Raw genomic sequence first — 72,089 nt, 5'->3', positions numbered from 1 at the left:
CAGAACTAGCTGTAAGTATGTACTCCCCATCGAAGTCATCAGTCTGCATGACATTTATTTCCTCAATTTTCACACTGGATTTTGTAGGTACCATGCTGCGATCAAAGGACTTTTCCTGTACTTTGTCTTTTCCCTTCTCTTTGCGCAACTCATGACATTGCGGGCGTATATGACCCTTCTTACCGCAATGATGACATGTCACATTAGCATTTCTCCCATGAGACTTGCTACACGACTTACCATGTGACTTAAACCTAGACTTCTATGAGTCTTTGCCACGTTTATACCCACGATCATTGTTTCCAGTACCATCTCTTCCTCTAACAGTCAAAGCATGCGACACACGAGCGGCATCCAAGTTCTTATGGTTGATCTTTTCCTGCAGAAGAGCACTCTCTATGTCATGCAAGTTCAAAATAGTAGCAAGAGCACATAAGGCAGTGCGAAATACATCCAATGACTCACTCAAAGTCCCAAGCAAAAACACTAGAGTAACCTCATCATTGAAGGTAATGCCCTACGAAGTCAAGTTCTTGAGGATAGCATGGAATTGGCTCAAATGATCATATATCATCATATTCTCCTTCATGTGCACATCCATAAGTTGCTTCAATCAATACATCTAACTTGCTGGACTTTTCTTATCATAGAGGTTCTTGATCTTATCCCAAAGCTGCCAAGCGCTTTGTGCTTCCTCAACCACATTATAATACACATGTTCAATGAGAGACAAGATAAGGGTGGACTTGCATAACTCACAAGCTCCATCCATTCGTCATCAATCATAGTTTCAGGCTACTCTCCATGCAACCTGAGTGGTTTTATCAAGGATTTATGCACCAATACCTACCAAACTTGGCTCTTCCAATAGGCATAATTCGTACCATCAAGCTTGGTGATGTTGAAGATAGCATTGTTAGTGGAAGAAGATGCCATACTGCAAGCTGAAACAGTGCATATAACTCAAAATTGCTTGCTGTTTTCTACTGTAAACAGCCAAAAGACCACCAAAAACAAGGCAAAATGATCAGAAACTGGTGCACAAATCGGATGCTGTATGCTCGCCTAGTGAACGCCGGAAGGTCCCCACGAACAAAAAAACTCTACTTTTTGCACAAAACTCAAGGTAGAAAGCATGCACGACATGAATAAGAGACCAATTGGGTGCAATCTCCCCCAATGCCTTGTGTGAGTGCTCCACAAAGCATGTATTTTATGTATTAATCATCTTCAAGCTCAAATAATAGCCCAAATTACAAAATAGCACGCTTTTGACTTTTGAGTTTACTTTAGCACAAAATAGAAATAAAGCTAATGGGCGGGCGCCCAAAGAGTCAGGCATACCCAATACAATGCCCAAATACAAATATCATAATCATGCGCCCATGCATATACAAAATAAAAAATAAATATCCAATGCCTTAATAAATAGGCGCGACAAAATATAGGCGCCATGCCTAAGGTATGCACCCATCAAAATATAAGTGATAACTCGAATACATGCTATCCTCCAATGCTTTCCTCCGCCACTGCTGCTATCTCTATACATCAACTGAAGCATTCACAATCGTTAGTAAAATAATACAATTAAATCGACAAAAGTGAATACCTAGCAGTCTTCAGCTACATAAATAAATCAACTGGTTAGAAATCAATCCTAACCTTAATTTATCACGAGTGCGCACTCTAAACTCATAAATGTTTATTAATTTAATATGTATTTTGCGGAATCACCCACTATGGAATCACCCATGTACACACTAAATTAATGAAACGCCCAAAAAGGATAGGCGTCCCCATCAACTTCTCACACAAAGAATCCACTTTGTGTATGAGCCCCAGTCAACAAAGTTTACGGAATCCACCCGTAAAACCTCACGGAATCCACCGTGGCACGGAATCCACCATGAAATATGCCTCCTGGCATCATACCCCCGGGATAGGATAGCAATTGTCCTCAATTGCTATTAGCTCAATGTGGAGCTAACAGAGTGGGGAAAGCATTTAAGTCTCTAGCGTGCATCCATTGGGCTTCTTCAACAGGATGGTTTTTTAACTTGACCAAATATTTAGAATATCTACGGCCAATTCTAGTGGTCATAAAGTCAATATCTATGATAGCTTCAGGTTCAAGTATCTCAGTCTCTTCATCTAGCAAAGTGGGTTTTCATAAACGGGGTGTACAGGTAATTGGCCTCTAAAGGGTCATAATAAACTAATGTGAAAAGTGTTGTGAATTTTCCAATGTGGTGGTAGTTCTAACTTGAATGCATTGTCATTGATTTTGTGAATGATCTTAAATGGTCCATAGAATCTAGGTGCTAATTTCACAACTGGATGTTTATCTACACTTTGTAATCTACGTTTTTCTATTCTCAACCAAACATAGTCATCAACTTTGAAATTCATGGCCTGTCTTTTCTTATTGGCTTATTTTGTATATGATTGCTGGGCTTTGGCAATCATGTCTTTAACCTCATCAAAAATAGTAGCGTGCATGTTAGCAATATCATCAGCACTCTGAATTCTATTTGATAAAGATGCAATAGGTATAGACAATCTATAACCATAAATCACTTCAAACTGTGCTTTCTTTGTAGTTGTGTGTGGTGTATTGTTATATGCAAACTGCAGTAAATGCAAATGTGTGTCCCATGTCTGTGGTTTAGAAATAGTGTAAGCACATAAAAGATCTAAAATAGTACTGTTAGTGGCTTCTCTTCGTCCATTAGTTTCAAGATGAAACACAGATGAGAAACCAATCTTTGTTCCTAGGTTAGCAAACAAAGTAATCCAAAAATTATTACAAAATCTAGAATCACGGTCAGAAATAATAACTTTTGGTAATCCATGATTAGTGAAAACAGTTTTCAAAAACAATTGTGCTGCCTGAGATGCTGTTAAATTTTTATTGCATGGGATGAAATATGCTTGTTTACTAAACCTGTCTACAATAGTCCAAATCATATCATGGTTAGCTTTAGTATTAGGTAAACCAGTAATAAAATCCATAGAAATCTATTCCCATGGTCTTGATGGAATAGATAAAGGCATAAGTAAACCATACCGTTTACCATGATGTCTCTTAACTCTTTGACAAACCAAACATTTAAAAACAAAGTTAGATACATCAATGTCCATATGTGGCCAATAAAAATCTTCAGTCAATGTACATAAAGTAGAGATAATACCTCTATGACCTTGATATGGAGGACAATGAATCTCATTCAAAACAAAGGATCTAAATGGAACTGTAACACATAATCTCTTTTCATAAAACATGAATCCATCATTGTAAGATAGTGAATCAATAGGAATCCAGTTATTTCCAACTAATATATTCCAATCAGCATGAAAAGTAATATCTTGATGATAAGTATATTTCATAGGAGTTAGAGAATCAAATGATATAACACAGATATTATGAATAGTCAGTCTTCTACTTAATGCATCAGCTATACTACATTTTCTTTACCTGGTTGATGTTGGATAAGGGGATGAAAACTCTGAATAAAAGCTACCCATTTGATATGTCGGTCAGATATTTGGGGTTGACTAAGTAAATGTCTAATACTTTGTTGGTCAGTCTTAATCATAAACTCAGAACCCATCAAATAATGTTTCCATTGTCTTAAAGCTTGTATAACAATTAACAATTCTTTATCATATGTCGAATATTTAAGTTCAGATGGTTTCAGTTTACAACTAGAATAGGCTATGGGATGATTATCTTGCATAAGTACAGCTCCTATTCCAAATCCGCTAGCATCAGTAACTACTAACAAGAATGGTCTATTGAAATTAGGTAGTTGTAAACACGAGCATGGGTTAATGCATGTTTCAATAAATCAAAAGATTTCAGTTGATTATCAGACCAATGATAAACAATACCTTTCTTTAAAAGTTTAGTCAAAGGCAAAGCAAGTAATGAAAAATTTCGTACAAACTTCCTGTAAAAACTAGCAAGACCTAGAAAAGAACGTAACTCATGCACATTTTTGGGTATAGGCCAGTCCAATATTGTTTCTATCTTCTTAGGGTCAACCTTAATACCTTCTGATGACACAATATGACCTAGATATTCAATTTCTGTTTGAAAGAACTCACTCTTTTCCGAATTAGCATACAATTGATTATCTTTCAACAACTTGAAAACCAAAGACAGATGTTCATAATGCTCTTTCTCATTTTTACTGAATACCAAGATATCATCAAAGAATACTATAACACAATGCTGATATTTCAAAAATATGTGATTCATCATTCTACTAAATGTACCAGGTGCGTTAGTCAATCCAAAAGGCATCACTAGAAATTCATAATGACCAAATTGTGTTCTAAATGCAATCTTGAATATGTCAGATTTATCTAATCTCACCTGATGATAACCAGATTTAAGATCTATTTTACTAAATATGGCAGAACCTTGTAGTTTATCCATAAGATCATCTATCCTAGGAATTGGATATCTATTCTTTACAGTAATCTTATTTAGGGCATGATAATCAATGCACATGCGATAAGTATTATTCTTCCTCTTTACCAACAAAACAGGTTTCGCCATATGGAGAACTACTAGGTCTAATTAATCCTTTGTTTAATAATTCCTCAACTTGATTTTGAATTTCTTTCTGCTCTATCTGGTTATGCCTATATGGTGCTTTACAAGGTGGTTGTGTATTAGGAATTAAATCTATTTTGTGGTCTTCAAGACGTGAAGGAGGTAGCCCGGGTGGTAGATCTTCAGCAAAACAATCTTTAAATTGTGCAAGGAATTCTTTATGCCTAGGGTGCATATGTTTTTCTTTAGCTTGAAGTTCATTCACCCAAATTAGATAAGATTTACTACTTTTGCGTAATGCACGTTTAGCTTGAGTATGAGTAAGCAGTGGGAAAGCATTAGATGCGTGCATACCATACAATGTAATGTGTTGTCCTTGAAAATGAATTTTAATTAAATGCCTGGAATAATCTATGTCAGGATAATGCTGATGACGCCAAGGCATACCTAGGATAATATCACTAGACTGTAATGGTACAACTAGAAAATTCCTTCTTTCAGTATATTCACCAATTTGAATTTCTAAATCATGCACCTCTTGTGTTCCATTATACCTTATGCCTAAAAATGCTACTTTAATGTGATAATGCGTAAGAACAGTTTGTAGTTTCAATTCGTTCACTAACTTTGCAGAAATAAAATCATGTGTACTACCATCATCATGCAAAATAATCTTTTCTTTTCCATGCACTAAACATTTCATTGTCAACAAAGAATGTGGAGTTGGCATACCTGGTAAAGTATTTGAAGGAGTAGTAATGTCGTCCTCATCTTCCGTGAAGTCAAGCATTTTTTCATGCTCTTCATCTTCCATTGCTCCAAGATAGTTGATATGGATAGGTGGCTTCTCCGATTAGCAATTGGCTGCTAGATGTCCAGGTTGATGGCATTTGTAACACACTATAGATTTGGCTTTAGATACATTGTTTGCAATGGTAGGAAGTCTAGGAATATTAGGATTTGGCTGTGAAGATGGCTTAGGGTTTTGATTGGTATTTGATGGCAAAGCAGGTGGTTTTGTCCAAGACTTACGGAAAGATAACGAAGGAAATCAACTTTGATTGAATCTTCTAAAATTTGAATTGAATTGCTTAGAACCATAGTTACCATTTGCTTGAAATTGTTATGGACGCTTGTCTCTTCCTCGAAGCTTGTCTTCAGTGTCATGAGCTAAAGAAATTGCATCTTCAAGAGTTGCAGGCTTGAACATATTGACTTCAGCGTAGTAATGCCCAAGTAATCCAGACATATACTTGCGCTTGTGAGTCGCTTCAGGTATGTCTTCAAGCATGCGTAGTTGGAGTAAGGCATTCCAAAAGCATTCGGTGTACTGGGAAATAGGCTCACGATCTCTTTGCTGATGAAGGTCCCATTGCTTTATGGCTTTTTCATGGAATTGTGGAGGAAGGAAATTCTGCATAAACTTCTTCTTGAAACTCTCCCAGGTAGTGGGACAATCTATGCTCTTACGAACCATGGTCCACCAAAGAGATGCTCTATCCACTAAATGATTAGTGATATACTTGATTTTATCTTTTTCAGCGTATGCCTCTTCATGAAAGTAATCATCAAATTGACTGATGAATGCAATAATAGTCTTTCCATCTTGAGTGCCATTGAAAGTACGGAATTTGAAATTTCTTTTACTTATCTTTGTTTCTTTGCGGATGGATTGAGCTTCGAGAGTCGCATCAAAGGTTCGTCAAATAAGATCTTCGGGTTGTGGTCCATCTTTGTCGGTAAACGATCTTTGTAATTTGGCCAATTGAACTTGCAATGCTTGCCAGGCTCTTCGTTCTTCATCCAACTGCATCATAATCAAATCCAACTTTTATTCCACCGTAGGTTCAGGAAGATCGCCTTCAGCCATTAATTCATCCATATGTTGTTCCATCATCCTGTAAAAATTCAAAAGACCTCACACTCTCAAAATCCAGTTAGCGGGATGAGCGTAGCTCAAAATCGAGTGTATAAGGCTTATAGATTTTTGTTTGGCTTTCACGATCTTCGACTTTTGCGATTGCGGGGTTTGAAATCTTTGTAAAATCTGTGTATGTCCTTGTGCGTGTGCTGAAATTGGTTCAGGAAGTCTACGTATGCGAACAGAGTCTTCCAGGAACAACTTTGCAGTTCAGTGCTTCTTCGCAAGAACAGTCCTTATGGGAGTTTTTGGCATAAGTCAGTTCTGACTTCTGGTGACTTGACTGACACGCGGAGTTGCAGAACTTATGAAACTTGATAAACTTTGAAGCTTTGTGTAACTTGAAACTTGAGTGACTTAGCTTAAAGCTTAGTCTGCCTGGAAACGATGAATTTTAGGGGGGGTGTTTTTTCAGTGCAAAAATCACGGGATGTTGCTACCCTGCGCCAATTTGAAGAATTATGATGCTAAGCTTTTTAAATGCTTAGTTTTTAAGCTTTTAAGCTTTATACAAAATATGAAACTTATCTCTGATCTTCTGAGAAGACGACTTGATAGAAGGAGATGTTGACGTGGTCCTCCGCCTCCTCAGGCAGAGGTTGTAGACAAAGGTTCTTGACCGCTAGGAATCCACCCGTATCGACCGTTCGCGATGAGACTAACTGTAGAGCTCGATCGTTCTAGAAGCTCCGCCTTCGCGCAAGATGGGTAGCGATTGGAAGCTCTCAATCTCAGCTTCCCTCTGATACCACTGGTGCACATATCAGATATTGTATGCTCGCGTAGTGAACATCGGAAGGTCCCCAAGAACAAAAGAACTCTACTTTTTGCACAAAACTCAAGGTAGAAAGCATGCACGACATGAACAAGAGACCAATTGGGTGCAATCTCCCCACATGCCTTGTGTGAGCGCTCCATAAAGCATGTATTTTATGTATTAATTATCTTCAAGCTCAAATAATAGCCCAAATTACAAAATAGCATGCTTTTGGCTTTTGAGTTTGCTTTAGCACAAAATAGAAATAAAGCTAATGGGCGAGCGCCCAAAGAGTCAGGCATACCCAATACAATGTCCAAATACAAATATCATAATCGTGCGCCCATGCACATACAAAATAATAAATAAATATCCAACGCCTTAATAAATAGGCGTGACAAAATATAGGCGCCATGCCTAAGGTATGCGCCCATCAAAATATAAGTGATAACTCGAATACACGCTATCCTCCAATGTTTTCCTCCACCATTGCTACTATCTCTACACATCAACTGAAGCATTCACAATCGTTAGTAAAATAATACAATTAAACCGACAAAAGTGAATACCTAGCAGTCTTTAGCTACATAAATAAATTAACTAGTTAGAAATCAATCCTAACCTTAATTTATCATGAGTGCGCACTCTAAACTCATAAACGTTTATTAATTTAATATGTATTTTATGGAATCACCCGCTATGGAATCACCCATGTACACACTAAATTAATGAAATGCCCGAAAAGGATAGGCGTCCCCATCAACTTCTCACACAAAGAATCCACTTTGTGTATGAGCCCCGGTCAACAAAGTTTATGGAATCCACCGTAAAACCTCACGGAATCCATCGTGGCACAGAATCCACTGTGAAATATGCCTCCTTGCATCAGAAACTGATAGCTAATTATGCTACCCACCAAGTACCATCAAAAGTACATAAAATTGGGATGATTGAGCATGAAAAATGCATCACAATCCATGCATAACTGCTTGCTGTAATAAATTACAGCCAAGTAAAATGAGAGCAAACTGTAGGCAAAATGAATGCACCAAGTCGACCCCACTGACTGTCAAATCATAACCAGCATCAAGGGGGCATAAATTAGCATGTGACAATCATATGGACATCGAGCAAACCCTCAAGCATGTCAAGGCACTGATGCCAAGAGGCATATTCCACAGTGGATTCCATGAGACCATGGTGGATTCGGTGAGGTTTTTATTCCACGGTGGATTCCCTGAGGTTCTACGGTGGATTCCATAAAACTATATTTATTTATTGCGGCTTATACACAAGGTGGATTCCTTGTGCAAGAAGTTGACAGGGACGCCTGTCCTTTTCAGGCGTCAGATTAATTTAATGTGCATGTGAGTGATTCCATAATAGGTGATTCCGTAAAATACATATTTAAATTAATGGACGTTTATGAGTTTAGAGTGCACTCGTATTAAATTAAGGATAGAGTTCCAACCTATTTGATTATTTTGTAGCTGAAAACTACTAGGTATTCACTTTTGTCGATTTAATTTTATTATTTTCTAACAATTGTGAATGCTTCAATGATGTGTAGAGCAAGCAGTAGTAGCGTTGGGAAGCATCGAGCGATGGCGTGTATTCAAATTATGTAGAAGAATTATTATTTTTGATGGGCGAGTGTCTTATCATTAAAGACATGGTGCTAATATTTATTTAAACGTGCTTATTTATTGAAGCGTTTGATAAACATTTATTATTTTGTATGCGCACAGGTGCTCGGTTTAAATATTTCATTATTGGACATTGTATTTGGGCACAGCTCGACTTTTGGGATGCCCAACCACTTTATTCTTTATTTGGGCAAAACCAAACACAAAATCAAAAGCATGCTAATTGTAAATTGGGCTATTTTTGAGCTTGGAGATTAATAAATTTATAAATACATGCCTTATGGAGCACTCACACAAGGCATAGGGGGAGATTATACCCAATTTTTCATTTTGTCTCATGTCATGCAAACTCTCTTCTTGCTTTTATGAAGTTTATGTAAAGTTCTTTGTTATTGGGGACCTTCTAGCATTCACTACGCGTACATACAGCATCTGATTTACGCACTAATGGTATCAGAGCGAAGTTGAGATCAAGGGCTTCCAATCGCTTACCATCTTGCGTGAAGGTGAAGCTCCTGGAACGAACTGGCTCTACAGGCAGGAATCATCAATACCAAGGTATTCCTGGCGGTGAAGAACCCCTTGCTGTGCTATTAGATCGCGCGAAGGACCACTTCCCAAGCTCCTTTATCAAGATGTTTTTTTTCAAAGAAGCAAAGAAGGAAGATTATGAATTTTATACTTAATAAGCTTAAAAGAGCTTAAGCTCTTCATGATTTCAGCGTCTGTGGTGGAAGGATGTACTAAACAATGCCGAATATGACGACAACATCCTCTCATCCAGCATGCTGACTTGACGATTTGTTAAGCTTTTTATTCAAAAGCTTAAAGCTAAGCTTAACTAAAGCTTAAAGAATTTCAATCTTTAACCTCTACCATAGTGGGTGTTCACACCAAACTCTTCTCAAATCAATCCCGAAAACTTCAACAAGCTTCTGTTCACATGTGCACCTTAACAGAGTCAATTTCTAGCAAGCAGACTATCACCTTATACAATACGGAAGACGTATTTGCTTGGAAGAAGACCATCATCAATTGCCATCCTGCAAAAGAATCAAGATCGCAAAAATCCTCTTTTTTTTTTAAAGTAAGCCTTGTAAACCCAAATTTGAGCTACACTCATCCCTCTAACGAGATTTCGAGTGTATAAGGTTGTTAGGATGTCCGATCAAAACATGGAAGATTTTATGGGCGAAGGTGATTTGCCGAAACGAACTATGGAGCAAAAATTGGATCTAATTATGATGCAACTTCAAGAGGAACGAAGAGCACGTCAAAATTTGCAAGCACAACTGGCTACACTTCAATGATTCAACGTCGAACAAGATGGAGCACAACCCAAAGATGTTATTCGATGTACGATTGACGCAACACTCGAAGCACAATCTCTCAAGAAAGAAGCTAAGATAAGTAAAAGAAATTTCAAATTCCATACTTTTAATGGACAATGTGACGAAAAAACTATTCTCGCTTTTATCAGTCAATTTGATGATTATTTCCATGAAGAGCAGTATGCTAAAAAATATAAACTCAAATGTGTCACTAACTATTTAGTAGACAAAGCATCGTTATGGGGGACTGTTGTCCGCAAGAATATGGATTGTCCTACTACTTGGGAGGCCTTTCAAAAGATATTTTTGCAAAATTTTCTTCCACCTCAATTTCATGAAAAAGCAATCAAACAATGGGATCTTCTACAACAAAGAGATCGTGAATCCATACCGCAGTACACTGAGCGTTTCTGGAGTGCCTTACTACAACTTCGAATGCTTGAAGATGTTCCTGAGATGATCCACAAGCGCAAGTATATGTCTGGTTTACTTGGTCATTTCTATGTGGAAGTGAACATGTTCAGGCCAATGACTTTGGAGGATGCAATTTCTTTAGCGTATGATGCTGAAGACAAAATTCATGGATGAGAAAAGTGACCGCAACAATTTGCAACTAACGATAACTTTGGTACAAAGCAATTCAATTCTAACTTTCAAAGATTCAATCAAAATCACTTTGTTCCTTCTTCTTTCCGTAAACCCTGGACTCGACCCCCTGCTTTACCATTAAATACAAATTCAAACCCTAAGCCATCTCTCTAGTCAAATCCCAACATACCCAAATTTCCAACCATTACCAATAATGTTTCCAAAGCAAAGCCTATAGTTTGCTACAAATGTTAATGACTTGGACACTTAGCAATGAGCTGTCAATCCAAGAAGCCAACTCTTCAAATCAATTACTTGGGAGCAATTGAAGACGAAGACCATGAAAAAATGCCAGACTTCACATACTTCACGGAAGATGATGATGATATCGATACTGCTTCAAATCCTCATTCATTATTAACGATGAAATGTCTTGTGCATGGTCACGAAAAGATTGTTTTGCATGATGATGGGAGTACACATGATTTTATTTCTGTAAAGTTGGTAAAAGAATTGAATTTATCTACCATTCCAACTCATTACCACATAAAGGCTGCATTCAAAAATATGCACTGACTTAAATTTATGTTATTCATAGCTTATAATAAGCTATTTGAAACCTCATAACTACAAGCATACCATGTTTGGTCAAGGAGAAGTTGACGATATGTTTGAGGGAATGGACATAATGATGATTTCAAGGTAAAAGAGGTGAGATTGAAGCTCTCAAGCCACTCTCATGGCATCAACTAATTATATGTGTAGATAGACTAGAGAAGATACTCTTAAGCTTCCATAATAGGTGTTTATATAGGCAAGGGGAACATTGCATGAGTAATTACTTACTAATTTCCAAAATCCATGGTGCTTTCCAATTTTGGGAAGCTCCAATTTGAGTTTGGATTTATCCCATCCAACTCTTATACTCCTAAAAGAAAGGGGGAGAAACTTATCTTCCTTATTTTGATTTACTTTAGTAAATGTTCAATGATTTTGAGCCTTATTTCTATTTGTGCTTTGGTTTTTGATTGAATGAGCTCTTGGCATTAGGTTTGAGTGCTATAAAACTCTAGGATAGTTAAATTTTTTGCATGTCAATATTCCACAATTTAGTTCTCATGATTCTCTTATCTAATAACCCATTAAATTATTCTCAATTTTATATTTTTTTAAAGATCTTGCTTGTTTTCTTGTAATACACCCACTATTTAATGTGCTTAACATTCACAGGAGTTTAGCCAACAAAATTTTCCTATTAAAAATCAATTTTTGGAATTTATAAACTATAATTTATGACTCAAAGTCACAAGTGTTTTTTTTTGTGTGGATAAGTTGTGGTTAGATTACAAATGAGAAGGTTGGAAGCAAAGAAGCAAAAGACCCTTGTTTCCTTTAGAGCAATGGTGATTAGATGCTATTGGTTGCTTGTATAGATCCAAGTCAAGTAATGAGTTTATTTTACTTGCTATTGATTATCATACTAGATGGGTGAAAGCTGTAGAGTCAAGGAGGTCTATGCAAAGAGGCATTAGATTTGTTTAGTATCATATGTGTATTAAGTTTGGAGTTTCTTCGTCCATTCTTCAAAAGGGGAGCTATGTTCATGAATGTGTACTGTTAATTTGAGTGTGATATGTGAGGAAGCAAAAAATTGAGCAAAACCCCCCAAGACATAGCATGCAAGTTGCCATTTATTTAAAAGATGCTCATGACCATCATAACATTTTAGCATGTGGAATCAATACATACTTTTAATTAAATTTGTACAAACAATGTATAATTTGATCACATGGAATTGAATAAATATGTTCATGCTCATATCTAGGAGTGATTGTTTTTCATGAGAGAAATAAGCTACCGAATCAATGACAACTTAACCGTCTAATGACAAGTTGGCCCTAAATCATAGCCATCTTCTTCACTCCAAGCAAATTCAATAATGAGCTAAAATTAGAAAGAACAAAGTAAAACAAACATAGGAAAATTTCATTTAATCTTATAGTTAAGAACTCATAACAAGCCTCTACATGAATATAAGCAATCTATAAACTAGCATCAATATACTTACTAATGTAGAATCCAAGTTCTTACCATAGGAAAATTATTCAAGTATTTTGGCCATGAGCCCAATGCATTAGTACTTATGTACTAAAGGTGACTTGTTGCAAAATCAAAATTCCTAAGTTGAAGGTTTGTTCTAGATTTTAGCCAACATTAAACCTTAACCTCTATTTTCAAACACTCCACACCCTCATGTACCATCTTGATCTATTGATTATGAGGCTTGTCCCATGTCCTTCATCTCAAAGCTCTTCTTGAGCTAACTTTTCAAGGCATCTAGCTTATCATGAGCTCTCCCAGCAATTAAAATATCATCCACATAAAGTACCAAGATAATAAGGTTGCCATCACATTGAGCCTTCTTCATGTAGAGACATGAATCCATATCACTGCATGTATATCCCTGTGAATGCATGAAAGTATCAAACTTATGGTACCATTCTTCCCTAGGTGCTTGCTTAAGGCCATAAAGGCTCTTTCTCAACTTGTATACTAGGTGTTCCTTCCCTGCTTTTTTTATGCTACTAGATATAGATCTCAACATGAAGGTCACCATGTAAGAAATCTGTCTTTATATCCATCTCATAAAGGTCCAAATCTAATTATGTAACCAAAGCCGATACTAATCATAGGGTAGTCATCTTGACCACATGAGAAAATATCTCATCAAAGTGAACACCATGCTCCTACTTAAAACCCTTTACAACCAATCTGGCCTTATATGCTGGGTTGGGGTGTCTAGGGGTACTCTTTAACTTGTATACCCACTTGCATGGTAAAGCATGCTTTCCACTAGGCAAGGGAACCACATCTCATGTATGATTTTTCTGCAATGAGTCATACTCTCACTGCATGTTCCTCTCCCAAGAATGACTATCACTATGCACATGGCCTCATCATAGATGAGATGCTCACTAACATCCATCACCATAACATAGTCCATGGAGGGTGCAAATCAATTAGGTTAATGCCTACCTCTAGTAGAATATCGCAAAATAGACAATGGGGCCTATACATCCTCTTCAACATCATGATCATGGGCCACTAGAATATCAATTGTAGGCTATCTAGTTGGTTGTATGGTAACAGGAGGCTCCTCTTGAAATATTACTTTATGTACCTCAACTACTTGCTCATGCTGCTTATACATCTTCTCCTTCATTGAAAACAACATCATGGCTATGGATGACCTTTCTAGCTTATAGATTCCATAGGTGGTAGCCCATCTCACCTACATCCCCATAACTAAACAAGATGCATTTCACTAATTTAGGATCCAACTCATTGCGTTTGTCATTGGGAACATGGCAAAAAGCCTCATATCCAAAGATACACAAATGAGCATGTGATGGAGATGTTTGCCCGACCATACCTCCTTTGCAACTTGACAACCAATAGTAGTGCATGGGGATCTATTTATCAAGTGTACAATATAGTAAATACCTTAGTCCAAAAATGTTGCATAAGCCTACTTGGCTAAGCATACTATAGATTCTCTCTTGAATCGTCCTATTCATGCACTTTGCAACACTATTTTGGGGTGTGATGTAAGGAGTGATCAAGTGATGCTTAATACCCCACTGATCACAAAATTGTTCAAATTCATTAGAGTTATATTCACTCCCATGATCTAACCTTAGGTATTTCAACCTATACCTAGACTACTTCTCAACAAGAGCAAGCTAACACTGAAAAGTATCAACTAAATTCGATTTCTACTTTATGGGATATGCCCAAACCTTATGTAAATAATCATCAATGAAAGTCACAAAGTACTTCACACTACATAGTGATTGATAGTGCACGGGACCATGTACATCACAATGAACAAGAGCCAGAGGCTCACCCATGCACATAATGCTAGACTTCTTATGGAGAACTGCATGTTTGCCTACCATGAAGACAATGATCACATGAATCAATATTTGTAGTCAAGAGGTAGAAGATATTGCAAACGAGAAAGCATTTTCATTCCTTTTAAGGACATGCATCCAAGGCAATGATGCCATAAAGATACATGTAGTATATTAGCCATAGCCAAAACATAGTAAAAAAACCTAGATACAAGCAAGGGATAGAAGTTGCCAACCTTGGCACCTTGAGCAAAGACAAGATTTCCATAAGTAATCCTTCACACAGAATCAACAAAAGATACATAATACCCTACATCATCTAATTATCAAGTAGAGAGTAGGCTTTTGGTCAAAGCCAAAATATGGTGTACATCATGTAAAACAAAAGTGCTACCTAAAGCAGATTGCTATCTAACATCACCAATGGCAATAATATCCAATGACAAGTCATTTCCTAGTCTCACAAAGTTGTCATACTGTGAGAGGAATGAAACTAATCCTTATGTAAAGTAACATGAGGAGAAGCACCTAAATCAAGTAGCCAATACTAAGAAAAAGTAGACGAGGCATTAGTCAATTGACTAGTATCAAAAGAAAGTGCTACCAAGATGTAATCATCATTTGACTCAGGTTGCACTATGTTTATCTCTTCAATCTTTACATTGGACCTAGTAGGGACAGTGCCGTAGTCATTAGACTCATCTTGGACTTTACCCTTGCCTTTCTCCTTGCACTAATCATCATGCATCTTATGACACCATGGCCTAATATGACCCTACTTCCCACAGTAATTACAATGTGTGACTAACCTTCCCTTATTCAATAGTCATTGAAAGAATAAAGAATAAAGTAATAGTGATAGGCGCCCATCACCTGTAGTGTACAAGTGTGTGGTCACATTGTGTGAAGCAAATATAGGGCAGTGTAGGCACATGCATCTTCAACCCCAACACTTTAATTAGAGTGGTTGCAACTATCCTACTTTTTAGCCTTTTTCCATTGGGGAGTCTCGTTATTACATGTCTTTCTTGGTTTCTTTGACACCTTTTCATGGCCTAGCATGCACAATTGTATCTTATTGCTTGTTTGCATATATGTTATGGTTTCTCACTATCATTATGGAAGATGATTGGAATTAAAAAGGTGTTTGGCCATAGGTATTCTTGTACTATTTTGGGAAGAGAATATACTTAAATAACGCTATGTCTAGCATTGTGTACTGTTTACTATCCTAAACCTAATACATTAGCATACTAGAGTGACCTACATTAACATACCTGTGTAACCTCCCAACACACTAACTTATCTAGAAAAATCCTAACCAAGCCTACCACCAAATCTCCTAATATACTAACCTAACTTACCAATATATTAATCTAACCTACTTATAATTATTGCAAAAGACATCCCATTTGGGCCAAAAGTGGCAAGGTAATTCTAATCCCAAAGCAATAAAACTAGCTCTCTCTAAAATGTTGTCTCTATCTTGTTTGTGCTTCTTCTTTGGGACGGGGGGTCACTTGTCATTGCTAGAGGTATTGCTAAAGTCAAAAGCAACTTTGCTATTGCTTTATTACCATGCCCAAATTATTAAGAAACCCTAAAGTTTATTGCTTTAAGTTTGAAATCACTTACCATTTTCATAGATCTAAATGAGTTGAGTCACATATCTTTTGCAATCAAATGTGTTCTGATTAGATGGCAAAGAAAGGGCATCTTATTTGAAACATGGTTCACAAAACATCTAATTCATCTAAATCGTTTGGATGAAGCTCCACATGATAAGAAATCTTGGAAGAAATTCTAGGACATAAAGCACTCGAGACACCCATGACCTCCATAGAGACATGATCCCATAGTTGAGAATGTAAGGGTAGATTAACTCAATACATTTGTATGGATAGTTTAGACTTAGCTTGATTCGATTTTTAGACTTGGTTAGATCTGCTTTTTAGTAGACAACATATGACTATGTAAGTTTTCACTCTTGTTTCATTTTAGGTTGTACTCTTATTTCATTTGGCTAATGAGGTTAGAGAATGTGACCTATTGATGTGAGTCCATTGTTATCATACCTATCATGCATGCATGGTATTAGTCAATTGCTATCACACTTGTTGTATGGAGTTCCGACCACTTTCCACAATGAGCCATAGTTAATAACCGTTTTAGCAGTGTTCGTTCGGACCCATCACAAGTGGCATAAGCTATGGCTATGGCGATGCAAGCGGTCATGGAAATGACCTTTGGCGAGGCTCCTTCCTCTGCATCATCTTCTTTCCCTTCGGTTATGTTGACGTTCGCTCATCAAGCTGCCTCCAGGTGTGCGCTCCACAAGGCGTATCCCAATCCTCTTCTGTATTTGGGCGCTTCGAGGGCTTTGGTGCCCCGGCAGGCCCCGCGGTCACCGGTAGCATGTGCAGGTGAGCCTCATTGTGTTGCCATTATCGTATCTTTACTGGTATAGCTAGTCCCAGATGTACGATTCGCATGATAGCATCTACGATCTTGCAAAGAGAATTGACAATGTAGATCAGTTTTACTACAATACAATATAGACAACCTCATTTAGGCTAATCTGATGATGTCTTCACAGATGTAGGATTCTATTGTCTTGCAAGGAGAATTGAAAATGTAGATCAGCTTTAGTGTAACATAATGTTAATAAAACTCGCATTTATGTCTGCAGCTATAGTACTGTGCATATAAGTTCCTACTTGATCGCTTCGATTGATTTACTTCGAGCACACTTTTTAAGTGCCCTGCATTTGGGGACGGGGGGGGAGGTTGGGGCAGCCTTTGTGCACAGCTTTCTGTGTGCAATGCAGTAATCCTTTTCTGGACTCATCTGCATGATGTATCTTATTGCTTGCTTTCATATACTGAGAACGTGAGGTGAGATGCATAATTTCTGTTTGTGCAATCAAAAAATTCTTGATTCAATGCTTTCAAATTGAAAACTGCAGTGGGAACGAAGGATGTTGAGGTAGAGCCAGCTACCAATGTGAAGTTCACGACATCGCTTTTGCTTCCAGATGGCTCAGATAAACTCTCTCTTTGTGGCACAGGTAGTTTGCTAACTACGATTACTGAGCTTCAAAGGCAAATAGGATTTAAGAAGCTCTAATACATGTTCTGCTTCTTCTCTAAGACTTGACACGAGTGCTTTGGTGCTGAAATACAGTTAGTCACACTATTCAAACTTGTTGCATGTTTTTGAATTTCAATGTAACCTTGCACTATGTGTTTTTTCCACCTTGTTTTAATAAAGTTAATGTGGACTTAAAGACATAATCCAGGTCTGTCTTTGCATGGCATGATGTGTATAGCTACTGCATGGAACAGCAAGAAATGTGTTTGTGCTTATGTTTCCATGTACGCATTTGTGCTGCACATTCACCTGGACGCATGCACCTGTAGTGTTAGTGGTGTCCCTGCATGCATTTGTTTCGGTTTGTATGTGTACACTCATTGGATGCACACAGGCACACGTGTGTGTGCATGTACAGGTGTGTACACAAGGTTTTAAACAGTAACTGTGTAGTACCCTATGAATTGATCATTCTGCCCTGCCTAAAGATAAAAAGAAGCAACGTGAATGATGTCTACATGGTCCTGCTGTATAACCCTTTTTAGGCTTTATCATGGAAGACAATCACCATGAAAACGGGCATCAATGCATGAGTATCCAGACCTTTTTAGTTCAGTCTGCTTTACATCAGCCATAACAAACATTGATTGTGGATTAGCAGTTGCAGATGGCTGTTCATGGTGAGGGACAAGCAATTAATACCTCAAAGCAGCCTTTCATTTAGATAGTGACTCTGACAGATATAGACCAGGACTTGGGGACGCATGCTTGGACTGTTCTTTTTGTTACGATGAGCCTTGTCCTCAGGAGCCCTTGCAATACAACAGTTACAAGATACCGTGGTGGTATGGATTAGAGCGAAAAGGTGCATCCTTCACAATCTGGTGGTTCTTATAACAAAAAAGGCTTTATGGATCTTTCTCATGTGTGAAGCCTTGTCATCAAGAGGCTTCTGCAGTATTACGCCTGCACAATGTTGTGGTGGCAACAAATTGCGTGAAAAAGAGCAACCTTTTTCAATCTCTTGTTCAGTACAACAGAAATTCTTCATGGATCTTTCTCATGAGTCAAAGCGGGTTGCACAGTCCATTGTAAATTAGAATCATTTTGAAAGATTAGTACATAGGGTTGCTTGGTGCTTACGGCCAAGTAGTTATTGGTGCTTATGAAATTCCCAACAAGAGCTCTAACCTGCCTTCTCTTTTGAGTGCAGTTTTTTCCCTTTAACTTTCAACCCTTGGACTTTGGCATATAAAATGATCAAGTTTTTGTAATATCTTTTTCTTATCTTTGTACTTTATGGTGATTTTTCACTTATTCGAAGTTTCCTATATAATAAGTTGAAATATTATAGAAAAAGGAGGTGAGTGAGTGAGTGTATGTGTGTTAAGGGGGTAGGTGTTTGAAACTCTGCACGCTTGCACATTTGTGTCTGTGTTTCAAGGTGGTATGTGTTTAAAATTGTGTAGCCTAAGTGGTTAGGATTCTCATCTTTTAAAGGCAGGTAAGGGGGTACTCGCTCAAAAGTGTGTAGCCCAAGTTGTTAGGACTTTCATCTTTGTAAGGAGGGAAAGGAAACCCTTTTGGGATGATATATGACCACTATAGAAATAGAGTTACAATGCCACCTTGTAGATTATGCAACTTTGGATACTTCCCAAGCATTTGAGATTATGCAAGGCCAAGTGCATGGGCATTTATGCATACATGCTTGTACTTCAAACCATGGACCTTGAAATGCTAATCAATAATTAATAGGCTTGATGGGAATTGGAGCAAGTGTTTAGGTAGCTGCTGTTAGCAATTATGGGTGTCATGTATAGTCATCTCTTACTTGTGAGCAGGGTTGTCACATCCGATGGCGTTCGATTAGTATCGTCCAATACTATTACGGTACTACTTGGACTAATAAATCTTGGATCTACATCTGATTAAAATTTTTTAAACAAATAATTTATAGTCTATACTTAATGTTTGGACTTATAACATACATTTAGAGACTTAACTGACAACTTAGTGCAAAAGAGAGTTGAAACAAGATTCAACTTTCAAGACTCAAGAATATCATATAACATGATTCAATTTTGTGAATAAAGTAACATAGTAACAAGTGTATAGATATGGTATAATTGTCTTGCCATAGATATCTCATGCATACTATGTAGCATGGGTAAATTGGAGTGACAATAATTTAGTCCCTCCAATTGTCACGTGCTAAGATTGTTGCAAATTTTTGTATACACGAGGGAATAGATAGATCAATTCCTCTAACATGCACCCGATGAGCAAGTCTGAAGCACATAGGATAGGAAAATATGTTTAAACTTCAAAAATCAAACTTATAGCTAAAATCAATATAAAAAAATGACAATTTAAGAGATTAGAGATTTTGTTGCAAACTTGTGCAAGAATGCATAAAGTCTTTTTGTGAAGGTGGGGCAATTGGTAGCCAAACGATTCCCATTAAAAAAAAGGCTTTACCTTCTAACAAACTATGGAAGCAAAAAGCAGTGTTCCTTTGATTACTATAGTTTATGAGCTCTTGGAGGAAGGCACCATGGTGTGCTTCTAACAAAACCTTCAGAAGAAAGGCATTACAATCGGCAAGGATATTTGCATCCGTAAATAGAGAGGGCTTCTTAAATGTAAGATGCAAGGGCACTACAAACCCATGGATGGGTTGCTTCATCCACTCCTATCTCTTTCATAAAAAAGAGAATAGCATCTCTTTTTGACATGGTGTCCAAGATGTCACTACAAAGGAACAAAAGAGAAATCTAGAGGAAGAGATAGAGGGTACATCATTCTTGGACGATGGAAAGAGAGAAAGTGAGACAATTTAAATTCTAAAAATTAAAAGAACTTTGAATCATGATAAAAATTTGAAAAAAAGAAGGAGATTCCTACTATGAAGAAGCCTCCTCATCCAAGATGGTCGATGCTTATATCTCCACTATTGCCTCTGCCATAACATAATAGAGGAGGCTGATAGTGGACCTCTCCGTGCCGGTGATGCGAAGCACCTTGTATATTGGTGTAATGGCAATGACAGTGCCCCTCACATCCATCCAAATTCCTCCTTCAAGCAAAGCCATTGAACGGCCTTTGCTTGACTCGATGACTCTTCTTTAAGCCACTCCTTGAACTCATTAGACACGACCGTCTTTTGAAGCTTGTTGTGAACATTATATAGATACTTGACGAGAAGCCACATGGCCGCAAAGCATGTCTTTGAAGGCTTTTTCAACTCCAAGTTCGAGCATGAGCGATAAATCGCAAGAACTTAGACCTTGTCATTGATGAAAGTGACGATTGTGCAAGCATTGTCCACCATCCTCTTTACCCACTTCAACGTGTCTATATCTTCCATAAGAAGATCTAGGCAATGTGTGGTGCATGATGTCCATACTATGGACGAAATTTCGGCCTCAAGTTTCCGTCCTATAGAGGTGCAATTAGAGGTCTTGTCTGTGACAACTTGCACAATGTTTTGTGCATTGATGTACAAGATCACACATAATGAAGTTAGAATCAACATGTTTGAGAATTTTCAAGAAAATAAATTAATAAATTCAAAAAGTAACTTGCAAGTAAACAAATCAATTATCTCAATGATGGCTTGCTGTATGTATTATTGATACATGAAGGAGCTTGTGGTTCTCCTTTCCCTTGTGCCAGCATCCTCCATGTTGGGATGTAAAGGTCCTTTATTCACCTCCGTGTATTGTACACGTGTATTATTATGTTGTATATGTGAATGCATCCTTATGTGCCCTAAGTATAAATACATTTTATTGTTTGTGTACCAACACATTGTTGGTACGCCCAAATCATCTCGTACTCTCTCGGTCACTCTCACTCTCACTCACTTCCTCACTTCCCCTATTGCAAATCTTCATGCTTCCATTAGCCGTGCTCTCAACAACTGGTATTAGAGATACAATGGTTCACACAAGAGCATGGCCAGTAGGCGAGTAGATAGGCGAGAAGCGGGTGACCAGGGAGACTAAGGTGACTCTTGCAATCAACACGCAGGAGCGTGACCAGGCCACAGGTCACGTCATGTGACAGGACGGGCTGGTCCCCCCCGCCCCAAGCCCTCCCCCTCTTGACATTGGACCTAGAATAATTGGGGTTTTTCATGTATTAATGAAATTTTGCTTAGTTGGGTCAAATTGACTGACATTTACGCACTGTTGGACCTGGAAATTTGGAAAATTTTGCAGATTCTGGTAAATTTCTGCAGTATTTGCCCGTGTGGTGGCTGGTTTATGTAAAAACAGCAGAGGTTTATTGCTGGTTGGGCAACAACAGTGTATTTTGTTGGTTTAGCTTGTGCTCTTGTAGTTCAGTGCATTTACACTCGTGTTTGTGGTAAAAAATGGCAGCAAGTTCTTCTAGTTTTGACATTAAGAGTTTGATGGAAATTAAATGGTTTGATGGTTAGGGTTTTGACCTTTGGAAAGATCGTATGTAGGGCATATTGTTCTTAAAGGATTATGAGGATGCTTTGCAGGAAGATAAACCCGTACAAATGTCTGATGCAGATTGGGCCAAAGTCAACAAAAAGGCTGTGGCTTATATAAAGATGGGTGCCACTGATGACATTTTGATAGACATTAAGGGCTTAGATACTGGTCATGCAATATGGGAGAAGTTGAAAACTACCTATGAGATCACCACACCTGTTAATCAGGTGCATTTAATGTGCAAGTTGGTGAATATGCGGTTGGATGAGTCCAAGCTTGTAGCTGAGCACTTGAGTGCATTTATTGGTATTTTAAATCATCTCAAGGATGCTAATTTGGATTTTGATGATAAGTTGAGGGCGATCTTTTCGATCATGACACTGCCTAATTCCTAGGAGACCTTGGTAGTTTCTCTCAGTAATAACCCTGATCTTTCGTATGACGGTGTGAGGGGTTCAATCTTGAATGAAGAAATTAGACTTAAGTTTAGTGGAGAAGTTAGCAACTCAGCTTACAATGTTAGAGGCAAGGCTGAAAAGAAAATGGAAATGCTAGATAGAGAAGCAGAAGCAAGAGCAAAGGAAAGGAAAAGAGTGATGTTACTTACTATTAGTGTGGTCGGAAGGGCCATAAGAAGCGTGATTGTAGGTACTACAAGAAGGAACAAGAGAGAGAAGAATGCAGGAGACAAAAAGAAGAAAGAGGATAAGACAGATGCATTTGAGGTAGCCAAAGGCAAGGAAAAGGCCAATGTGGCCTCCAGTGTAGTCATAGAGGAGGTCTCTGATGGAGAGGTTGATGTACTATGTGCAGTAGATTATGACGCCCTTGTATGTCACATGTAGGATACGTAGATTACCAAGGCTGATGTGATTGATGCACTTTTGTCAGTTGATGATGGTGTCACTCAGACTTGGATTGTAGGCTCTAGTGGCTTTTTCCATGTAACTCCTTGCTTGGAGTGTTTTGCTATGTTTGTACACTTGTCTTTGGATAATGGACAAGAGCTTGTGTTGAAAGATGTCAGATATGTGCATGGCATCAAGAAGAGTTTACTATTTGTTGGATAGCTTGACTTGCATGGTTACACTACATTGTTTGTTGGTGGTTTGTGGAAATTGAAAAAGGGTTCCATGCTGATTGCAAAAGAAGCCAAGAAGGGCACTTTGTATTGTTTGCACTGTAAAGCTTTGAATGACAAGTTTCTTGCAGGTGCTGAAATTGGCTGTCATTTGGAGTTGTGGCACAAGAGATTAGGCCATATGAGCCAGAAAGGACTTGATGTCCTTACCTCTTTGAAGAGGGTTGATGGAAAAGGCTCTAAACTTGATTTTTGTAATGACTGTCAGTTTGGAAAGAAAATGAAAAATGCCTTTTACTCTAATGTCTCTCGTAAGTCCAATGTCTTGGTCTTAGTGCATTTTGATGTATGTAGTATGCCTGTGAAATTGTTGGGTGGTGCTGCATATCTTGTCTCTTTTATTGATGATTATTCCAGGAAGATTTGGGTTTATCTGTTGAAAAATAAAAGTGAAGTGTTTGCTGTTTTTAAAACTTTTCATGCATTTGTTACCGCTCAGAGAGGTAGAAAGCTGAAATGCTTGAGAACTGATAATGGGGGTGGGTTCACATCTACTGAGTTTAAGTCTTTTTGTGACTTGCGTGGAATCAAGAGGGAGCTTACAACTCCTTATAGCCCTTCTTCAAATGGTGTGGTTGAAAGATACAATAGGACTTTATGTGAGAGAGTGTCTCCAAACAGGTCCTTAAATAATAGCATCCTTGAGGAGGTTTGGTCTGGCAAATCAGCCTCATATGACCATTTACGAATATTCGGTTGTGATGCTTTTGTGCATGTTAGAGATGAGCTGAGGAGTAAACTTGACCCGAAATCCACCAAAGGCATTTTCATGGGCTATGGTGATGAGGATGAATTTGGCTATAGAGTGTGGTTACCATAGTCCAAGAAAATTGTTCACAGCTGTAATGTTGTGTTTAATGAGGCAAAGTTGCTGAAAAGTACTTTAGCCTCTGATGAAGACATGAAAAAGGCCAAATTTCAGAATTTGCAGCTATCTATTACTTCAAATGAGGAGCCTCATGATGTTGTACCACAGGCTGAAATTGATGATCAGCTGGTTATCTTTGAGCTAGATGATGATGGACAACAAATAGAAGCACAAGGAGGTCATGGACAACAAGAAAGGCTTTCTGATTATGAAAATGTAAGTGCTGGAAATGGAAATGAAGATGTTGTACAGCATGAACAGCATGCTGAAAATGGCTTACAATAGCCAATAAATACTGAAAATAACATGCCTCCAGATGTTGACCTAATTCTGGAGAATGTAGATTATTGGGTACGCAGGTCTACACGCTTAAGAAGGCAGTCACATAGGTATGACCCCTCTTTGCACTATGTAATGCTTACAGATGAGGGTGAGCCTCTTACATATAAAGAGGCCAAGTCATGCAAATTCAGCAGTAAGTGGGAGCTAGCTATGCAGGAAGAGATTAAATCGTTGTATGCTAATGATACTTGGGATCTTGTGTTGTTGCCCAAAGGAATAAAGCCTCTTCTAAAAAAATGGGTTTACAAAGTAAGGACAATTGATGGGAAACCCAAGTACAAGGCAAATTGGTTGCCAAAGGTTATGCACAGAAGGAAGGGATTGACTTCCAAGAGGTCTTCTTAACTCTTGTGAAGATGACCACTCTACATGTTCTTTTTGCTCTCACTGCTGTATTGGATTTAGAGTTGTACCAAATGGATGTGAAAACAACTTTTCTGCATGGTGACATTGATGAGGAGATCTACATGAAACAGCCCGAGGGCTTTGTAGTTTCTAGAAAAGAGCAGTTGGTGTGTAAACTAAAATGCAGCTTGCATGGGCTAAAGCGAGTACCACGGCAGTGGTACAAAAAGTTTGACACTTTTATGCTCTCTCATGGGTTTATATGCAACCATGTAGATCCTTGTTTGTACATGAAAAAGGATACAGGTGGCAACCCCATTATACTTGTATGTGGATGATATGTTGCTAGTTGGGAAAAGAAAGACTAGCTTAGATGCTCTCAAAGATCAGTTGAAATCAGCTTTCTCCATGAAAGATTTGGGAAATGCAGAGCATATATTGGGCATGAGGATTTGCAAGGATAGAACACAAAAATTGCTGTTCTTATCTCAAGAGAAGTACATTGAAGGTACTGGATAGATTTAACACAGCTGAAGCTAAGCCCCTTGGGGTGCCCTTACCTCTATATCTTAAGCTTAGTAAAGCCAACAGCCCAAAAGATGACATGGAAGCCAATGCTATGAAGGGAGTCTTTTATGCATCAGCATTTGGCTCTCTTATGTATGCTATGGTCGCTACTTGTCCAGATATTGCTCATGTAGTGGGAGTTGTTAGTAGGTTTATGTCAAATCCTAGCAAACCACATTGGGAGGCTGTCAAGTGTATTCTTAGATATCTAAAGGGTACACAAAGGAAGTGTATTTGCTATGGGCAGGGTGCACTTAGTTTGCAGGGCTATTGTGATGTAGACATGGCAGGTGACTTAGACACTTGCAGGTTCACTAGTGGGTATGTCTTTACAGTTGTTGGTGGGGCCGTCTTTTGGTGCTTCAGGTTGCAGAACATTGTAGCACTGAGTACTATTGAAGCTGAATACATATCAGCTATACTACTAAAGCTTGTAAGGAAGCTATATGGTTGAGCAGACTTGCAGAGGTTGTTGGCGTGTCTATGAGTACTCCTGTGTTGAGATGTGATAGTCAGAGTGCTGTGTATCTGGCTAAGAATGCCATGTATCATTCACGCACAAAGCATATAGATGTGCGATATCACTTTATCAGATAGATTCTAGAAGATGGTCTAATCACATTGACCAAGATCAAAATACAGGACAACCTTGCAGATGTTTTCACTAAAAGTCTAAGCAAGACTCAGCATGAGCATTGCATATGACTAGTGGGAGTTGGTTAAAGGTTCACTTCGGACCTTTAAGTGGGAGGTTGTTGGGATGTAAAGGTCCTTTATTCACCTCTGTATATTGTACACGTGTATTATTATGTTGTACATGTGAATGCACCCTTACGTGCCCTAAGTATAAATACATATTATTCTTTGTGTACCAATACATTGTTGGTACACCTAAATCAGCTTGTACTCTCTCGATCACTCTCACTCTCACTCACATGCACACTTCCTTTGCTGCAAATCTTCACGCTTCTGTTAGCCGCGCTCTCAACACCATTGCTTGTAGGATATACATACCAAGCGGCCAAGAGACAAGGATATTGATACTCCCTCTTTTTTTATAGTTGCTTCATCCATTGGATAGGATACAACACCCGTAATTTGCCCAACTAGCATGCATGGACTCAAGTGACTTATCAATCCTCTCTTTCTTCTCATCAAGTTTCCTTGTATGCATGTCATAGTATATGATATCATACCATCCCTCGCATGGACTGACGGCGGCAATTGACTTTCTTCTCATCAAGTTTCCTTGTATGCATGTCATAGTATATGATATCATACCATCCCTCGCATGGACTGACGGCGGCAATTGATTTTATCATGTGCTTCCATCAGTCCACTTTAAGGATGTGGAAAGAGAGATTGCACTCAATTATGGTGCATGCAATCTCTATTTCGGCTTGCCTTTGCTCTCTTTGAGAAAAGAGAGAGGATCGAGTACTTGGCTTGTTGCTTAGGCAAGTGTGTCTTGCCTCTTCAGCATAGGTATCCCACTTGGATGGCTTCTCGTCAATGGGAGAGGCGGCCCCTCCAACAGAGGAAATGGAGATGGTTGGAGAGGAATTTTCTTCATGATTCAAGGCCCTATGATCGAGAGACACTACCTCCTCGCTTGCCCTTGAAATGCCTTTGTGCGGCTTTAATGGTAAGTATTTTCGTTCTAGGTGGACATTGTTGGGAATGGTAGGGCATGGTGTGTCCTCCACTCCTAATTTGCATATGTGAATGAGGAGATGGGTGACAGGATCTTGGGGCCATGCTTGCATTGCCACTTGCAATTGTTGGATTTCTCCTTCACTTGTTTGAAGTCGGCACAATATAAGCGAAAGGTCTTATGAAGACGAGGTGCCATTGATGATTGGGTGGAGAGAGAGAGAGAGAGAGAGAGAGAGAGAGAGAGAGAGAGAGAGAGGATTGAGACTCAAGAAGATGGATTTGGAGACTCAAGGGTAGGGGGTGGAGTGATTGAGGGAGTAAAAAGGGTAGAGAAGTTGAGGAAGTAGATATAGCTTGAGCGACTAGAGAGCTTGAGATGACAAGAGTGCTTGAGGGAGTAGAGAATGCTTGAAGGATGAAGGAGATGGGGGGAGAGGGAGAGATTTTTATAGAGAGGGAGAGTATTTTAGGGTTTAGAGTTGGTGAGGAAGGAGAAGGGGGAAGGAGAGAATGAGAGAGAGTGTATGTATGATGGACAATGGCCCAACATGATTCATCCATGCCACATGGCCATAATCCATTGAATCTTGATGATTGAGAGAGAGAGAAGTGTGGAGGGGGAAGAGAGAGAGATGTCACATTGATGAGTGCCATTAGTGTCTTGTCTCATCAACATGTGAGAGAGAAGGGGGGGAGAGAGAGAGACAATGAATGAGAGAGAGAATGTGATGGATGATTATTGATGGAGTTGTTGGAGAGTGGCTGTTGCAGCCTGCAGAAAATGATAGGGAAATGGGGTAGCAGATGCATAGGAAAACGGGTGCTTTTGATCGGCTGGACATGTAGCAGGGAACCCATCGGACGGGTCTAGATGGGATTGGGTGGATCGTACCGGATGGTATGGAGGATTAGACAGATTGATCCGTTTGTTGGAAGTAGACAACCCTGCTTGTGAGCCTTAGTTTGAGCTAGAGTCTAGATGAGGACATTTGAAGCTTTGATATTGTATTTGTCCATTATTTTTTTTGTACTAGACAATCTAGGTGGAGGTCCTATGCATGTGTATTTTGTTGGCATGTTGGACAGAGAGTATGCGCAGCTTGACCTAGGTGGCCAATTTTGGTAGTGATTGGCTATTTACAACTAGCATCTCTCACTCCATTGCATCATCTATTCATTTAGCCAGTCCTCATTTTTCTATGTCACCCTTCTACCTCTATTTGGCACTCAAATTGACACTCCAAGCTGCATATTGGGGCTGACTATTGTATTTGCAAAGAAATACTCATCTATAGATAACAAACACAAACGTATGACAAAGCATAGACTAATAAAAGAATGCAATAGGGTTAGTGTAGCTTAGAGACAATGAACACTGAAGATGAATTAATGAATAATGAGTAGATACAATGCTCAACGCGGTAGTGCATTCCAAATCCTTGGTTAGTTGTTGAATTTGAAGTACTAGGCCTCAATTTCTGAGTACTCTTCCCAGGGTGGTTGGAAAATCCTAATTTCTATTGTAAATCAGGGTTTAGTATTGGGACTACATTTGGCTGAGATCTTGAGGGAAGCCGTAAATTGATCGAGAGCATAGAGAGGAAGCTGCACAAAGAGAAATTTTAGAGTTTCATTACCAACATTGGCTGAAATTTAATGCTGGCCTATTGTGAATGACCAATTGATTGCAGCCTACCATCAACATAAGCTCCACCTACAGTCCCTTGTCTAAATAGTAGTACATCGATATGGCTTTCTTCTTGTTTTTAAAATGGAAGAAGAGCTTGAGATGAAGATGGATGGGGCCAACTTTAGGCTATCTTTAGCTGTTGTACAAGAGTTTACAGCTAAGAATATTGATGAAGAATGAGAAAAAATGAGCTCTCTTCATAGGAGAAAGGGAAGAGCTACTGTAAGGGAAAGTGGTGTAGCACGAGACAAGTGTCCACTCACATGTCATAAGATGTGATAAGTTATAGGACACTCGGAAGCTTGTGTGACAAGTGTCTTGATACTTGTCTCTTCTCTATGGGCTTTTTTTTTTGGGTTGAGGACTATCAAGAATAGAAACAACCAAATTTAGTTAGCATTGCTAGAACCAAAACTTACTATTTTTAGAATGTCATTCCTATTTTTTAGAACTAGCATTTTTAGGCTGTTTCAAGGCTCCTAAAATTTAAGAAATTGCCCATTAAAAGCTTTTTACAAGTAAATTACAAAAATAGCGTCGAAATCTTCGTACGAGTTTTCTATGCAAGTTTATGTGCATTTTAAGCTTTTAGCTTACACATGCACATTGTACAAACATTTCATGATCATGCCATCTTGCTGATTGTAACTGTCTGTTTCTGGTAGATCTAGTCCATACTTCAAGGCCTTAATCCTTCTATGTGCGAGCTTTACCCTAATATGCTCGAGTTCCAATCATGAAAGGTGGTAACTCGTTAGGTAAAGAATTATATAGACATTGCAGAAACAAAGTACGCAGAAAGTGGTTTTTTAGTATCAAAGAAATTGCTAAAGTGAATATGACAATGTATGAATAGAGGGAGCTTGTGGGGTGTGAGATAGCTCTTTTTATCACCTCAGTGGATTCACATTCTTGTGCATAATGTCATCATGGATTCATCTTGTTGGTACTTAGTGGATTAATATTCCTATGCATTATGTCATCGTGGATTCATCTTGTTGATACTCGGTGGATTTCTTGTGCATTTGGTCTTTTGCATTTACAGTTTATGTGCTTTGTCTTGTTTCATTATTTCATTGCATATTTGGTCAAGAGAAAGTTGTTCTCAGTTCTTGGCCCGCCATGTGATGATAACAATAAAAAGAATGTATTATGCCTGTCCATTTACAGAAACATTCAATATTCCTCATTTGATTCTCCACCACAAAATTTTTAATGAGGCTTTCATTTTTTAAGCATTGCAGGTTTTAGGGAGAAAAGCATTGCTTTCATTCGGGTAAAAGTTTATGCACTTGGCTTATATTTTGCCTCTGCCATATCGGATTCTCTTTTGAACTGGAAAGGAAGGAAAGCCAGTGATTTTATTAAAGATTCTACTTTTTTCAAGGCAGTTGCAGAAGGTGAGTTGTAGGGTTTGTTCACCTTTAGTGATCTCTATGATTATAACAAGAACTTATTGAAAACACAAATTTGCGTAAGATTTTGTCCTTTTTGGTCATTTGGTCCAATTCCAGTTACTCCTTTATGTTGGCAAACACACCTTTGCACATTAGTTGTCTTTTTTCTTTAATTATAAACCAATTCCATTCCTTTGAGAAAATAAATGCTCTGCTAAGAATGTTAACCTTCTACGTCTGTTGGCTGCCAATAATCTGGCATGTGAAACTTACATAATTGTGCTACAATTTGAACCCAAGTTTTTTTTTTGTGATGACTTGCTGGCTTTCTTGAAATTCTCCCTTGATAACTTAATTCATATAATTATTTGAGCAATGGATTTGCTGTTGACTGCCTTTGAACCAACAGTTGGCTTGTGTACCTTGTTTAAGTTGTTTAAGCTTGGTAACTCAGTTGTTATGTCCTAATGTTAGAACTAAACAATGGGAAAACAAACCAGGTATTGTTGTACGTGTCCCAACTGGATTAGTGTGTGACAGTGACAATTATTCTACAAATTCAGAAAGGTTCTGACTGGGAAAGAAATCAGAGAGCAAGAAAGGCTGTGGACGGGAAAAATTAAGAGAGCAAAAATTTTGCAAAAATAGATATAACGGTGTGAGAGCCCCAACTAGGCCTCTTGTTGGGCCAACTTGGCAGCCTGACATTGGGGTCTGTGGACCTTGGTGCTACCTAACCACTAGACAGCTTGACCAACCCAAGCCCGAATTCGGTTGTCTGTTTGATCCACATGTTACACTGTCCATTTATGGTTGTAATTGGTCACATAATGTTGTCTTGGCCCGTGCTTTAACATGTATCTGCCATTGCTCAACATACTTCTAGACCAAAATCAAGACCAAGAATGGTTTGGTTCAGACAAGCTCTAATGAACAGAGGTAGACAAGCCTATCTTGTGGAACCTATTGATTAGAGATGAAGGGTGCTAGATGCTTAGACAGAGATCTCATGTTGCTTAGAGCAAGGGGCAGTAGGGTTGGATATGATGGAATTGCGGTGGATAAAATGATTGTACATATTTGGATTCGACAGCCTTCTTGCTAAGCCAATTGGAGGGCATAGAGGTTTGAATTGGGTTATCTGTTTGATCCACATGTTGCACTGTCCATTTATGGTTGTAATTGGTCACACAATGTTGTCTTGGCCTGTGCTTTAACATGTATCTGCCATTGCCCAACATACTTCTTGACCAAAATCAAGACCAAGAATGGTTTGGTTCGGACAAGCTCTAATGGAGAGAGGTAGACAAGCCTATCTTCTGGAACCTATTGATTGGAGATGAAGGGTGCTAGATGCTTAGGCAGAGATCTCATTTTGCTTAGAGCAAGGGGCAGTAGGGTTGGATATGATGGAATGGTGGTGGATAAAATGATTGTACATATTTGGATTCGACAACCTTCTCGCTAAGGCAATTGGAGGGCATAGACGTTTGAAGGTGCTTTGGAGAGCAAAGATCAGAGGCGATCCTAGCAAATTGGCTTGTTTATCCCTCAGAAGGCTAGCAAACAAACCAAACCCAAAGAAGAGGTTTGTAGTTGACTGATTCTAGAAAGGTCCTGAATGGGCAAGAATTCAGAGAGCTAGAGTTCACCTTAGGAGAGGAAAGATCAGAGGCGATCCCAGCGAATTGGCTTGTTTGTCCCTCAGAAGGGTAGCAAACAAATCAAACCCAAAGAAGAGATTTGTAGTTGACCGATTTTAGAAAGTTCTGAATGGGCAAGAATTCAGAAAGCAAGAGTTTACCAAAATAAAAAGGCTGCAAATGGGAAAAAATTTCAGAGAGCAACAATCTTGCAAAAATACAATTTAGTATTTGAAGGAATCAATTAGGCACTGAGATCGAGGCAGACAGTCATTACGCGCAGTGAGAGAGACAGAGAGAGTGCGAGTGAGCAGAGTAGAGAGTGAACACGTTTTTCGGTACAATGATGAGTGTACCACTTTAGGTTTTAGATAGATATATGTATGAAAGTACAATGTGCTAAGGGTGTATTCACACCCGTGCACATATAAAAGGCACGATGGCCCTTTATTCCCAACAACCTCTCACCTAAAGGCAATGTGCCTTAAGAGGAGAAAAGAATCAACTAAGTCTAAGTATGTACAAAGCTGAAATAAATATATCTATCCAACTTCCATCATTGAGCAAACCGCTCTACTGGAAGACCCTTCGTGAGAAGGTGTGCAAGATTATCATCTGTATGCACTTTGACAAGCTCAATGCTCTTGCTGTCAAGTACATCTCTAATGAAGTGATACTTCACCTGTATGTGCTTTGTCTTTGCATGAAAGACAGGATTCCGTGCTAGCATGATAGCACTTTGACTATCACAATGGAGAACATGTAACTCTGTGATGCTAAGCTCTCCCACCAGACGTGAAAGCCATAAAGCCTCCTTGCATGCCTCAGTGGCAGCTATATACTCTGCCTCTGTAGTAGACAATGCAACACACTTTTGTAGCGTGGAGATCTAAGAGACCGCTCCTCCTGTGAAAGTAAACACATACCCAGAAGTGGACTTCCTGCAGTCTGCATGACTAGCATAATCTACATCCGTAAAGCCAACAACAGATGCCTTCTGCTTTCCAAAGCAGATCCACAACTCCTTTGTGCCTTTGAGGTATCTCATAATACCTTTCACTGCATCCCAATGCTTCTTGCCAGGGGTTGCCATGTATCTGCTAACCACTCCCACTGCAAAAGCAATGTCAGGACGTGTAGCAACCATAGCATACATCAGACTGCCAATAGCTGAAGCATATGGTATCTTGGCCATTTAAGCCTTCTCATCATCAGATGTAGGGCTGTCCTCTGCACTGAGTTTCACATATGGAGGCAATAGAACCCCAATTGTTTTCCCCCCCTTCATATTGAAACACTGCAAAACTTTGGAGATATACTCCTGCTGAGATAGATAGAGCAAACCTTTAGATCTATCTCTGAGTATTCGCATGCCAAGAATGTGATTTGCATCACCCAGATTCTTCATGTCAAAGCTGCCATGAAGACTTTGCTTCAATGAATCCAAGGCATGAGTATCCCTGCCAGCAATCAGCATGTCATTAACATACAAAACCAAGATAATCAGGTTGCCATTTGCTGCCTTCTTGGTGTACATGCAGTGATCCACTTGACTTCTATGAAAGCCTTGGGACTGCATGAATGCATCAAACTTATGATACCATTCTCTTGGTGCTTGTTTCAGTCTATATAAACTTCTTTTGAGTTTACATACCATTTGTTCTTTCCCTTGTTCAACAAATCCTTCAGGCTGTTGCATATATATGTCTTCATGCAAATCACCATGTAAAAACACAGTTTTTCAATCCATCTGTATGAGCTCCATATCCTCAACTGCAACCAAGCCCAAAATGGTTCTCAATGTAGTCATCTTGACTATAGGAGAGAAAATCTCATCAAAGTCAATTCCATGCTCTTGCTTGTACCCCTTTGCAACCAATCTTGCTTTGTACTTTGGTGAGGAACCAGAAGTGACCTTCATTTTGTAAATCCATTTGCATGGAAGGGTTTTCTGTCCTTTAGGCAACTGCACCAAGTCCCAAGTGCCATTTTTGTCAAGAGATTCCATTTCTGACAGCATGCCTTTATACCATTTCTTGCTGTCCTGTCTGTCCATTGCTTCTTTGAAGCAAGACGGTTCACCACAGTCTGTCAACATGACATACTCAGCCACATTAATTGCACCAGGAACAAATCTGTTAGGTTGTCTAGTAGCCCTAGACTCCTAACCCAATGGTCATTGTTTGCTAGCTGTTTCTGCAAATTTCCATTTTCAGCATGCTGTCCTAGCATTTCAGCTTGCAAATCAGCATTAACAGCTTGCTGTCCTGGCAGTTCCTGCACATGTAATGGCTCATTTTCATGGGCAATAGTTGGCTGATCATTTCCAGCATCATTTCCTGCATTTATAGGTTCATTTACAGCAGGTATTTGCTGTTGTACAGCGGGCACATTTTGCTGTCCAAAAGGTATTTCTTCCCGGAATACAACCCTACGGACCTCCTCAGTCTTTTTGGGTTGTTTCTGCAAATTTCCATTTTCAGCATGCTGTCCTAGCATTTCAGCTTGCAAATCAGCATTAACAGCTTGCTGTCCTGGCAGTTCCTGCACATGTAATGGCTCATTTTCATGGGCAATAGTTGGCTGATCATTTCCAGCATCATTTCCTGCATTTATAGGTTCATTTACAGCAGGTATTTGCTGTTGTACAGCGGGCACATTTTGCTGTCCAAAAGGTATTTCTTCCCGGAATACAACCCTACGGACCTCCTCAGTCTTTTTGGGTTGTTTGTGCATGCGATTTTCCCGGAAGATAACGTCATTGTTGCGTACTATTTTCCTTTTCTCGGGATCCCACAATTTATACCCCATTTCACCCTCGTCACCATATCCTGGGAAAATGCATTTACAGGACTTTGGCTCAAGTTTGCTGTGTTTTTCTTTACGAATGTGCACAAAAGCCTTGCAGCCAAACACTTTCAGATGAGTATGTGAAGGTGGCTTGCCCGACCACGCTTCTTGGGGAACTCCCCTCCCCAAAGACCTGTTTGGTGATTGATTAATCAAGTGAACGGCTGTCATAACAGCCTCTGCCCAAAAACCATGGGGTAATGCAGCATGAGACAACATCGTATGGACCTTATTCTGTATGGTCCGATTCATACGCTCTGCAATTCCATTTTGGGGTGGATTATGAGGGGCAGTGAGCTCCCTTTTTATTCCTTTGGTGACACAAAATGCTTGAAAGACTTTGGATACATATTTTCCACCATTGTCAGATTTTCAGCCAACGCCAATAATTTTTTAAACTTGTCAAGCACTTAATCCTTGCTACGAATAGGATAAACCCATACTTTCCGTGTAGCATCATTGACAAAGGTGACAAAATATTTCTTTCCCCCTAAAGATAATCCTGGCATTTGACATACATCCGAATGTACTAACTCTAGAGAAGAAGATTTCAAAGAAAGAGACTTTTTGTGAGAAGTTTGTGCATATTTGCCATAAATACAATGATCACAGTGCTCAAAATCAGCACAGTGAAGACAAGGCAAGTAACCCAAACGAGAAAACATTTCATTCCTGTTTGACTCATGTGTCCCAACCAGCCATGCCACAAAGAAACACTTGGCTGCTCGGTCGCGGCAACAACATGGTCACGCACACTAGATACATGAAGTGGATACAACGTATTACTCTTGCAACCTCTGGCAATAACCCTAGATCCCTCAAAGATCTTCCATTTTCCATCACCAATGGTGGTATGAAAATCATCATCATCTAGCTGCCCTGTGCTAATCAAGCTCTTTTTGAGCTGAGGTACATGCCGTACATGCTAAAGTGTAAAGACAGAGCCATGCTGAAACTGTATCTGCACACTGTGAATACCTGCAATCTCACATGCATAGTTGTTCCCAAGATGGACAACACCATGTCGATCCCCTATATATGTGGAAAACCACTCACGATGAGGGGTGACATGAAAGGAAGCACCTGAATCAAGAATCTAGGTATGCATGTCATCATCTGTATCTGCAAGTAGAGCATGTGCACCAAAATGTGAAGAGACAAAGAGTACATCACTCCCACTGTCACTGTCATGAGTGACTACATTCATCTCTTCAATTTTTACAGTGCTCTTCTTAGGCTGACTTTCCTTCTTCTCTTCCTTGCAATCAACTGTCTTCTTGCCTTTTCCTTTCTCTTTCTTCCATTTGTAGCAGTTACATTTAAAGTGACTCTTCTTGCCACAATGATGGCATTCAACATCTTTGCCACATGATTTACTGCGTTCCTTGCCATCATATTTTCCCTTTTGCTGTGATCTGCCCCTAGTATGCAAAGCACTGGAAGACTTACTGGATGCATTGTTCTGCCGATTCATCTCTTCCATAAGTAGAGCACTCTCTACATCAGCATACAAAAGGATCACATTAGAATTGCTCATAGCAGTCCTGAATGTATCCCAACTCTCTGGTAGAGTGCAAAGCAAGAAAGTAGCCTTAAATTCCTCATCAATCATGAACTTCAAGGCAACCAACTGGCTGAAAATGGAGTTAAACTCACTCAAGTGAGTAGACATTGCTGTACCTTCTTTCATACGCAAATCCATAAGCTTTTTCAGCCTATACACTTTACTTGCAGCGCTCTTATGTGCATATAGTTCTTCCAGTCTAGTCCATATAGCATATGCAAAATCCAAACCTTCAGTGTTGAAGAGCGAGGCATCAAAAATCGATAGCTCTATGGTTGAGCGTGCAAGCTCATTCAACTCATCCCAATCTTCCTGATCCATGTCTGCAGGCTTTGCCCCTTTAGTTTTGATCGGCTTTGCCTGCTTCCTTTGTAACAGGATATCGTAGCACTGTTTTTGCCACACTGCAAAATTATGTGCGCCTTCAAGCTTCTTTATATGCATCAAATTATTTCTGTCATTGCTGCCAGCCATGGTTTTCAGCTCAAAAGTGACCAAAAACTAGTAAATGCAGGCCCAAATTGTCACCCAAGTGACCAAGGTACAAACAAGTACCAATCAGCAATAAATGACCACGTAGAAGTACAGATTTCAGATTTGTAATTCAGTTTTTAGAAGTACCAAACCAAGTGCTACAGCATTATCCAACTGATTACAGCTGTTCCAAAGGGCATGTCCATCACATTACATGAGAAATCCCAAAATTTCAGCTGCAATTTCTGTTGTACGTGTATCCACGGGCATAAAATTTGACACGAACGGTCAAAAGCCCCAAAATTTTGTGCTCAAAAGCGTCAAACACACATCTGCATTTCCTCTGTCATGCACAGGACTGTCCAATTTTGCCAAAATAAAGCAATTTCAGCAAACCCCCCAAATTTCACCAAGTGTTGATGTCCAAATTGCGCGGAATTCAACCTGCATGTACATAAAATGACCAAGTGCTACACAAATTTTGCCCAAATTGCACGGGGTCCAATGTGCCTCAATGTCGAGAAATTGGGTTAATTTCAGCCCAGTTTGTGCATGTACATGAAAAGCCCCAAATGTCGGGGACAAAATGTCACAAATTCCTGCAATTTCTGAGACAAATTTGCTTGTCATCCATCAAATTTCCCAAATCTAAATGTCGAGAAATTTCACTTAGATGAGCAAAATTTCAACAATTTTGGCGAAATCCCCAATTCAAATGTGCACAATGTCTGCAATTCGGACGCAGATGCCTCAATTTTTCACGAACAGTGCTCAGTCTGGCAAAGCCCCAACTTTCTGGGCCAAAATTGCACAAATTTGATGTTTTGTGCTTGCACGTGCGAACCTTGGTTAGGGAAAAGAGTTTGAGAAAAAGATTTTTTGAAAAAAAAAGTTTCGTATGACGGGTCCGTTGACCCATTAGGCCTCCCCATCGCGCGCTCGCCCTTTGGTCCCATCACCGTCGCGCGCCCTGTCAGGCCTGTCCTTGCCCGTTGGTTCCCTCACGCATTGCGCGCCCGGTCAGGCCTGTTTGTCACGTGTTGACTGCTGCCCACTACCCATTATGTCACGTTCGCCCGAGGACGAGTGGCCTCACTGCCACCTCAAGTCAGCGCGTCTACCGTTCCGCCACATTCGCCTGATGACGAGTGGCCTTGGCGCACAGCTAGAGTCTGGCCCTCGCACACTCTCCACAGCCTGTCTGCTTTCTGCAGCTCACGACTGCCTCAGCTTGACTGACGACCGTCTGCAGCACCTTACGCTTTGATACCAGTTTGAAGGAATTGATTAGGCACTGAGATCGAGGCAGACAACCATTATGTGCAGTGAGAGAGATAGAGAGAGTGCGAGTGAGCAGAGTAGAGAGTGAACACGTTTTTCGGTACAATGATGAGTGTACCACTTTAGGTTTTAGATAGATATATGTATGAAAGTACAATGTGCTAAGGGTGTGTTCACACCCGTGCACATATAAAAGGCACAATGACCCTTTGTTCCCAACAGTATTTACAATCTTATGTGCATTGTGTTGGTGAATGTTGATACATTTAAGCTGGCAGGCAACACTCTTCCGAGTATATATCAAGAGGTGGATGAGAAGATGATCTTTGCGGAGCTCTATAGAGAACTTATAGCAGCAGATACTTCTGACACCTCCTGGATACCAATTTTGGGTCTGAGAGGGGGTATTGCACTAAAAAAATGCATTACAAATCAATTAGCTCTTCCACATCTACAAAATAGGAGACTACCCTTCCACTCAACCCATCTCATTATCATAGGTTCTTCAGTTGGAACCTTCTTCCCATTGCTCTCTACACCCATCCTTTACACTTGGAAAATCTAAAGCATTGCCTCTAGCCATGCGAGGCAACACAATTGGTGTGGAGAGGAGCTTGCGGTATTCTCGCCCAGCTTGGGCTACATATCCTAGGGGGCATTTTTGTTGGTAGGCAATTAGCCAAGGCTGCCAACTATGTATAAGGTTAAGATGCATGACATGATTTTCATCATCCAGGCAGGTTCTTGTGCTATGGTTAGCTTGGATGCATTGCCCATTTGTGAGGTGCTAGATCCCACAACAGAATAGTTAGAGGTGTGGGAGATCATTGGGAGTCTTGCAAGGTGGCACATTTGAAAGGCACGCTGTTAGATGATTTTTAGTGGCGAGTGCCTATCAATATGCATGACCCTAGTAGAGCTCTAGACTTCCATTCCCTTTGCATCCACTAGGACTAGGTGTAGGGTGATTCTTGAGCTCCTTAGGAGCTGTCATTATTTTTTGCTCACCTGGGGTGGCCATGGCCTGTCCTTCATGATGTAGGCGAGGCAATCTTGGGTGGCAGGGTACTCCTCCATGGCTTCTTGTCCCCATACCCCCCACCCCCCAAATTGCCTTGAGAGGCTTGTATAAATGATTGCTTTGTGATTTTGTTTCAGCTTCAGCTACACTATTGAGCACATGTACTTCATTGTAGACATATTTTGAGTAATATAATTAGCTGCAATTTTTTTCCACAAAAAAAAATCACTAAATATTAACAAGGCTTGATCTAGTAAGTATGTTGGTCAAAGGCAGTAAATGGAAAATGCTTGTTAAAACACATGCCAAGATAACATTGCATAACCAACAAAGCTTTTATGGGCATTGCAAATGTTGATTGAGCAGATAACCTATTTGGGTGTACCAAACCGGCTTAGTCAAGCTGTCTAGTTGTTAACGAGGATTAAGATCCACACACCAGAGTGTCAGATTACCAAGTTGGTCCTATAAAAGGCCTAGATGGGGCTGTCCCACACCATCATCATTTTGAATTTATGAATTATTTAAATTTTATGGTTAAGTGTTTACATGTTGTGGACTACTCATGTTCATCGTAGCCCTCATCATGTGTTAGTTAGTGTGGCAATAGACTAACCGCTCTAACTGTTGTATGCTAAGCCGATTATTGCGAATCTTCGTGTGAATGAGAGAATAGACACTTTAGTTTCTCTCACATATATCTGAAGAGCAATCCTAAGCAAGGACTCTCATGGCTAAGGATTGAAGAGTCTCTAGTGTGTTGCCACCAAAAGAGAGGCTTTACAAGTGACTCTCTCCTCCAACAAGTGGGAGAAACAAATGCTACATGCCCCCTTTGATTTGCAGAGTATCCTAGCTTCTCTAGCACTCCATTGTGGTAATCCACGGGGACCGCATGAGTCAAGAATACAAGCTGGTCTAAACGGAGCTCTCCATTGTTCATTACCACCGGCGACTTGTAGGCCGGATGTATAAATGCTACAAAACCATGGATGGGCTTATACATGTATGCCCATCTCCTCTTTACTATTTGAATATATACATGTTGTGCTTTGTGATCACCATACAAGCCCATGCCTTCAGAATGCCGCTCTAAAGAAGTGAACGAGAAGGCCCATGGTGGACCTCTAGCAATCACTCATATGCAACATCCTAGAGAAGGGAGTCACAACAATAACAATGGCATAGACCTTTTGCCAGAATTGCTCATTGAGGCACAAGTGCTGCATGACTTTGGTCTACTTTGTCTTATGCTCATTCCACTCAATCCATAGAGTAGAGACCACTGTTTGGCATAGAGTGGACTGCACCTCATAAAGACACTCGAGCAATAACCACATGTTAGCAAATCAAGTTGAAGAAGGTTTCTTTAACTCAAGTGTACTATGCTTGGGATATATTGCAAGTACCTTTACCTTTACTGTGAAGAAGGTGACAACTGATGTAGTTTAATGGACCACCCTCTTTACCCACTTGAGCTTCCCGATATCCTCCATGAGTAAGTTCAAACAATGACTTGCACATGGAGTCCATACAATCGTAGGAAACTTGACATCAAGCAAATGGCCCATACACTGACAATTGGATGCTTTGTCGGCAATGACTTGTATCATTTGAGGGGCCCACCTACAATCACAAATGGGAAGAATCTTGTCTGTGATGCTTTTAGGGATTTCCTTGTATGGAGTAACTTGCCCCCCCTAATCTTGGAAAGATGTTGGAGAAGTCGGGTTGCTCCACTTGTATAGCACTTTCCGCAATACTTGTATGTCCAATGGTGGGAGTTGGACTTCTTTGTGTCTCCATATGGATGGTGTGCAAAGTGAAGGCCTCGTGCTTCTCACGAGTCATGATGGCGATGTAGGGCTGAGGCTTCAAGCTTGGAAGTTGGAAGTTTGAGACCTGGGTGGGGGAGAGGAGAGTGAGAGAGAGGCTTGAGAGAGAGGCTTGAGAGAGGGAGGGATAATGAGAGACTTGAGCCTTGAGAGAGAGGGAGAGTGAGAGGCTTGAAAGTTAGAGAGAGAGAGCGGGTGGGATAGGTTTGATAGATTGATAACTTGCTTGAAGGGAGAGTGGCTTGAGAATGCTTGTTGATTTGGTGTGGAAGGATGGAGGGGAGGAGCACCTTTTATAGGCTAGAGAAGAGTGTGGAAGAAGAGAGGGATCCAAGGTGGAAGAAGAGAGGCCCAAGAGCATCTAAGGCCCTCAAATAGTCAAAAGTGGGTTGGAGCTTGGAGCTTGGAGCTTGGAATCCGAAGGGCTAGGTTGTGAAATGTGGCATCCAAGGCATAGGAAGACTCCAAAGTGCTACATAGGCAACTAAGGGTTGGAAAACACGCAGTCAGAGACGTTGTGCAAATGTAGGAATGTGCCTAGATGTGGCAGCCAAAATAGGTGAGTTTTTATGTAAGAGTCTTTACGGATAGGTACCGTATTGTATGGTACAATCTTGTCTGTATGTCATACAAAGGTAACTATAGCCTACCAATACTATAGAGGTGATGGTAATCTTACTTGGAGATCCCAAAGGGATGCCTTAGAGAGACCAAGGCATCGTACAAAAGGTGCTCATCGCTTGCCTAGTGGCCTATCGAGACTGCAAAGGCAATGAAATCGCATTGAACTTTTTAGTTTGTTTGTTTTTGTTCTTTTAAGTATGGATTTTTTTGGGGGGGGGGGGGGGGGAGTAAGGGATAGGCAAATCCAACATCACAAAACAAAAAGTTGTCACATCAACTACCCATGGGTGTTGGTGACAAGAAAAATATGGGGGCTATGTGCCAGATGCTGCCATAGGGAGAACACTACCATAGAGACTACCATGTGAGCTGCGGTGAATATGTTGGATCCAAGTTGACCTCTCTTTGATGTAAGAAAAGGGATAAATATGCATAGATACATGCTTACAAGAACACAATGCCAATGCATGGGTGATACAAAATGTCATATTCTTAAGCAAAATGCTATGCAAAGGGTATCACTTGGACAATACCCCCGCAATAGAATTATTCACTTCAACACACAAACAAACGATGACACAAGGTAGCAATGACCAAGGCCGTGTAAGTGCCAAGAGAAGAATACCGCTCTCTCTCACCATCAGATGGTGGACGGAGAAGTAAGCAATCCCTCTCTCCCCAAGAGAATGACTAAAATCTTATAAGCACTAAGAGAAGAATACCGCCCCCTCTTACCACTGAACGATGGAAGGAGAAGTAAGCATTGTTAGTAGTCATGTGCGTCTTGTGTAGTCATCTCCTACCTGCGAGCCTTAGTTTGAGTTAGATGAGGACATTAGGAGCTTTACATTGTATTTGCTTGTTATGTGTTTTAGATACTTTAGATGGAGGGCATATTAGTGCATTTCTTTTTGTGCACTTTGAGCTAATTTTTAGGGGGTTTGAACACATTTAGGCTTTTTCCTCTTTTTCGCCTATATATAGGTAGCTTGCCCTCCCACTTTCATTATCCATTATCCATCATTGATCCTTCGTGACTAGCTAGTCCTCCTCATTCTCTCATCCCCTTGCTACTATCTGGTGCCGACACTAATGCATAGAGTTGTGTGTTGGAGCTGATTGTTGCAGCCTTGTACCTTCAGCCATTGCAGTCGCATTGTTTCTTCTCTCTCCTGCATTCTCTCCTTGTCTCCTTCTTTTCTCCCTGTTCACTTTGCTCTTTCCATTGTGCACTCTCACATGTTATTAGAGCCACATGTGGGAGCCGGAGATCTCAAAGAGGAGTGTGCTGTCCTCGACAAAACTTGCCAGGCATCATCCCCACGTGCTATAGACCTTGTGCTTGGAGTCAAACAAGGCAGGGTGGCCTGTTTCTTGCCCTTTTTTTTAGGTTGCATTTACTAGGGTAGATTTATGTTTTGCTCCTGGGCGGCCTCTACGAGGCTAGATGGCACCATTATTGCACACGGGCGGCTTCAAACAGGCCGGTTGGTTATTCTACTGGTGGCTGGGCAACACCACAATAGACCTGCGTTTTCTGCAGGTAGCCCCTGACACGTGTTGCAAAACTAGGCCTTGCATTACTTGTGTTTTGGTGCAGGCAGCCCTTATATCTCTGCATTTTGTGCAGGCAGGTCATCGGTCCTCCTAGGTGGCACATTTGCAGGCTAGGTGGTACTTGTTCTCTATTGGGCAGCCCGTTTACAGGCCCGTTTACAGGTGGACAAATTTATTTATTTGTTGTGTTCTCATACTGGCCGGTCTCTGTTGACTAGGGCGACTTCTTTTCGATGCTAGGTGGTCTCCATAGCATACTATCTTGAAACCTTGTTTCGACAGCCCTGAGACAGACCGGCCGTTTCAGACCGGAATGGAAATGGCAAACCGCTGTTTTGCAATCTTGCGGTCCATTTCGGGGCTGGTTATCCAACATGCCGGATTCGTGATTTGAGTTCGGTTCAGAGAATCCAAGTCCTAGCAGGTGGCAGTGCGTTCACTCCAGCTCCTGAGTCCCGCTGCACACTTCCGCTCTTGCCGCCGCCGCCTCCTCCTCCTCCTCCTCCTCCTCCTCTTCTTCTTCTTCTTCTTCTTCTTTTTCTTCTTCCTCTTCCTCTTCCTCCTCTTCTTCTTCTTCTTCTTCTTTTTCTTTTTCTTCTTCTTCTTCCCATTATCCATTACCTAAAGGCTAATCATCATATCATGGCACCACATCCATATTGGAGGCATGCCACTCCAATCAAGGGATATGAGGGCTTCAACAGATCAAAGAAGTGGCAGTGCAACTATTGTCGATTGGAGAAATTGAGGAGCGTAACGTGCGTGAAAGACCACTTGGAGCACCGAAAGCGTATGGGTATTGAGCTAGAAGAGGATGAATCCCCTCATCCGACACCACATCGGGCTGATGAAGCACAAGTAGGGCAAGGAGAGGCTAGTGGATCTAGTGGCGCTAGCCAAATTGGAGGTGCTAGTGGCCCATAAAAAAGAAGTACATCCATATTTGTATTGGGTCCAAGTGCAAAAAGGATCCTGTTGCCATCTTCTAGTGGTGGTGCACAAAGGGGATACTTGCATGGTGCAAGTATCCATGCAAGACTTCAAAGGAGGGCAATTGTGGAGGCAAGTAGGAAACTCACACACTTATTTATTCGGTGTGCGATTCCTTTCAATGTGGCCACTACACATCAATGGAAGAAGACAATCAGGGCAGTGAGCCACATAGGGTATGAGTGGGAAGGCCTATGCTCAATTGGAGCCCTTGAAGGAGACATGGGTGAAATATGGATGCACAATATTATGCGATGGATGGTCAGATATGCACTGAAGGAATGTTTACAATGTTTTGGTGTCTTCATGTAAAGGCACCATGTTCATTAAGGCCATCGATGCCTCTACCTTAGGTCTTACCATCACGGGAGCTTTCATTTGGGAGCATATGCAACAGGTCATCATGGACGCAGGAGTCCAAAATGTGGTGTAGGTGGTGATAGATAATGGAAGCAATTGTGTGTCTATGGGATGTATGCTTGAGGAGGAGTTTCCTAGCATAATATAGACTTCATGTGCATCCGTGAAAAGCAAAATTAATATCCAAACTCGTAGAAGGTGCATAACTAGGGTTGTGAGATAACTTGCTGAATAAAATTGAAATATTCGTTTGGTAGCTTGTTCATGAACAAAGTGACTTAATCATCGGTTAACTTGGTAAAACTAGTTGTGGCGAATTCAGCAAGCAAGCATCGATATGCAGCCAACTTGATAGCCAAATTGTCTCTCTAAGTGATCTTGAACTCTTGGAGCTCATGGTCGAAGTTGATAAGTCAAGTATGATTGTGAACTATGTAGTAGTCAGCTAGATGTGCCTAATGCTCAAATCCAAGATCAAAGTGTTGTAGTTGGGAGTGAAATTTGGGCATAAGATCCTTTATCAACTTGACTATAGTTAGGGTATTTTTGCTCTTCCAAGAGCAAACTACTTCATATGGGAATCAATGGGGGTGGATTCCTATGCTGAACAAGTTTCCACAAGCTTTGGGAATCCAAGACATCCTACATCAAATTAGACCAAGTTGTAAAGTTAGATCCATTAAAATGAGTTTTATCCATAAATGCATGCTTGCCTAATGTAGATGGATGGACGGTTGTATAAGATGGGCAGATAGGTGGTTTGTATAGGATAGATGTGGGGGTAACTAGTTGTTACATGTGCCATTGGAGTGTGTGGCATGGTGACTCTAGATGTGTGTCCTAAAGGAGGTGATTGACTGGTGTGTGGTTCTAATGCCAAAAAGGTATAGAGTGGCCCACCAAGCAGTGACATGCTGGCAAACCTTGTAGTCACCTAGGAGATGGGAGTGTAAGGCGGGGCTTGAGATGCATGGGGGGGTGGGATATCACTTGCAAAAGCATATGACCTAAAGGAAAAGGATGTGCCTGTGTTTGAAGATCCCCTAGTGTGGTGAGTGGCTGGACAGGTGGAACAGTGAATGGTGATGTGTAAAATGGTGTAAATGTAGATGTGTGCTGCCGAAGAGAAGGTTGGGATGGGTGGGATTAGAAATTGTGGTGTAACGTATATAGATGTGACTGGAGATTAATGATTTTGTTGAAGCTGAAAAGTAGATAATGATGGATCAACTTCAGACTTTGACTATGAGAAACAAAACTTGAAGGATTACTTGATTTTTTCTTATATGCATCTCTTCTTATGTTTACATACAAGTATCTGTCCTCTTTAGGGCTTAAATTTGTGTGAATAGATTGAAGATTTCCTTCATCTTGAATATTATCAACATCTTGCATGGAAGTAGGAACAAGGAGCAGAAGCAAAAGTAAAAACTTGTATACGTCATATTGGAGTGGAAGGAGAAGTATATGAAGGTTTGTATTCCATGTGTGTCTCTCCAATAGGATGGCTAGTCCCATATGAAGGTTTTGTCCTTCTTGCAAAACATTAGGCTTGTGCATTGAATCTATAAGGGTAAATAATCAATGCAGAGTAAGCTGAGAGGCCCACTCCTGATTGGTCCTTGACATAGGTTGACTTGGAGAGTGAAGGGGTGATGAAGTGTTTGAAGTCATCTTTCCTTCGGAGTTCTTACCTCTCCCTGATGTCGAGTTTTCCAATTCATGCTTAGGTTTCTTCAATGAGCATTTGGCTTTGATACCATGTAAAGAAATACCCCAACATAGAAGATAAACACAAATTGTGTGACAAATCACAATGATAGGATAGTAGGGCTCAAAGGTGAAGAGCAACTCAAAGGCAATGACCATGGAAGAAGAATGAATAATGAATAGATACAATGCTCAATACAGTAAACACACTATGCAGAGTGAATATAAAACCTTGAACTCTCATGTCTATGAAGGATGGGCTGAAGAGTATCGTACTCTAAATGGATTACAAAACACAGTAGATAGCCTCCAAATGTGATCAGCAGTTGCAAACGCAGATCTGCATGTCTGGATCAGGCTGATCAAGGCAGTGGCAGCTTGGAGAAAAGTGGGCAGCAGGCTGAAATTGATGAGGAAGAAGTGACAGCTGAGACTGCAAAATGCAGCCTTGTGGCTGCCCATGGATGGCTGGTGACAGCTGACAGCTGCACAAGAGATAGTGGAGACGCTTTGTGGAGCAAACATAGATGTTTGGAGGCCCAAAAACTCATGGTGATGGCTGGTAGACTGTGCAAACAGGCTGAGTCATCACCAGCAGCAAACACAAGCATCTAGGCTGAGATGACTGATCACCTGGAGCTGGTCACAAATTGACAGCACCACAAATTGAGGTATCTACCAAGGAGCGGTGTAGACAGCAGTGTGAAGAAGGTGCCAGCCGATGAAGAACCTGGAATAGTGAGATGGGCTGAGTGGAAGGGAAGCTTCTATTTATAGATGCGGATCCTCCCAAATTAGGGTGTGGCTTATGGGACATAGATGCTCTCTAGGACAGTTTGGTAATACGCATGTTTAGGGGCTGTTTTAAAGAGCTAATCAGTTTGTAAATGCATTCTTAAGCTCAATAGGGGGGCAGTGTCTTCAATGGGTGTTCGGATCCCTTATACTCTCTAAGCCCTGCACTTTTTCCTTTCAGCTCTGTTGCTCTAAACTGTGCTTGAAATCAACAAACCAAACATGTTTTGGTGTTCTTGAGTCCTCATTCTGTTGATGGGTGTAAAACAAGTTTTGCTGATCAAACAATGTCTTATTTATAGGTGAGGCACTTAATGACATAATCAGATATTAACATAATTATCCTCAATGCAGCTCCCGTGGACAAAGCAATCCGAATTGTATTAGTCAGGGATGTTGATGGGCCAACATTTTGGAGGGCTCTAGATGAAGCTTTGAAACCACGGCTAGAGGCAGCAAATGCCGGAACTGCAGGCCAGGAAGCATTGGATGCCTTTGGAGAGGTCTTTCGTGGCAGATCATTGAAACAAGGGACATCAATATACCTGTCATGGATACAGCCATTTAAGCTTCAGGTGGACTCTGAATTCTTCCGCCTAATAACAGTACCTCTAAATAAACTTCCTAATACATCTAGTTGTCATTATTAAAATTATTTAAGCTTTCAGGTATGCTGTTTGTCTGTCTTAAACTGTTTCACATGAAACTTTGAGATTTAACATGCATTTTCATGCATGGAATATATAGAATTGAGTGTTTACTTCTGTAAATTCTTGTTATCTCATGTAGCAGAGAATGTGGTTGTTGTTATAATTTCATGACATTATGCAGTGGATTTGATATCCATTTACTGTTGTATGTTGTCTTCCTAATTAAGTTTACTTGCAAATATCAACAGGTTGCTGTTTCAGGAGGAACTATGATTCCTGAAACAGTGGAAGCTTCAATAGTATCTGCACCCTTGGTGTCTGCATTATTTGATGTATACTTGGGGGAGAATTGTGTCTCTCCTTCGGTAAAGGCATCAATAGTGTCAGGACTTGCAGCACTTATTCAATAATTTTGGTGGCCAGCAGGTGATTGCGTATTGACAAGTTAATAGGAAATTCCACTGAGGTGATATACTTGAGTTCCCTAACATTTTCAGAAAACCACTGCAACTTTGGGTGACTGAACAGCTGTGTGCACGAATCAATGTTGCAAGCTTGTAATGAGGATTGTCAAAGCAACTGGAAGGACATCTACAATGGATTTGCCTAAACACAAGGTGGCAAGCACAAGTATTTGTTTATGGTCTGTCTGACCTATTGTTGCTGTTCGGTCCGATGTTTGAAATCATGTGCACATCTTATTTGAGTGGTTAGCAGCTCCCATGTGCAGTTTGGAGCTTCTGGATATACATGGCACTTTGTATCAGCTTTGTGAAGAAAAGGGAATCAGATTGATTACTGAAGTCAATAGAGGCCATATCCATGTTGACATTTTATAATCAACAGACTGTAATATGAGCTTATCCATATTGAAACTTTACAATCAAGGTGGAACATGTGCGATCATCACCAATGTAATCAGCCCAGAATCCACAAATTCACGTAAAAAAATTTATGATGTCAAAGCGAGCCATTAGTTTCATCAATTTACACCTTTTAGAGTTGTGCCAAACTGCTATTAGTCATTTAATTGGCTCTGAGATTAGTTAGAAGAGAAAAATGAGCAGCAGAATAATGAAAGATGCAAGAACCACGAAAGAGATGCACCATGGATACTCTAGCAATGCGCACTTCATTTGATACTAATCCAACAAACTCCACGAATAGCTCACTTAGACACCAAGATTCATCTATTAAAGCATCCACATGTGAGACCATATGAGCACATCATGTTGCATGCCATGCCACGAACTTCGCATTGAACACGCTATCCAAGTTTTGGAGTTGCTTGAACATATAGGCTTGATGATAGGTCAAATTTATTGAGCCCAAAAGGTAAAAACCCTCACACTTGCCCCTTTTGGCGTAGGAGCTTGTGAGGGCATGCAACATCACTAGAGGTGAGAAGAACTATTCATTTAAACTGTGGTGGGTCCAAGTGAACTAGATATGTATACCTTCACATGATCTTGTGCTATTGTAGGCATAACCAAGATTGCCATCACATAGAGTAGCAACACATCTTCCATATCTTTCTTGCCAAATGTGACACCATGGCAAACCATTCCTTCTCTTTGCCTTCATGTGTACACAATCACTTGGTCACATAGTGATGGACGTAGGGCTGCTTCATGGGTTGGAGCAATCCAATATCCTCTTTGAACCTCTCTGAAAAGAGGTATTGAGCAATACAACACTCAAACACAACTCCATGGGATACATCAAATTACAAGGGCATTGATAGGATCATAATGAAGGAAAGTGAGCAAGGAAATAAGCTCGCATATCACCTCGGTTAGGAGATTAGTGAAGGGAGTGTGAATACTTGTGACTCGCTCAACAAACATAAGTGAGTGATGAAATAAATATACGAGCCTAAAGAATGTTGTCGAATGAAGGCAATACAAAGCGTGTTCCACAAATTAAATACAAGCCCATGGAAGTAGCAACTTGGTTTGACGTAATTCTCAATGGTGTGGAACGGCAACTTGTTGAAATAAGGAGAGAGAGTATTAAAATGATTGACATGTGTGGGTGGAGCTCCTTGAGCTCATAGGCTTTTATTTGGAATATATTACTTGAAAATGCAAAAGAGCTAGGCAAACCATTGTATATCCCATTTCGTGCAAGTCTATTTCGTAATCAAGTACGCTTCTTGTGGGACACAAGGGTAGCCAAGTCGGACAATGTGGAGTTGGACATATCTCATTTTGGAAGCCTTAGACTTAGGTTGGCTTGGAGTTGTTTGGCACTATTACAAAGAATGCCCACAAAATAATAAAGTAGGTGATGAAGGGGACCAGAATGGTAGTAAGACTATGTGCGGTAAGGTCATTAAGGATAGAGCAAATGTTACTAGCAAGGCAAGAGGAGTACAACAAGAGGAGGATGATACAGGTTGGACCACAATTAAACACAATAAAGGAAAGAATGTTGTAGGAAAAAGGGTCCTTGAATCCTTGCCAAGTACAAGTGAAAGGCCATCCTTGAAAAAAAAACTTAAAGGTCTATTCCTAAAAGAAGTTTATGTAAGCTCCTTTGTGAACCTTAATAGAACATCATTAGAGCAGCTAGGCAAGGAGTATCTATGCATTGATGTGAGATCCAAATGACAACAATAGGATGGTATAGCTAGCAACAAAGTGTTAGATGTGTTGATTGGTTTGTAGCATGTACCAAGTATTTGAAGGTAAGGGTAAAGTGAATGACAAGATCAACTGGTGGTTTAAGGTTTAAAAATTACACAACATAGCGAATAGAATTTGAGTAAATAGGGAATACACAACAAATATGAAAAGAATATAAACTTGTTAAAATCCAAACAAATTGATACAAAGATGGCTCTATTCATCTGTGTACTTTTATTGTGAAGGTTAGATGGTGATCCAAACAGATGATAGGTGAAGAGTTTAAGGCTAGTTGGAAGAACTTTGATTGGGTGAAAGATAGGTTAAGGATGGTTTTGGAGGAATAGCTTGGGGAAGTAGTTTGATTAGCCCCCTAAGATCCCTTGTCAAGGGTTGCTTTTGCTGCCCCTAGACCCCCAAATAGGGGTCCTTGATAACTCTCACACTCTACAACTTAATGCAGTATGCTTTGAGTTGTTACTAGCTTAACTACTCTGTCTAACCTAAAAGCTAAACCCACAAAGGTGACCTTTTGCTATTCGTTTACAAAGACCTCACTTGATAGACAAGTTAGGACCCAACCAATATTTTGGCTTACACATCGCTTCACCTCTTCATAAGCAGCCTTGTAACTTAGAGCACCATGAATCATTGGTGGCACCTTACACATGTGGGACATTGAACATATCTACAACGTGGATGATGTTAGTACCAAGGGAGCTTAAAGTAGCAAACTTTCGACGTGAAAGTTGTGAATGGAGACTCCAAAAGATGTTTACTATGGAAATGGATCATATTGTACTTATTCAAGAGCACAAGCTGCGCTCTTGTAGTGGTGGACAAAAACAATTCCGTGTAAAGATTTCATTTGTTATGTTTGTTTGTGGGGAGGCGGGTGGGTGTGTTCCTGGGGGAGAATCCGGATGCATGACAGTGATGAGAGAGCAGGCAGGAACCCGATGATCAAGCGCAATGCCTCAAATTGTAGTCTGCTGGTGCGGAGTGTAGAATGGGAAGGGGAGAAGCTGGATTCAATGAGCCAATGTTTATGGATTCAATGAGCTGTGGCAGGAGCTTAGCAGCATTCCTAACTTCATGGGCTTGATCGGGGGAGGCTTTCAAATGGTACAGAAGGAAGAGGACGCTTCAATTGCTGCTGCTCTTGTACATGGAGGGGGATTTTGAGGCATGCAGAGCAAATCCACAACATCGTAGACATTCAGAAATATCTCAAGATTAGCAAAGTCATCTCTGGTACATGCCAAATCGACAACAAGAAAGAGTATTAGCATCCGCTCTCTGTGACAGATCCATTTGGACTGAGAAATGGATCTGTTGGTAGCTCTAAGGAACCAGCTGGTTTGCCTCCATCTATCTTGCAATAGCTCTTGGGAATTGTATCGGCTCTTGAATTACCTTGTAGTGTTTGTGTGGCATGGATCTAACCTACAAACAACATCGGTCATCCTATGCAATTCCATTTCAGAAAATGATGTATCCTTCAAGCAAGGGATTAGTTTGGAATGTAGATCAACTTGCACTTGGTTCATGGAAAGTGACAGTTACTTCCATGACCTCAAGGACCAATACTCGACCACCTCTTTCATTTCCAAGGGTCTAAAGTCCTATCCTAACTACTAGACTATCACTACTTGTTCAAAAAGTTACATGATTAACCAAGCCCCCCTTAGCCATACAATTGACTTGCTGAGGGTAACATCCATCCACTTTCTATGCACATATCGAGTTCATATTTAGTTATCTAAGCAAATATACTACCAAAACTATGAGAACATCTAAAAGCAACTTCCTTTCAGTAACCTTTTACATTGGGTCTTAGAACATTCTTTAAGCACATATACAAAAAGAATGAAAACATGACTTTCAAATAGTTCTTTTGTTAAAGACTATTGTCGCAACTTTCTCATTTGAAGTAGATATCTCATCACTAGATATAGAATCCTTCTTGGTGTATGTAATTATTCTTGGGATTATACTTGGTCCTCTTTGGATTCACATCCATTATCTAGAATTGGGTCTTCCAATGCCCTAAGATGTTGAGCACATGATGACTCCATTATCATATCTTAGTTGGAACCCATGGAAATTAGCTAAGATTCATTGGCTTCCCATGCACCATAAGGACATATAGTGATGTGTGATTGATTGGGATAAGAAGGAACACTTGAAGATTTTGTTTTTGAGGAAGCTAATAAAGTTCTACCAATTTTCATCACGAGAGAGAGAGAGAGAGAGAGAGAGAGAGAGAGAGAGAGAGAGAGAGAGAGAGAGAGAGAGAGAGAGAGAGAGAGAGAGAGAGAGAGAGAGAGAGAGTTCTTCTAATGCCTGAAACACTCTCCTTATTGATTCTAATGTATTGCTCGTATTGACCTACTCGTGTATGTGCCTCTTCAACTTTCAGAGCCGGCCTTGCCTTTGATTTTGCTCAACCAGAAGGAAGAAGAACTGATACATTTTGGTTTGTACGGACTATGTGACGAAGTGGTGTGAAACCAAAGCTCTGAAGAAGCGAGATGTCATAAGGAACAACTAAGAACAATGGCAACCAAGCCTTAATATAACCTTCAAAAGCAGTCCTTCGAAGACAACTCCAAACATGCTTTACAACCATTTTTGAATGTTAACTAGTAAAGGAATCACAGTTAATTCTTTTGCGAGTTATGATACAATCTTAAGGTTCAATAAGCAATATTGAGTTTTCAATAAGCAAAATTTTAAACTCAATAATAGCATTTGGTATCAAATCTAGTATTAAGTATAGTATGGATATTTCTTGAGGGTGTAAATGATTGAATTAAACTTGCAATCTATTTGTCTAGGCTCTAGCACACTCATCCTAAAATAAGAAAAATAGGCCTATTGTCTTAATGTTCCTTTTAATCTCTAGACTATGCTAATCTAAGTTGCATAAAGTATTTTGTTGAATTAGGTATTTAAGACCTTATCTAATTTAAGGTTTTAATACTTTTCTAATTGTTTAGTTTATTAAGTTGGTGTTTCTTTGGTTCTTAAACATATTTCAGCTAATTAATTCTTTCTTGGTTCTTGGGTGTTATAAGGTCTACCTTGGCTTAAGAATTAGTTACTTTAAGCTATGGGAATCAATTGAAAGTCCTTAGGTATTATTAATTTGAAGTTTCTAATTCTTATGTGGTCGGACATCATGTAAGAAGTTCTAGTGGAATCAACATATCAACACATTCCTTAGAGGTCTCCCATTGTGAATTATGAGGTGATCAAATGTTTTAAGGTTTTTGTATGAAGTACTCTAAGTTTAGTTTAAATCTATTAACCCCATTCTTTCAATATTTGAGTATTTCTCTTAGAGTTCTACCTTCTTGGTTTCTACCTTCAATTTATATGTAGTTCAAATTGATTCATTTACATATTTTTTAAATCCTTACAATGATTAGATTGTCCCAATCCCAAGTTGATACCTATGCTATGCTTTCTTATCTCGGTAAATGCCCCATGTTTTGATTAATGAGTTCCACAATTTCTACACTTTGGATTATGATTAAGTTGATACCTATGCTATGCTTTCTTATCTTGGTAAATGCCCCATGTTTTGATTAATGAGTTCCACAATTTCTACACTTTGGATTATGATTAAGGTGAACTGTAACTACATGAGGATGATTCTAGCCTCATCCCAATACCATGTAATTATCTTAAGCATTACTAGAATTAAGTGGTTCAGAATTGAGAATTGATATTCTCTGTCTCTGTCTTTGTCTCTCTCTCTCATGATAATGCAGTTGGCAACAATTATGGTATATTGGCCTTACTTTGTTTTAGACAATGCCTTTCTTTGATACTTTAAGACTTAATAAAGATTTATTAAACTTATTATGTCTAGTATTCTCTTTGGTGGCTTACAGGCTATTCTTATGTAGCTAAGATTTTCTCACACAACTCAATAAGTAAAGATTTTTGCCTTAGAATTTTAATCTATATTATTTCAAGATTCAATAAGAAAATTAATGAGATAATAATTGTTTGAGATTAGTTAAATTTTTTGAGATTCGATAAGCAAACTAATGAGATAATACTTGAAGTTAAAGGAGATGCTTTGTAATTTTTAGAAAGTCAGGTATTATAACCTCTTCCCCTTAGAGGAATTTGAGGTATCCTTGTTTAGAGAAATCATGGATATTGTCTTTGAAGCACAATTTGTTTCATCCAAGCTGCATTACAATTTTCCTAACACTTAAAAACATTTTTAAGGGTGGATACATCATATCAAATAACTTTCTAAGAGTCTAAAGGTACTATGATAAATTCTTTTGCATATTTAAAGGTTGGGACAACCTCTATATTTATAGTCAAGGTTAGGCTATACCACATGCATCATTTTTGCAATTTCTTTTGCGTGCTTAGATTCCATCTCCTTGAGAAAGTATATGCCATTTTGGTCTAGGGTGTTCCCACTCATCTTATTTGAAGCATTGATGATTATGGCATCTATTTTGAATGTGGCCTAATTCACCACATTTGAAGCATTGATAGTTGTTTGGGTTAGCTTGACCATTTTGGGTACCATGGTAGTTGATCTTGGATTTCTTTGGGACATGGATATCTTTGTTGAAATCAAGTTGGAATCCTTGATTCCATTTATCAAAGGTTTAGCTAGTATAAGCACATCTTCCAAAGTAATAAATCAAGTTATGTTGCTCTAAATTGGGGTTGTGGGATATTATTTGTGGCTAGCATGCATGCTATTCCTACTCAAGGATCCAAGTTGTCTTCTTTGGAAGAAACTGTGGATAAATAGGTGTAATCATGGCCTCCATCAAGTGGATTGTGGATAGCGAATCCTGTCGTGGTCTCGTAGGCAAGTCTAGACATTGTGAGCAACTAAGGTGGAGACATGGGTTACCCTTATGTTGGATTGTGGGAAATCCTTGGTAGTCATGGTTAAGGAAGCATTTAATACATGACAAAACCTAGCAACTTGTTGAGCAATGGACATTTGGGGTGCATACTTCTTGAGTGTTACAAATTGGGATATTATACCTCCAAGGTTAAGCTCAAACTAAAGCACTCATTTATCTGTATTGATTTAAAAGGAATGTGGAAAATATTTCCTTGCACTACTTAATTTATTCCCAACTATAGGAACATTGGAATACTGTGTTATCACAGCAACATTATATCTACTAAAGATGAGATTTATCCATCATGAGTAGACTAACAATCATTAACTAGTTTCTAGTTCTCGTGCATGCTTTAGAAAAGTAATCTTTCATGGTTTCAATCTTTACTTTGGTATCATCCTCAACCTTAGATTTGTTGCCATTGAATTTAGGTGGCTTATCTTGTATAAAGAGAGATTTCTTCTCTTAAAGCTCATCATTGTTATTTGCAAGGGGTAATTAGCAGTTATAATCATAATCTTTAGCTTGGAGTTGTGACTACACATCTAGTACATTAGTCACAAAATTACTTTAAAATCAATTGTATAAGTCAACTTGCTTACATATCCTATCATTGAATTTCTCTATAATACCACATGTTGTGGACCCATCCAAGCTGACCAATGGATCTATTAATAGATCTATAGAACCATTTATGTGGGAGCTTTCGCTCAATCGCCAAGACCCACGGACCGTTTATTGCTTCAAGCGTTCCAAGCTGAGCACTAATGGCTACCTCTCACATAGCCGACGCGCCATCCATATCTACGGGTGTAGTGAGCTTACCTCCATGCCGATCGAGTTACCTCCTCTCCCGCGCACTCCGGTAGCTCCACGATCCAAGTGCAAGCTTCAAGAAGCTCCATCCTCAAGCTCCATGCTCCAAGCTCCATTGTCGTGAGCAAGAGAAGAGAAGAGAAGAGAAGAGAATAGAAGAGAAGAGAATAGAAGAAGAGAGGAGAAGATGGAGAGCTTCTCCTCCCCGGTCCCTCACCCTCACACTCACTCCCTCACACTCTCACACTCCCTCTCTCAAGCACAAGCTCAAGCTAGCAAGAAGAAAAAGAAGAAGAAGAAGAAGAAGAAGAATAGGAGAGCCACTTTTGGCCACACACAAGAATGAGCTTCTTATTCACTTTTCAACTTTATATACAAAACGCTAAATCCTTTTTGGGCGGTCATCCCCTTATCCCCTTTTTTACATGGCCGGCCACAGCCTAGGCCCTTTTTCCCCTTGTCCTCCTATCTTTCTAGCTTCCTTTCTACCACCCATCTACCTTTACAATTTGCACGGGTGAAAGCCTTGCACTCTTAAAATAAATCATGGTGTGCCTTGCGCTCTTTTGCAAAAGTGTTGACATGTGCTTTTTCCTGTGCACCTTTTTCCTTGATTTAGGACTCTTTTGCATTCGTTGTGTTTTCAGATTCTTCTTGGCATGCCTTCGTCTTTTGTTTCAATTTTGCCTTGGCCTTGTCTTCTGCTTTAGATTTTCTGACTTTTCCACCTTGTTCGTTTGAAATGGCAAGTATTCTTCAAGTTGTTCTTGCTCTTCCCAAGATAGGGGAAATGGCAAGTATTCTTCAAGCTACTCCCTAGGGAATGTGCCCATGTCTACAAGGACATAGACACTTGCGAACACTTTGAGCTTAGCATGCAACTCAATTAAGCATTCTGTGACACTTTTATGTTCAATGAGGGCTTGCTCAGTTGCAATCTCATGCAAGGTTCTAGGAGGTTTTCTAGGCTTAAGCATAGCTGGGGGGTCAGGCCTAGATGAGCAAGATTGGTCAATGCTAGGATTGCTTATAGTCTCGGGATTTTCATTTTTTCTTGAGGTTTTGATGTTGTTGTGTCATGGTTCTCCTTGGATGCGACTGGTATAGATTTTTCATCCTGTTGTGACAGTGTTGTATCCACTCTTGATTGGTCAATGTGAGTTCTGTTTTGTTGGTGGATTGAGTGTTGCAAGCAACCGTTGATGCTAATGGTTGCTTTGATTTTTCAGAGCACATGGATGCGCCTGAGGTTTCACCGCTATTAGGGGAGATGCTAATGGGTTCCTTAGTGGGTGGGATTGATGCTTTATTCCCAAGTTCTTCCGTGCTCTTGGTCTTAATGTTCTCGTGGTCTACAGCCACTTGCAATTGCCATTATTATTTTCGTTCTTTTCTCTTCTTTTTCTTAGGAAATCGAGGTGTATCCCTTGAAGACTCCGGACCTTGAACTAGGTCAGCCATTGATGTGCTTGGATGGGCCCCAACGTTCTCTTTCTCTAGTGTGTCCTCATGGGACATAGCTGCGGCCTACGGAACAATCCTGCTAGGTTGTGAGGGTACAATTGTCTGTGTTTTTGAAGAGTGTATCCCTTTTGCTAATTCCCCTCTGTTTAGCTCCTCAAGCCTAGGCTTTAGGTGCTTTGGAAGTACTGGAGTTGTCAAGGACGTTGGTTGGGACACCTCCTCCAGAGGCGAATGGCTAAGGATACGTTCCGCAAGGGGCATTTTCATGACCGAGGGCTATGACTGCTGTGATCCCTAATTGGGAGTAGTAGGAGCTAGCTCAGTGGGCTGGCTGCTATTGGTGGATTGCGATGTCAAGTTCTTAGACCGATCGGAAGTGGCCGTGTCTTTTGTTGCTCTCTAAGCATTCAATTGTGTGGATCGAGCATTATCTGTTCTAGTCACATTAGGTTGCATAGGCATATCCTTGGGCCGAGAGCTACGGGTGGTGTCATGTCCCACCTCTTGGACATCTGGAAGCTTAGATGGAGATAGAGGTTGGGGTTGAGCAGCTGCACTTGATGGCTACTGTTGTGTTTCTTATGTCCATTTAGGGAAAGAGGGTGTAGGAGATCTGGGACTCTTACGTGGACTTGGCACGGGCTGAAAGATTTGCTCGCGGTTGTTAGACGATTGTGCCATTTTCTTTGTTGAGCAATCAACCTTCTTATGAGCAGCATTGTGCATATGGTGCTCATGATCCTCTTGGGAAGTCAAAAGCTCCTTGAGCACTAGTGGTCCTTGTGCACGCTCAATGGTTACATCTAACATCTGCTTATTAAGCATGCTAGGCTCTTCCTTTCTAATACTCATGTTTGGTTTCTTGCCCCGAGACGTGGATTTTCTCTTAGATTTCCTCTTGTGCCTCTTTTGCTTTTGATGCAATCTGGCCTCTAGCTGATGGAGGTGGTTTAGCAAGGGGTTTTGGTACCCAAATCCATTGGTTACTTGTGTAATACCCTTGGGCACGTAGCGACGCTTTGGATATCCATCGCGCCATTGTGCTGGCTCTCCCTTGATACCTTTGTCTATAAGGCTTGGGCTTCTTTTGTGGTCTTCTACAATATTTGTAAGTCCAAAGCCTATCCTTGGCATTGTCTCCTGACCTTCTTGTTTCAAGCATGGCCTCGCTCACAGGTTCTCTCTGTTCAACCTGTGCTTGTATCAACTCTTTCAACTGGTCCTTGCTCTCATTACTAGGCTTGCCTGTTATGTCAATACCTTCCTTGCTTTTCCCTCGAGGTTCGATGAGGTCACCCTTGCTAAAGGTTGTGACTATTCTCACACCTGGTAGTGTCAAGTGTATCCTCTGTGCTACATAATCGGCCTCACACTTGGTCGCCCTTTTGAAGGGTCTTCCTAGGAGGGTTTCCTTTCCGCAATTAGCACTATTTGGAGGAACATGAAATAGGATAGGCAAGCTCTCAGTTTCAATTGTTGCGAGAATTTTTCACTTCCCTATAAGTGCTTGTGGGTGTCCCCCGTAAGGACTAAGAGTTGCATTAGTCGGCGTGAGCTTTGGTTGGCCTAGTAGGGTCCATGCTTCATAGGTCACGATATTACAATTTGCTCCTTCATCAATCAGAGCATCGATAGTGTGCTCTCTTTTCACGGTGAGTTTGACCCTAAGATAAGCACGTGGTACTATGTCAGTTTTTCGGGTCTTGGCTCGTAAATTTAAGCCTTTTGACAAATGCCCTTGAGTCCCCAACTGGACGACCATATGTGGATTCTACATTGATATCTTGGATTGTTTGTGCAGTGCTATTTAATGTGCATCTATTGTTAGGACTGTCATATCTAGTCATCCTCGCAATTGTAGCTTGATGTTGTTGCTTTTCACCTTGACTAGATGCAATCTGAATGCAACACGTACGTGTTTTTGCAGTGTGGCCTTTTTGCCATTGTTGGCTAGATTGGCCCATTGAGGTTCTAGGGTCTCTGTTTGTCTTTGTTCGGGTATGGGCTTTTGGTTACTCTTTTGCAAGTGAGAATCCATGCTTGTGTAGAGCCATTACTACACTAGGGTCTAATTTGGAGGACCTGTCACGACGCATGTTTTCTCTCCAACCTACTTGGGGCAAGTGCGGAGGGGCCCCCCTTTGCGGGGATCGGGGGGGGGGGGGGGGCAATTCCCCTCGGCCCGCAGGGCTGTTACAGTAAATGCCATGCGCGATTTGAGGGCCGTTCGTAGCCAAATTTAGAACTACTTGCTCTAGATTTCAGCCCAGTGATCGATCTATGATATGGTTTCGGCTCTATATGGTCTCTCAGTCAGTTTTAGGGTCTACAGGTTAAAATTTGAAAAAATCCAAATTCGGCCCAACAAGTCCGAATTGTAGGGGCCGAATGCCCGATTCAGCCCGTCAGAGGGCCGAGGGCTGAATGAGAAAGGGCCGAATGTAACTGGTTCGAATGCCAAATGCGGCCAGTTCGAGTGTGGTTGTTCGAGGGCCGAGTGGCCAAGTGGGCCGAGGGCTAAGTCAGGTGGGCCGAGTTAGCCCGGGCTGAGGGCTGAATATCAAGTTGGTCTGAATGGTCAATTTGGATGGGTTGAGGGAAGGGTGTTCAAGTCATGTGGACCGAGGGCCGAATTTTGACGCATCTGAGTCGAGTGGTCCGAGTCAGTTGGTCCGACTGGTAGTGGGCCGAGGGCCAATTTTGGGACTCGGCCTAGAATTGTCGTCACTTGGACGGGCCGAGCACGACACGACTTTGGCCGGCGCAATGATAAATCACTTGAATCACATGATTCAGGCCACGGCCCATCACACACACCTCCAGATCAAAGCTATGGATGGAGTGAGAGAGTTTTATATACCTGGAATAGCCAATAAACTCCAAAATGCAAATCGGCAAACCGAATCAAACCTCATGCCCTGTTATGATAGCAGAAACCATAATGCTTGTTTTTCTTTTTTTTTCTTTGTTTTTTCCTACCCTAATGCATCCAAATCACAAGAAAAATACCTACACTACTCCAACATGCTTTCCCAAATCCAAAAAACCAAAAACGTAATTGCTAAGGAGATTGAATACCTCTTCAAACTCCCTCACTTCCTACCTATCTACCTCAAGAACCGGTTCGGGGAAAACCCTTACTTTGATGCTCCATTCAAAGCGCGTAAGCGCTCAAGGATTGAATCCGTTGGTCCCGGCAATGGAACCAAAATGTGGGAGCTTTCGCTCGATTGCCAAGACCCACGGACCGCTTTTTGCTTCAAGCGTTCCAAGTTGAGCACTAATGGCTACCTCTCACATAGTCGACGTGCCAACCCATGCCGATCGAGTTACCTCCTCTCTCGTGAACTCCAGTAGCTCCATGATCCAAGTGCAAGCTTCAAGCAAGCTCCATCCTCAAGCTCCACGCTCCAAGTTCGATTTCTGCAAGCAAGAGAAGATAAGAGAAGAGAAGAGAAGAGAAGAAGAGAGGAGAAGATGGAGACCTTCTCCTCCCCAGTCTCACACTCTCACACTCAAGCACAAGCTCAAGCTAGCAAGAAGAAGAAGAAGAATAAGAAGAAGAAGAAGAAGAGAGCCACTTTTGGCCACACACAAGAATGAGCTTCTCATTCACTTTTCAACTTTATATACAAAACCCTAAATCCCTTTTGGGCGGTCATCCCCTTATCCCCTTTTTTACATGGCCGGCCATGGCCTATAGGCCCTTTTTCCTCTTGTCCTCCTATCTTCCTAGCTTCCTTTCTAGCGCCCATCTACCTTTACAATTTACACGGGTGAACGCTCGGCACTCTTAAAATAAATCATGGTGCACCTTGCACTCTTTTACAAAAGTGTTGACATGCATTTTTTCCTGTGTACCTTTTTCCCTGATTTAGGACTTTTTTGCACTTCTTGTGTTTCCAGATTCTTCTTGGCGCGCCTTCGTCTTTTGTTTCACTTTTGCCTTGGCCTTGTCTTTTGCTTTAGATTTTTCGGCTTTTCCACCTTGTTCGTTTGAGGGTTAACAATTTACTATCCCTTGAAGTACCTTCTATGTACCTCATATGAATGATACGATGTCCCAAACCATCTTGTAATGGTTACGTGGCTTAGATCTAATCTAAAAACAAGATTGATCATCCTAGGCAATTCTTTTGTCTCTTGTGTGACAAGATGGAGGACCTTTGGGGGCATTTTGTATTGTCCAATCACCATTCATCTGATTCATCCCCACCAGTGTCCTTGGACCAAGTGTATACTTTCCTCTATAAGAGTCTCTTTAATTATCCTGAGGAAAAATCAAGAACAATGGTAACTAAGTTCTAATACGGCCTTGGAAAGAAGTCATTCAAAGACAATTCCAAACAATTCTTCCATAACAATGCTTTATGCCATTGGGCTTTACAACCATTTCTTTAGGTTCAAAACACAAATTTTTACAATTAATAATGGCAATTTGTCTTTAATATAATGTTCAATACAATATAGGTAAGTCTTAAGGGTCTAAATACATGGGTCAAACTTGGTGTCTATTTTTCCAATCTCTAGTGCATTATGAAAAAATGACAAAAATAGGTCTAGGGTCTTAACATTCCTTTGAATCTCTAGCTATGCTAATCTAAGTTGCATATGCCTGATTGTTTAGGTCTTTAAGAAATTATCTAGTTTAGGGTTTTGGTACTTACCTAATCCTTTAGTTTATTAAGGGAGTCTTCCTTTGATTCTTAGCTACATTTCAAATAATTCATTTTATGTTTGTTCTTGGGTATAATAAGGGCTACCTTGGGTCAAGAATAAGTTACTTTAAGCTAAGGGGATAAATCTAAAGTCCTTAGGTATTATTAATTAAAGTTTCTAACTCTTATAATATGGTTGGAGGTTACCTAAGGAATTCTTTTTTGAACCAACATATCGGCACATTCCTTAGAGGTAGCCACTTGTGAATTAAAAGGTGATTGAATATTCTAAGGTTTTTGTACAAGTTGGTCTAAGTTTGGTTTGAATCTCTTAATCCAGTTCTTTCAATAGTTGAGTATTCCTCTTAGAGCTCTACCTTCTTGGTTCATGCTTTCAAATTTTATTATAGTTTAGATTAATAGATTTAGATATTCTTTTAAGATTTAAGATGGTAAGATTGTCTTTATTCCAAGTTGATACCTATGGTGCACTTTCTTTATGTTTCTAAACATTTTAAGCTCTAATTAATGAGTTCTAGAATTTTTACTCATTGTATTATTATTAGGATGATTGTAATTGGTTAAGATGATTCAAGCATCTTGTAATTATCATGAGTGTTACCAAAATTGAGTAATTAAGACTTGAGAATTTGAGAAATTTAAGTAACGATGGAAAAAAGATGTGAGTCCATATTTCATCAATCACCCACTTTTATATGTTCTATTCCATATATTTCTTTAAGATTTTGTAGACTATTATATGAGAGAGAGAGAGAGAGAGAGAGAGAGAGAGAGAGAGAGAGAGAGAGAGAGAGAGAGAGAGAGAGAGAGAGAGAGAGAGAGAGAGAGAGAGAGAGAGAGAGAGAGAGAGAGAGAGAGAGAGAGAGAGAGAGAGAGAGAGAGAGAGAGAGAGAGAGAGAGAGAGAGAGAGAGAGAGAGAGAGAGAGAGAGAGAGAGAGAGGTGGGGTATGTGTTAAACACTATAGACTTCATTTTCATTTGTAGAAGCAATCATGCTTTAAGACTAGTGTTGATTTTTCCACAAGAGTTCGTTTTTCTATCCTTTTGACATCTTCATCTTTGAATTTCTCAAAATTTTTACATTGCATCAAAGTATAAAGCCTTTGTGTAGTCCTTATCACTAAGGATAGTGCCATGTGATCCCAGTCATTGGACATTGCTAAAGTCTGGCAAGGTATTTCAACTTTCATTCCTCTTATATTTTTAAGCCTGATGGGGCAATGTTCTTCAACTTTTTTTATTGTAGTACACTTTCATTTCAAAAAGAAAATAATATTTACAACACCACATAGTACAATGGTGTAGTTGGCTAGTGGCCTCAAGATAAAAACCCAATGATAGGATTCTATTGCTTGTAAGACAACTACATTTTTATCTTTTAACTATCCTATGCATTTAGTAGGTTTGATTGATGGTTCCCTTTGAAAATGGTGTGATTCTTTATGTACCAAATGACCTTCACGACAATTGTTGATATCAGTATGACTAGCCTCCAATATACTTTGTTAAGCACTCCACGATAATCAAACATCACTGTTGTGAACCCAAAATCTACCCAAAAGTTCGCCCTTGTCAGCCACTTCCTAGTTCTATGCCATAGAGGTTTGATTTCTTGGCAATCCCAAGACATGTTTCTCATCCTCCTCGTGCCTTTTGCAAAAGGGGCAGAGGGGGGACACAACAACTTTCTTTGCTAGTCTTGCTATGAGTGGTAACTTCCTTAGTAGCAAGAGACGCCACTTAAAATTCAATTTGTATGAGGGTGTGAAAGCCCATACCTTTCTAAGCCTACATTGCCAAGTGAACGTACTTATGAGCCTAGACATCTTATGACCCGCTTCCTAGTTTGAATTGTTAGTGCAAGTTTGGGAGGGGAGTTCTGGGCCATACTTGATATAGGCCAATAATCTTTGATGAATACAAATAGATGCTACATCAATCGGTCCTTTTTGTCAATTAAGCCAAAGGTGTCCTTGACCAGCTCTAGAGGGATCTAATTCCTTTCTTTAGCATTTAGTTGAGACCAAGTTTTTAATCCTTTCTGTGCAATTGACTTAGCTAGTGATGAACAAAAACTAGAAACACGGGCTACTAAGGGGGTAAAGGCAAAAGGGTTGAGCCATATAGATGAGATTAAGGAGGAGTCCCCATCCCTGCTATAGTTTGTAATCCAGTGGGACTAGGAGATCACGCGCTGGTAGCTCTTGACCAATCCTTGAGCTGCTTGGGATTGAAGCAGTTGGATCGACTTTTGATAGGTGCAGAAAAAACTTCCCATATTGCTCTTGACCACTCATGGCTATTGTCCTTGGACTCAGTAATCCACAATTTCAGGATTATAGACCATGGTTGTCCTTTGTTCATCCTAGCAATAAAAAATAGCAAGTTTGAGATGTTAAAAATTAAGTACCCTTCTAAAATAATTTTTAATTCACTTTCATTTGGTATATGAAAATTAATGCACTTACTTGTAGACCACTTATGCCCTATAACACGTGTCATATGCCGTGTGGAATCTAAGGCCATTGATACTCAGAAAAGCCACTAACTCTCTTGGGAAACCTTCCAAATAGTCTAGCAACATGCCACGAACATTCTTTTCCATACCACTCTCACCTCTCCCTCTCCCTCTCTCACTCCCATCCCTCTTCTCTCATAGAAACATGCTTTATGTGTGTAGGCAGGGAGGAGAGAGGAAGACTAGAATGCATAGAAGAGAGAGGAAAAAAGGACCAACATTCTTATTTCTTCGATTCATCATGCAAGAGTGGTATCATTGCATAGAGGATGGAGAGTAGGCATATGATCAAAAGTGCTAGATGATGAAGATCAAGGAGGACATGATCAAATCAAGTGCAATAATCACATTTTTTGTCTTTTTATGCTTCCCCCCCCTTCTTTCCCTCTTCAAAATGACTATATACATTAAAAAATTGCACTCCTTTGAAGCCTCTCCCAAGTACCCCTTCAAATTGGGAATGCCCACTTGATTTTGGGGCCTTTTTTTGCTCCTTGACTACCCACTCCACGTTCCAACATAATAAAGGTCTTTTGACATGAAATTACACCTCAAATGCACAAAAATGATGAGTAAGGATCCTTCTTTACTCCTTGTAGACTCGACTTCATGCTTTGCTATGCCTTTGTCTTTATAATGACTACATCCTGTGCCCTGAAAACTTTGCATCAATAGCCACTTTGAAGCTTTAAATCTTCATTTTTCATAAAAATGCATTGTGGGTCTACCAAAAAAGCTTTGAAAATTCCACCAAGTACGCCTTAAAATTCACCTTTCATTAGCAACCATAGGACAGGGTGACCTAACTTGAATCCATGAACCAAACCTATCAACACAACAAAAAATGGGGAAGCACACTTGACATGCAAAGAGACAAATAAAGAATAAAGAGGATCAAATATTTAGCCCCACAAACCATGATTTCAATGGCCAAGACTAAAATCAAGAAACGAGGGTCTCTCTAAGGAGACAACACTTAATAACTATCCCCATTATCAAACACTCAAGGACCTAAATAACATCCTAGTCCAATCAGACCCTCACATAAGCCTCATGAGTACTAGCAAGAGGCCTGAGCTAACTCCTTATTACTTAAGATGACCCTCTACTGCCAAAAAATAAATACTAAGCCCATCATCCCTTTAGAAATTTGCTCTCTCTCACACACACACACACACACACACACACACACACACACACACACACACACACACACACACACACACACACACACACACACACACACACACACACACACACACACACACACACACACACACACACACACACACACACACACACACCTTGTCCTAGTGGGGATGGTTCATCAACCATTTCATTGAACTATAGTGTCCCAAGGAGATCAGGGCATCGGCCTCTGGCCCACACACACACACACACACACACACACACACACACACACACACACACACACACACACACACACACACACACACACACACACACACACACACACACACACACACACCCCCCTTGTCCTAGTGGGGATGGTTCATCAACCATTTCATTGAACTATATTGTCCCAAGGAGATCAGGGCATCGGCCTCTGTTCTACTCAACTACTTGATTCGAACCCAAGAACCTACCAGAACCTTGCAAGGTGATACCTATATTTTATTTTTTATTTTTTTATCCTTTTAACCCAAATACTAGGTCTCCTTCCAAGGAGAACATGGCATGAGCCTTGGACCTAACTTGAACCTAGGAACCTACCAAGCCCTTGAGAGTATTTTTTTTTCTCTCTTTATGATGGAACTTGTAACAAATTGCAAGATGTAGACTGCACTCGAACCCATCCCCTCACTTACTAGGGAACTTTGTCATGACAAGAAATAAAACTAAACCCTAAGCCCTCTTGACCATAAAAAAGGAATGATACCAAAGATCATCTTGTGAGCACCTTCAAGAAAGAACCTAGCAATCAAGGCACTCCACTTGGCAAGGTCACTCAAACCGTGGTCCAAATCTTGGCCTCAGATCCATGGAAATCAATAATAAAGAATCCCTACTTCTACCTTTTAAAAGATAGAGCAATAACAGATAAGAAACAATGTGAAAGATCCACTTGGTATTGAGAATATCCACGGTGTAGCACAAAACACATTCCTTGATGAAAACCTTCTATACAACACTAGCTAACAACCCACATGTTAAAAGTACTCAACATTAAGAAAAGACTAAGCTAGCCCTCTTGGCCTAATGAAATTTAATAAGAAAGCCCCAAACTCAAAAAAACCATGTTGATCTAAACCCTTGATCCCCACAAAAACTCTAGTAAAGCACAAAACCTAGAGCAAGGGATGTATCACTCAGAACTTACAATAGATGCATCAAGTTGCTAGCCAACCCCCCACATAAATAGCAAGAGGATTCCCAAATGAATATGATGTTGAACAATCTGATGTGTCCATAAAAGAATCAAAAGGTAATTAGTTGCTACATGGCTCATAACCCACACTAACCATCAATGACTAAAGCAGGACATGTCGGCAAGCAATTCCCAAAATAGCCTTGGGCTAATATCATTAAATAATTCTAGAAGATTCTTAGGACCACGATTGTGAAATACATCTTCAATAAAAGCATAATTAGCAAAGAAGTCCGCAAAGTGGTTCCATTGATGGGGAGTTAAGCGACAAATCCCTAACTCAAAAATTCCAAGTATATCCATGGTTGCATGATGGTACATTTGCAGAATGGGGTCCCTCACACTATAGGTCCCATTCAATTGGTTGATCATCAATTGCAAGTCACCTTTCACCACCAATAAATGATGAATACCACCATGTTTGGCTAAATTTACCCCTATGAGTAAGGCCTTGTATTCCACCATATTATTAGCCAAAGTGGTTCCTAAATAAGCTTCCATTTTCATAATCACTCGATGGTGGGGGTCTTTAACGACAACCCCTACACTTACATACCTGAAGGTCCATGGGAAGCTTCATCAAAATATAATATATAGACAAAGGCTTCATTGATGTGCCATGCCACATAGGTCAACCAACTCATATTTATGATAATTGAAGTCTAAAATAGAGAGTGTCTATATAACAGGTACAATCCCTTCCCTATTAACTAGACTCAATAGGGACATTATAAAAAAGTCTATGACAGTAGTGGAAATAGACCTTAATGTCCCACATGGAAGATCCATATAGTCAATCAGTAATGTGATCACCCTTACTCCACCAGATGAATCTGCCCTAGTGGTAGCATTGCTCTAAGTATGTATGCTCAAGATAAGGAATGACCTTTCCATCCAATAGCCTTAATATACTCTGCAAGTTAAAGTTGATTCATGGGAGACTTGCAAAGGCATGAAGTCCTAAATTAGCCCCCTACACATAATAAGGCTTTAACTTATTGAAGTTTAAGTTGATTCCTGGGAGACTTGCAAAGGCATAAAGTCCTATGTCAGTCCCCCACACATAATAAGGCTCCAGCTTATCGAAGTTTACTTTAGTCTTAAATTCTACCCCTTGTAAATTCGTTAAAAGGGCTATAGAGCCATTTTTGTCTATGCGAACAAGTTTATAAGGACTAGTCCACTTAGGTTCTAACGTCCTTAGCAATAGCTCATAGTGTGCATTATAATATAGAACCAATTAACCATTGATAAATTATATTTTTTAGCACAAAGATCATGGAGCGCTTTTATTCATTTCTTACTTGTCTCGTGATGCAACAAAGTTTGCAATTAGATCTCATCAAGATGCGCAAGGGAAGTTAACTATTCTTGCAATACCTCCTCTTCACCCAAAGAATGATCTAAGCTGAACCCTACTATAAACATCTCAATATCCAAGGGCAAAACACACCCTTCCCCATATAGTAACTTAAATGGAATGTGGCATATTGCTCATTTAGCCATATTGCGCTTGATTTTTAGGGCTTTCGTCAATGCTTTTATGTCCATATTCAAGAAATGTATCCCATGGTTCTTTGGGTGGACCAAAATGGCAAACAATCTATTCAAGAATGGAACTAGCCATCTCCTTAGCATTATCCTTTATTGTAGCATGAGCTTTAGACCACTTAGTGAAGTTGTTTGTCACCACAATGATATACCTCTTCCATGTTGTAGACAAAGGATGTACCGGTCCCACAAAATCAATGCCCCACTTTTCAAAGGGAAATCATTAAAATGTGATTAAGTGGCTACTTACGACTTTCCCTACCATTGTGCCTTTGACAACTATCATAACACTTGACATAATTGAAAGCATCTTGGAAAACCATTGGCCACCAATATCTAGCATGTATAGCTTTCTAGGTGATAAGGCATCCATCAAAATGACCTCCACATGCTAAATTGTGGCATTCCACTAAAATAAATGGCATCTCATGAGGCACCACTCAACGGTGATAAACCTCATCCATACACTTTTTGTACAAGATACTAGCTAGTAATGAAAAGTGAAGTGCTTGTTGCTTAATCTTTCTTCTTTCGGATTAGAAAGAGTTTCCATCAGGTGACCAATAGATAGATAATGCGAAATAGACATGTACCATGATGGAATTAAGGATGTATCAATCTTGCATGAATTTTAGTGGCTTACTCTGAATCTCATAGTCAAATCCTTGTAGAGAGATTAGCCACTTGGCCAAGCGGCGAGGGGGATAAAGCTTGCTCAATAGTAGCTGTACCTCCTCAACCTTGGTAAAAAATACCACCTTTTCATAAAGAATATAATGTCTAAACTTCTTGGTGGCAAATACTATAGCCAAGAAAACCTTCTCTACATAGCTATAACAAAGCTCTGAAATACCCAACTTCCAACTTGCAAAAGTGATCGGATGATATAGTTGCACCTCCTAAATTTGGGAGAGGAAGTAGTTGATACTATGCATTGTTGCAATTGCAAAGATATAGAAAACTTCATCTCTTTTTGGAGCTTTTAGGATTAGCGTTTGGATAATTCCATCTTATATCTTTGAATGCTACTTTACATGGCTCGGTTCATTCAAAGATATGGCTATACGACAAGAGCTTTGTTAAGGGTAGTGAATGCTCAACCATGGCATTAATGAACCAACAATAATAACCCACAAAAAAAAATATATAAAACTCCCTAGGACTAGTGGGTAGACAACTATCTTTTTAGGATAGGCAGTAGTAAAGCCAGCTACACTTACAACATGATCCAATAATTAACCATACAGCAATTGGAGTACACACTTCTGAGGATTTAGTGTTATACAATACTCACAGCAATACTCAAAGTATTTATGCATAACAATGAGTTGTCTACTATGGATCGTGGAGGCCCCCAAATGATATATAAAAACCTTAAGCTCTTCAAGGGAGATGTTGGGCAGACATCTTGTTAACCATCCTTTACTAGGATCCAGGAGCATTACATAGACCAAAAGCCATGCCATGGTATGCAAAAGTACCAAAAACTATGATAGATGTCATTTTTAGCTTATCTTCTTCAGTTATGGAAAATTGGTTATAATACACAAAACAATTCATGAAAGAGGATATCTCATGCCCTACCAAGTAATGTAGAATTAGATCGATAAAGGATAGAGGGTAGTAGTCCTTCACCATCTGCTTGTTCATCTCCATAAAATCCATACACAAGTGAATTTGATTGTTCTTCTTCTTTCTTATGACAGCTTACGAGAGTACCATTCATTGTGTTCAACATGAAAGATCATACCTACCATCCTTAGATGCATTAATTCCTCAAAAAGAGGTTCTCTCACCTCAAAAGGAACTCTTTTGACCTTTTTCTTTATAGGCTTGTGTAATGTGCCCGTTGTCCGCTTGCGGGACACGTCTTAGCAGCCCATCGGGAGGAGGGTTTAGAAGGCTCTGCTTGGCACTCGCAGGGAATGACATAGGGTTTGCGATCTAGGTCTTCCCAAGTCTTCCCTGAGGGGAAGTGTCTAGCTGTTTCCACTTGGGATCAACTTGAGGTTAGGGTTCCTTTCCTACCGGTAAGGCTCTAGGTCCTCATTGTCTTATCATCTCATTATTTGAGAAAAGTTCCCAGCTAACCGGGACCACCCTTCCGTAGGACGGACCTAAGTCACATCCACCGCACTTTCCTCAGTTTGCTTTAGTTATCTAATAACCTAATACATTACGTTTTGACATGCAAAATCAACTTCCTTAATTAAACAAATTAATCACGGGTTCCTTCACGTAACTTAGGCACTGACACAAAAACAATGTCAAGCAAGTTCATTTTTCTCAAACATCTGTTCTTTATTTATCATAATTACGGATTACATCCAACATCATTGAGAGCGGGGTTTTGAGCTCGGGATGTGCGTAAAATTTTAAAAAAAATCCAGAATCTAGGGGAAAAATATTCAACATCAAAGGCGGCGGCTCCAGCTAGGACGATTTTAAGCACCAAGTGAAATACGACTTTTAAAAGGCGCTCGAGTGACACTTGCGGATTTTTGATAATTTTTTGGACTGTCGTGCGGGGTATCAAGAGTTGCCAGTCAGTGCGGGATGTCAAGCTGGATGCCCAGAATTTTTCAGAGCTCGAATTGGAGCCCGGACAGGGAAATGGCCAAGAAACCGGTCAAGATATCAAGAGGTGGACAAAATTTGGGCCAAGTGGCTAGTGACCTTTGGGAGCCCAAAAATTTGATGTGACACAAAAAAAACGTGGATGTAGGTGTGGAGAAAACGTGGCCAGCAGGCGGCCGATTTTTGTGCTCCATGGATGGAGATCATGATGGCAGCCTCAAAGCAATCCCTGCCATCGACATTACCCCCGATCTTCCCCCTGTCTGCTGATCTTATCGCCTGTCTTCGCCCGTCCAATGGTGGCCTGAATGAAGAGAGCCAATTCTAGTCTTTCTCTCTCCTCCCTCTCTCTCTCCCTTAAGGGGTTGTTCTTGTGTGCAAGAGGAAAATAAAAAATGGTGAAGGAAAGCTTGTCCGGTTGGAACCGGATTGCTTCCGGATCGGTGTAGACATGAAGATTGCTGATTGTGAAGATGCTGGACATTGAATGTGGGCTGGCCCATAGTCCCGTACCAAAATCGAGATCCCGAGACATGGAGCCTAAGTGGTAATTCAATTTTTATGAAGAAAAAATGAGTTTTTATTCTATTTGGATGATGAAATATTGTTCCCATGGGCTGATTATACATTATGATGTTGTTTGCTATGAGTTTGATCAGTCTATGATTAGAAAATCAGAAAATCATAAGTGATATGGCTGAAATTAATGGTATAAAACGCGTAAAACACGCGTTTAAGGGGTAAAATGGGGTTTTTTGCAAAATAAATGGGAATATATGAGACATAATGCCAATAAAACCTGAAATTGTGCTATCAAGGAACCTAAGGGCCACAGCCCACAATCAATCTTAATTTTCTAGTCATTTTTTATTGAAGAAAATAGAGGAAAAATACCAAAAATGGTGAAAAATGGGTTTTAAATGGGAGAAAAT

General features: G+C 40.1%; 1 protein-coding gene across 4 annotated transcripts; it reads left to right on the top strand.

Annotated features, from left to right (window-relative positions):
• The first annotated feature begins 16,824 nt into the window (after nucleotides 1-16,824).
• FAP3 (Chalcone-flavanone isomerase family protein) lies at nucleotides 16,825-52,962 on the top strand. Of its 4 annotated transcripts, XM_087671298.1 has the most exons (6): nucleotides 16,829-17,141; nucleotides 17,685-17,786; nucleotides 30,132-30,287; nucleotides 47,343-47,563; nucleotides 47,887-48,064; nucleotides 48,167-48,634. In XM_087671298.1, exons 1-5 carry the CDS (start codon nucleotides 16,928-16,930, stop codon nucleotides 48,046-48,048), a joined length of 855 nt encoding a protein of 284 aa, XP_087527424.1. In that variant the 5' UTR covers nucleotides 16,829-16,927; the 3' UTR covers nucleotides 48,049-48,064; nucleotides 48,167-48,634. The 4 variants fall into 4 exon arrangements, with proteins under 4 accessions (XP_087527441.1, XP_087527432.1, XP_087527424.1 ...); XM_087671306.1 differs by lacking the exons at nucleotides 47,887-48,064; nucleotides 48,167-48,634 and adding an exon at nucleotides 52,688-52,962 and having other exon boundaries at nucleotides 16,828-17,141; XM_087671289.1 differs by having other exon boundaries at nucleotides 47,887-48,633.
• Nucleotides 52,963-72,089: the final 19,127 nt, after the last annotated feature.

Source organism: Lygodium microphyllum, chromosome 3 (assembly GCF_053477565.2).
Source record: "Lygodium microphyllum isolate KBCC chromosome 3, Lygodium_microphyllum_v1.1.10, whole genome shotgun sequence".
Classification (NCBI taxonomy): Eukaryota; Viridiplantae; Streptophyta; class Polypodiopsida; order Schizaeales; family Lygodiaceae; genus Lygodium; species Lygodium microphyllum.
Note: the sequence above shows the minus strand (reverse complement) of the source record. Positions and strands in the feature narration are given on the sequence as shown.

Coding starts and splice junctions, on each gene's coding strand:
- FAP3 (XM_087671298.1), top strand. CDS start 16,928: ATGGCTATGGCGATGCAAGCGGTCATGGAAATGACCTTTGGCGAGGCT. Junction 30,288..47,342: donor TTTCAAGGCAGTTGCAGAAG/GTGAGTTGTAGG, acceptor TCCTCAATGCAG/CTCCCGTGGACAAAGCAATC. Junction 47,564..47,886: donor TACAGCCATTTAAGCTTCAG/GTGGACTCTGAA, acceptor AAATATCAACAG/GTTGCTGTTTCAGGAGGAAC.